General features: G+C 38.9%; 2 protein-coding genes and 1 pseudogene across 4 annotated transcripts; 1 reads left to right on the forward strand and 2 right to left on the reverse strand.

Moving 5' to 3' along the window:
• Positions 1 to 10142: 10142 nt before the first annotated feature.
• Positions 10143 to 11123, forward strand: LOC147855351 (uncharacterized; annotated as a pseudogene). Its single transcript, XR_015530772.1, has 2 exons — positions 10143 to 10151; positions 10296 to 11123. The product of XR_015530772.1 is annotated as an uncharacterized LOC147855351 (transcript).
• Positions 11124 to 13178: 2055 nt separating this feature from the next.
• LOC147855352 (uncharacterized) lies at positions 13179 to 42208 on the reverse strand. The gene is made up of 16 exons (XM_087330452.1): positions 42143 to 42208; positions 36537 to 36643; positions 34567 to 34638; positions 33074 to 33204; positions 31170 to 31286; positions 24668 to 24779; positions 24338 to 24535; positions 23606 to 23695; positions 17113 to 17310; positions 16331 to 16405; positions 16048 to 16254; positions 15782 to 15955; positions 15292 to 15490; positions 14773 to 14861; positions 14560 to 14679; positions 13179 to 13342 (listed from the first exon to the last, which is right to left on the reverse strand). The coding sequence occupies exons 2-16, from the start codon at positions 36636 to 36638 to the stop codon at positions 13226 to 13228; spliced, it is 2001 nt and encodes a 666-aa protein (XP_087186578.1). The 5' UTR covers positions 36639 to 36643; positions 42143 to 42208; the 3' UTR covers positions 13179 to 13225.
• An 11538-nt stretch (positions 42209 to 53746) lies between these two features.
• LOC147855353 (calcineurin B-like protein 1) lies at positions 53747 to 59802 on the reverse strand. 2 transcript variants are annotated; one of them, XM_087330317.1, is made up of 9 exons: positions 59606 to 59798; positions 58401 to 58517; positions 57130 to 57212; positions 56990 to 57049; positions 56231 to 56339; positions 56098 to 56150; positions 54555 to 54635; positions 54327 to 54439; positions 53747 to 54226 (listed from the first exon to the last, which is right to left on the reverse strand). In XM_087330317.1, exons 2-9 carry the CDS (start codon positions 58480 to 58482, stop codon positions 54154 to 54156), a joined length of 654 nt encoding a protein of 217 aa, XP_087186443.1. In that variant the 5' UTR covers positions 58483 to 58517; positions 59606 to 59798; the 3' UTR covers positions 53747 to 54153. The 2 variants fall into 2 exon arrangements, with proteins under 2 accessions (XP_087186443.1, XP_087186445.1); XM_087330319.1 differs by lacking the exon at positions 53747 to 54226 and having other exon boundaries at positions 54323 to 54439; positions 59606 to 59802.
• Between the last annotated feature and the right edge of the window lie 12287 nt (positions 59803 to 72089).

Genomic DNA, 72089 nt, shown 5'->3' on the forward strand with positions numbered 1-72089 from the left:
CACAAAATGCTCGTACGCCTTTATGAGGAGGAGAGGTGCATGGGCACGCCCAAAACGGTCCCTCGTCACAAGACGGCCGAACATACAAGGAAGACACAAACACACGCACAAATGCTCCTACGTCTTTATGAGGAGGAGAGGTGCATGGGCACGCCCGAAACAGTCCCTTGTCACAAGACAGCCGAACGTACAAGGAAGACACGAACAAAGAAAGAAGGAAAGAAAGAAACACGAATGATATCGGCCAAAGAAATAAATACGTGTTTGATTCCAACGCAAGAGGACCCTTTATAAAATAGGGTTTGATTACAATGGCAACATATAGTTAACCACAAGCTGAATCAAAACATAAATACTAAATGCCCTTAGAGACAAGAGCAAATCCAAGCATGGCGAAGATGAACACACGAGCACCACCAAAACGCCAATCCCAACGAACCACGACCACCCGAACGGCGAGCACACGGTCTCGCAACGACGAACGGGGCGGAGCAACATCGAACCAACGAATATTGGGCTCATGAGCACTTCGAGTGCCGACGCGAAGAAGACGAGCACGTGGCGATGGGGGGATGAAGGGGTATGAGATGAAGAGTAGTGAATAAGAAGATGAGGAGCTCCGAAGGAAAAAATAGCGATAGTCTTCTCCTCCCAAACATCCTCTCGAATGAGCCTCCCTCGACCTCCTTTTATAGGGAAAAAAGGAAGGGGGGTCGCTAATTTCGTCTTTAATGCAAAAAGGAATAAAATTCCTTAAATCACGCTGCATTGTATGACTAGATTTGAACCATGCACCTCTAGCTAGAAGTCAATGTGACTATCAACTAGCCCATTAACTCTCTCTTATAGAATATATGATTCTATCTTTATAAATTCTTAGCCAGTCTCCCCTCTACTTTTTATCTCTCCTCTCTCTTACTTTTTACACAGGCTGCTATGCATCCTTTCCATCCTTTCTTTTCCCCACCATCAAGAGCAATCAGGCTCGAAGTGCCACAAGCACTATGGTGTGGCAAACAGCCAACCTACGATAGCCTCTGTATATTCGGATGTGAAGCCTACGCGTTCATCCCTAGGGACAAAAGGACGACGCTGGCACCTCATGCAACGAAGTGCATATTTCTCGGTTATGGAATCGATGGGGACTTCGGCTACCGGCTATGGAACCCTGAGAACCAGAAACTGATCCGGAGCGATGACGTGGTCTTCAATGAAGACTCTATCTTTTCTCAGAGGAACCAACAAAAAAGAGCTGGTAAGAAGGTATCCTTCGAAGACGACTTAACTGTCATAGAAGGACCATCCCACCGAGCCGAATCAGAGAGTCAACAAACAGTTGAATTCCAACCAACTGACCACTTCCCTGCCAACACTAAATTGGCAACAAGTCCCATCGTCGAACTCAAAGAAAAAGTCATCAAAGACATAGCAGAATCGACAAGGATCAATAAAGGCAGAGTCACCAAGAGGCAACATCTCAGCACCCAGGAGATCTGGACGAGCTCGAAGGCAAACAGAGTTCTATCAACCGGGCCTTGACTACGTCAACTACACGAATGCATGCGAACCAAGCAGGCATGAAGAAGCTATGGCCGCACCGGACGCCAAAACATGGCTACAAGCCATGAAATCCGAAATGGACACGATTCACCAAAATCAGACATGGGAGCTGGTCAAACTACCAGCAAGAGGAAAGCCTCTACCTTGCAAATGGGTGTTCCGATACAAGTATGTATCCAACTCAGAGAAACCCAAGTACAAAGCTCGGCTTGTCGCAAAGGGATTCAAACAAGAATATGGGGTCGACTATGACGAGATATTCTCACCAGTAGTCAAGATGATCACCCTTCGACTCCTATTAGGAGTTGTGGCGACAGAAGCCCTCGAGCTCGACCAGATGGATGTAAAGAGGACATTTCTACACGGAGATCTGGAAGCAGACATATACATGTCTCAACCAGCAGGCTTCACGGCGATGGGGGAGGATAATCACCTCGTATGTCGACTAAAGAAAAGTCTATATGGACTCAAACAAGTGTCGAGGATGTGGTACCAGAAGTTTGACTCCTACATACGGCAGCTTGGATACAACAAATGAGACTCTAACCCATGCATGTATGTTCGGCAACTGGTTGACGAGTCCAGGATCTACCTGATCCTATATGTCGATGACATGTTGATTGTAGGGAGCAATCAAGCAGAGATCCGTAAGCTGAAGCAGAGCCTTCAAACAAAATTCATGATGAAGGAACTCAGACAAGCCCGACACATACTAGGCATGAGGATAGAGTGAAATCGGATGACCAAAACTCTCTGACTCTCCTAGTCCGAATACATCCGCAAGGTGCTGAAGCGCTTCAACATGGAAAATGTGAAGCCAGCACCGACACCGCTTCCGACGTCGATCAGACTATCGGACAGAGACTCTCCTTCAACGAACAAGGAGAGAGAGCTTAATGGAAAGATTGCTGACTCATCAGTTGTAGGAAGTATCATGTACGCAATGGTGGTGACCCGACCCGACCTAGCCTATGCCGTAGGGGTGGTCAGTCGGTACATGTCAAACCTAGGAAGGAAGCATTGGGAGGCCTTCAAGCACATCCTTAGGTATCTGAAGGGAACTATGGATGCACAGTTGACTTTCGGACTGACAACCCTAGCCGAAATCGAAGGCTACACTGATTCCGACTATGCTGGAAATACAGATAATCGGAAATCAACATCAAGCTACATCTTCACCTATGGTGACGGTGCAATATCATGGAGGTCAAAACTTCAAGAGTGCACGGCTCTGTCTACCATAGAAGTCGAGTACATAGCAGCTAAAGAAGCGATCTGGTTGCACCGACTGTCTGCCAACTTCAAAACTGCAAGCCGAATCGACCGACCAACGTCAACCATCTATTGCGACTCATAGAGTGCAATACACCTCATCAAAAATCTCGTCTACCATGCGAAGAAGAAGCACATTGAGGTGCAGTATCATCATATCCAGGAGCTCGTGACAGAGAAGAAGCTCGAAGTCCGGAAGATCGACACCAAGGTGAACATCGTCGATTGCCTAACGAAGCCACTCCCAAATCAACGCTTCGGAACACTAAGGAAGGAGATGGGACTATGACAAGAGACCGAGCAGAAGAAAGCCAAACGAGGAGCAGAAGGTAAGAGCTTATCGACACTCATACTATACCTTTGCCGACTCGGCTACTTGCCGACAGACTTGTAACATAAAACCTAGTTCAATTTTGTAATCTACGTTTACGGGGGAGATAACCCCAAGCACTTGTATATGTATGAAAGAGTAGTCCTTTTACGGGAGAGTTTGTTGGCATAAAAGGCCGACTCCTTCCAAATTGTATGCGTCCAAGTGTGAACTCATTAATAAGTTAGGACTTAGAATATAAGCAAATATCTAACATTGTAAAAAGTGACGAGTGGAAGAGAGATGAAGAGACAGAGAACTGATTCTCTGGTTCTGCATATTGTATCTCTAAGAGAGAGTGAGAACGAAGCAATAAAGTTTTCCATTAAATCTTGCACTATGTAATTCTACGCCTATTCTATCTTTCTGACTACGTTGTTTGTTGTTCATAATCGACAACAAATCCATACATGTTTCCGCAAAACGCACTCGTTGTCAACAGGTAGCTCAATACAAGCTATGGGAGCCTTCGTTCTCTCCCCGAAAGTAGAATGCATGATGGAGAGTGAAATAATTCAACTTAGACAAGAATCCTTTGTGTTGAAAGTGGTGGGTAGTCGACCTAATAGAGTGTTGTTGCGTGACTGGCTGCGGAGCTTCCTACAAGAAGACCTTGGCAAAATGAAGGACATCACATTTATGGGAAAGGGGTTTTACCATGTCACGGTGATGCCTGAAACAAATATATGCAAAATTATCGAGAGCAGCCCGTTGACATGGCACAATGCAAGAGCCTATGTATTCAAATGGGATGCAAACTTCGACATGTGTAAAACATATGCTTGTATAGGCAATCTAGCAGTGATAATAGCCTTTTTCTCTAGTTTACCTAAGCAATGAGAGTCCTTTCTCCCGGCCATTGGAAAAATTATGGGAGGGCAATGCTTGGAAAAAACATTAGTAGAGAGAATAAGTTAAACATCGAGAGTCAAATAAATTTTCTCTAATGTAAAGGCCCTACCACAATAGATGTTGCTTAGCAACAAACAAATGTCGGACCATGTACAAACAGTGGAATATGCCGGACTCCTAGAGCAATGCTTTGTATGTAGAGAAATGGGGCATATGGCCTAAGAATGCCCTTAGGCTAGAGGTAAGGAGAACATGCATCGTAGAAATGACAAGAAGTTGGATGCAACAAAACAATTTGAGAATAAACCATGCAATGTGTATGAATGAAGATTGATGGAAATATAACAAATATGAAGTTCGGATAAAGAATGGCTTCCACTTAGGAACAAATATGAAGTCTTAACCTTAGAGGACAATGAAAACACAACTAATGAAAGGGAAGCAAGAATGAAGACAAATCTAGAGGGCAACTATGTGAGAGCTATTAATGATACACAGAAATTGCAGCAGGAAGACGACTTGTTAGTGGATGATATTGACCAGATGCATCATGAAATTATGGATGAGGTAGGAGAAATAAGTATAAGAAAGTTTGTCATCCCCTTGAAAGAGCAAGCTAAGTCACTAGTGACAACCCAACATATTAAGGGGATAACAAAAATGAAAAGGCACATGCGTGCTAGAAAAGAGGAGGAGAATGGGATGTAGAAAAATAAAGGTATGTGTAAATGTCCTAGAGTGAAATGGAATTTTCAATACAAAGTTATTCCCCTATCAAATACTGGACAATAGATCAAACTAAAACTGACCGACAAAAAGTGGTTCAAGGAAATGTGTGGAATTGAGATGAGGAAGGATAGCATGTGTAGAGTCAATACCTATGATAATTGTGATGACAAAGGCTAGATTGTTGGACTGTCCTATATTTTGGTCCTTGGAAATAAGGAACCCCACAATAGAGAAGAAGCATTGGGATGGGTGGAACAACAAATGGGTGCTCATGTAGACTCATCATATGGTACCGCAATACGTGTGAAAATGAAAAGACAATGGAAAGATGCCATGATATGGAGTTCAGGCAAGGCGAATGAGCAAGGGATATGCTACATAAATGTGAAATTTAGGAACCTTCCTAGAATGATCACGGAGTTCATGGTATACCATCCTGAAATGTTGACACAATTGAAAGAGGAAAATCTCCAAGATAGGATCTTAGCTAACCTAGTGGAAGCTGAAAATGCATTGGTTGGGCCAAAAATGATGCATGTTATATGCTAAAATGAATCTTAGCTTGCGAACATGGAACATACAAGGATTTGGTGGCATCTAATTCCAGATGAAGAATCATGTATTGGTTGTTGAAATTTAGTGTTGCAATGGTGTAGGAGCACTATCTAAATGGGAATAAGATTGGCAAAATTGGAAACATTTGCCCTAGGAGTTGGACCAATACATGGTCCGCAACTATGGGGGATAGACAGATTCGTGGGGGAGTACTTACAACAATGAAAACTAAGTTTAATGCAACATGCACAAGAAGAGGGAGTGTCAAGGTACTAGAGATGTAGAGAAGAGAGGAAAGATTGTGTGAGGATCACGAGAGAGATAGAGAGAGAGAAAGAGATAGAGTGTGGAAGACAGAAGTATGATACCAGAAAATATATTATATAACAAAGAGTACAAAGATAGCTATGGGGCTTAAAACTGGCATTGAACCGAATTGGTTTTGAATAATGTTATATGCCTCTATTTATAGTATCATTAGGAGTATTCTTGAAGTTTCTAGAATGTTACAGAGTAATCTAGAGTATACATAATTTTCTATAATGAAATAATAAATGAAAATAATATTTTTTGTATCGCAGTTGTTATCATAGTGGTATGGCCTCAAGCCATGTAACATAATGTCAAGGGTTCAACTCCTTTTGGGACCATATCATGACACTATCCCCCCCTTTAAACTACAAGTGTTACAAGTCGTCTTTTATTAAGGACCTAGTTTTTCTAAATATTGTCGATGGAAATTCTCAAGAAGAGCTTGGGCATTGACCACATTCTCTATTGGTTCCCAATTGTGATCGCTTGGATTATATCCTAACCAATCTACCAAATAGTAGAGCTTGTTGCGAACAATCTTGGAATCGAGGATGATAGAAAATTCGTACTCAGCTCCATCTTCAAGTTTGATCAGTGGTGCAGGTGGTGTAATACGATTAGGAATAGGGCTTTCCTGACATGGTTCTAGGAGAGAACTATGAAATACCAGATGTATCCGTAATTGTGGATGTAGATCAAGGCAAAAAGTGACATCATTATTTTTCCGTTAATAGGGAAAGGGCCTAACCTTTGATAATCCAATTTGGCACATGATCGAGTAGTCTTTATGTGCCGTTGTAATCGCCACACTCGATCTCCAATATCAAAACAGGATGGAAGCCGATGACAATCAACGTAGTCCTTCGGTGTTTGTTGGGTTTGATGTAGATCGGTAGATAGTTCTGCCTGAATCTTGCATAGTTGCTCCAAAGGATCCTGTGCACACGGATTTGTGGGTAACCCTAGTAGAAGATTGGATAGAATTATTAAGCAAATTCGGCAAAGTGTAATCTGACTACCAAATCATGTTATTGATAGCTTAGGAAACATCAAAGATATTGCTCTAGTGTTTGATTTGTACATTCTAATTGTCCATTTGTTTGGGGATGGTAGTCAAAGGAGAAATTCCAAGTGAACTTGAGCATTTTGAAGAGATGCTTCCAACATTTAGATATGAATTGAGGTCCATGATCACTAATGTTGTTGTCAGGAAGACCATGGTGCCGAAATACTTCACGCATCACGATACCTACGGTGCTCTTTACAAGTGATCTCTTTATTACAAGGCAAGAAATGCACCATGTTAGTATATCGATTGTTGGCCGCCTACGACGACCAAGTGTGAAACGTCGAAGCAAAGTGGACAAAGTGAAGCGGAAAGCCATGTATGAAACGACGCAGCAGAGCAAACAAGGGGCGTGTAACAGAAAGATGGGTAAGGCCGCGGAGAAAGTGTAACAGATGGAAAGTAATTATGAGAGAGAGTGAGAAAGAGAGTGGTTCACGCTTAGTTGTAACCCCCCATTCCCTATATGAAGGGCATGGAAAGCCTTTAAAAAGTTAGTCGTAAATTTGTAGACATGCTCAAGTAATATACACTTTTCTTGGCTGAATATTTGCGCCAGTGTCTATTGTAATGGTGTATATCCATGCCGTAATCTGTGGTTGAGTTTTCCTCTATGTTGCGCACTCGTACTCTGTGTTGAGTACTTTATCCCCTACCGGCGGAGGCCAATGTGCGGAGCTCCACAACCTCCCAATTACGTTGAGCGCCCATTACGACTCTATCGCAATACGACTCACACACCTCCGCCTGTTCCACAGTCACCTTGAGCTAGTTATCGTAGGAACGCATAACAACATCCTGTCTACCGAACCCGGTAACACTTTTGGCATGCCTGTTGGATCTGTGCAAGCACAATGAATGTCAGCGGATGCATTTCTAGTCTCCGCAGCAACAACGGAAAAAGCAGCCACCGACCTCTTACTCGCGTCAAGGCTAAGAGGATACTAGAGGCTCCCATCATCGACAACACCAACCAGATTAATGTGAAGCTTTACCATTACACTAACATATCATTAGTACTAAAAAAGTAGACGTCCCACATAGAAAGGTAAGTGCACACTAGGATAAACTTTAGTTAGAAGAAAACGCATGATAAAAGAAAAAGCTACACATGCACATCTAACATGCATGAACACTATAGTCGATAAAAACACATCAAGTTAGAAAAAGCATGATTACTTTAGAAAAAGCATATAGTTTGTTGATAGAAAAAGCATAGATTGCAAAGACTCTCTCATCATTATATAAGGATGGGGAGCACAATGTAATAGGGGGTGTGAAATATTTGGAAATTGGATATATTTCTAAAAGACACCAATTAATAAAATATAATCGTGGGATTCACGAAATAAACTATACTCGTGGAATTCACGAGATTTCTATATCCTTCTCTTTCAATCTAAATTCATATTCTTACATAAATATTGATTAATATAATACTTGTGGGATTCACAAGGTTTGATCTCTTTTCTCAATCTACTTTAATCTATTCTAAACTATTTCAATTTATTACTAACATTAAGATAAACTAAAACGACTATACTTGTGGGATTCACAAGTTTCTATCTCTCATTTATATAATCTATTCATAATTAGACTCGTCTCAAATTCTTCCTCCTCCTAGTCCAAAACCCCAGCAGTTCCCACCCGACTCACGCAACGATCTGGCGCTGAAAGGCACGACCCCGTTCTGTACTTAATATAATTAATCTTACGCGTGTGTTACGATCATTAACAATGTCGATTAGTAACCGGTTAAGACCCATTCGATACCACGATCTATCCATATCTCATCGTACCACCCTTTGGTGAAGTGTTCCATAGGGACACCCTGTGTTAGGGCTTGTCCAGCCTAAAGGATAACACTTCCTCAACGGTTACGTTGATAGAGGCAAGTGAGTCGTAAATGTCATGTCTTTGATTTGAGCCGTGTAGTCGGCCACCGACATGTCCTTCTGTTGGACATTGCTCAACTCCTGTCTGAGTTGTAGCTTCCGAGCCATAGTGCTTACGGTGAAGACCTTCTTCAAGTTTCCCCAAGCTTCCTTTGGTGTCTTGGCATCCCGGATATGGCTGAGCAATTGATCACCGACACTAGACGCGAAGCAGTACATCACCCTGCTTGCCGCTTGTTCCCAAGTCGGGAAGTCCTTGTGTGCCGCACCAGGTGTTGTATCGTTAGCTTTGTCGACATAACTCCAGTAACCGTGCTCGAGCAAGTACTAGTGCATCTTGCGCGATCAAGATGCATAGTTGGACGTATCGAGCTTCTCCGTCGGGGGCGAGCTAGCCATTCCTCGGTCCATATTTTTCTTCTGTCTGTTCTTTACCGGGTGTTAAGGTTTGTCTTCAAAAATCGCTCATCGGCTGCAGAGGTTCTCAACCCTCGTGCTTTGATACCATGTAAAAGAATACGATTGCAGAAGCTACGACAAAACCGGCTCGTTCGGATAGCAAAAGAAAACAGACACGGGTTTAATGGAAACTTTACACGGGAGAGACGGAGTTAGACCAGAACACTAAAACGTGTATATTCCAAAACACTAAAAACTCTCTGTACATACAATTTGCTTAGTGAGCACTTTTATACAAGTCCTTAAGATGATTGACAGAAGTATTGACAAGTACTTCAATGCTCATACGAACGATTGATATTGACTCCCAAAAATATGCCTCTGTACTAGGCTATATTCGTAGGCCTCTAATGGCCCACCGGTTCATCCTGATCCGTCTCTCCGATAGGACTCTTGGTTCCGGATACCTATCCGGTTCTCCATTTCGGATGTCAATCCGGCTTCGGCTTATTCCGCCGATCCGGATCCGGATCTGGTTGAGCTTGTCCGCTCAATAATCCGGTTGGCTAGGCCCACTTAGGCTGATAAGCTTAAGCTCTGGACTAGGTTTTGGACTGGACGTCAGATCGACTGAAGAAGCCAGATACCGGATTCGGATGACGGAGCGGTTGTGGAAGCCGTCTGGAACGTCACACGTGCCGAATAGACCTAATCTATTAAATAGGTTCAACGTATTTGAGTGACGACATGGTCAATCTTTCATCCCTCTTGTGTTTCTCAACAATTAGTTACACACACATAATAGTTCGGTTCGGTTCAAGTTCAAGTTTTTTTAACAATTCAGTTTCGATTCGGTTCGGTTTCAACTGTTAGAAACCGCAGGTAAAATTTAAATTTGAATTTTGAGCTAAGTTGAAAACCGAAACCGAACCACGAAACCACGGTTTTAACGGTTTCGATTTATTTATTTTAACGGTTTCGTGGTTCGGTTCAAGTTTCAAAGTTTTTGAACGGTTCTGTTTTGACACTCTCAAACCGAACCAAACCGTTGCCGATTGTTTACACACAAGGGAATATGGAAGGAAGGAATGATATGGCAAGATTTTGTTGGGCGAAATGAAGAAAAGGGTGAATATTGAGAGTTGTTCTCTCTCTCTCTCTCTCTCTCTCTCTCTCTCTCTCTCTTTGTTTTTGTTTAAAACCCTATACACTACTTCTTAAGACTTTCTGTTTCTGTTTGTGTGTGTGTGAGCATGTGCTGCTGAATAAGAAACAGGGTAGGGAGGGAGGAAGAGGATGAGAATGAGGAAACATGGAATTGAGAAGGCTCTTGGCCTTCTCTGCTCCTCCTATTCTCAGAAGAACAACAGCCACAAGTGCTCCATCAGCTTCCTGGGAAGAAGAGAAGCCTTCTCTTCTTCCCCTGCTCTTGATACTTCCAATAGTCATGATGGGAGAGGCCCCTTCTCGCAGAAGATTCTCCGTCTCACCGATGAGATCGCCGCCCTCTCTGATGATGAAATCAGCCTAATGTCTTCTACCCTCCGCAGGAAGCTTGGGTTACCGGAGCCCCCTCCGATCGGATCAATGCCGATGGCGTCGCCCGATTGGCTCCAAGATGCCGACCTGTCATCATCGGCCGATGGATCGGCAGCTTCAGAGAAAGTCGCTGAGAAGACGTCCTTTTCCGTCAAGATTGAGAAGTATGAAGCATCTTCCAAGATCAAGGTTATCAAAGAAGTGCGCGCAGCTACCGAGTTAGGTCTTAAGGAGGCTAAGGAGTTTGTGGAGAAGCTCCCCGCAGTAGTGAAATCAGGTCTTTCCAAAGAAGAGGCTCAACAACTCATGGACAAGCTCAAGGCGGTCGGAGCAACCGCAGTCATCGAGTGAATCTTTCTATTGGTTTCTAGACATGAATTGTGATGATGATGTCGGAAATCGGTGAGGGTTGAGAATGTGATATCATGTCATTTTGTGGGATGTCATGTTATGTCAGTGTCGTGTCATATGATGCCCTTGATGTGGCATGGGGCCGTGTTTTCTGCCCCATCTAGCAGTTATTTCAAGATAAGACATCCAGAAATTATATGAATGATGATTTTATATGCATGAATTGCTTTTGCCTTGTTATGGTCATTCTACGCTCTCGGGCTATATTAAATCTCTGCAAAGAAACTAGGGTTTTCTGTGCTGTTCGGGTTTTTTTTTATTTTGTCACTCTTTACTTTTGCAAATTTGTTCTCATTAGCTGTTGAGAAAGTTCAAGATTGGATGATGCTCATGCATAATGTGGGGACGATGAAAGGATTGGCCTCTCCTGCATTTATGTAATTTCATAATCAAAAGTCATTTACTACAAGAAATGCTCATTGTGATCAATAAATAACTTGGGCTGGTGTGGAGCCAAGAGTAATGTATGGTAATTGTGTCCCAATTTTGTCATCCATTTCGAAATGCTATCTAGGAATGGTTGGATACATCAATGTATTTATCTTTTCACTTCCTTACTATCTTCCCATGATGCTGGTATACTAAGTTAAAAAGGTCTTTTCGATATTTCTTGAATGATTTGAACTGAATGAGTTCCATCAAAATGATCAACTGCCTGGACTAACCACGATACAATCATGGCCTTAGACAACACTAAGCAATTGCAGCTGCTCAACTGTTGAAAGGATATGAAGTGATGAGCTAGCTAAGTTTTCATTGCAACGGATGGGGATTGTCAATGGGCATCCTTTTTACACCTGATAAGTTGTGCAAATTGACATGGACATCATTTGGCATTATTATTATCTTCAGCGAAAAGAGGGATTACATTAAATTCGATAATACTGCAGCACTAGTTTAATGTGCTAGTTTCAGCTTATAGAACTTGGTTAGCAAGATTTTTTAAGGGACCAATTAATAATTTGATTTCTTTGTTTACTTCATTAGTTAAAAGGTTATGCGTAACAATGTGCAAGGATATGCAACCGTTTTAAGGTAATCTGTTGTCCTTCAGGGGATTACATTAAATTTCATGTGACTACAGCTCTACTTCTCTGTGCTTATTTCAGCCTACATAGCTTTCTTTGCCTGCAAGATTTGGAGGGATCCACCCATGTTAATGTCTTTTGTTTTCTTATTTCATTAGTTAAGGAGGTTATTTGTTCTAACGTACAAGGATGTCGTTTGTTGTTTTAAAATATTCTATTAAGTGGTCCTTAACATAAGGACTTTTGCCCATTGAGTTATATACTAGTCAACTTTGCCGCAATTAGTTTTTTGAGTCAAGCAACACATCAAGATGTGGTATGTTGATATCTGACATCTCTAAAACTAATCCAAAGATAAATGGTTGTCCATATCCATAGAATGAACCATACGCGCATTCGCATTCGAGAATATGATTCAATCAAAGTGTATGGTAAATCATCTCAAAGTTGGATTGGATTTATAAGTTGGAAAAAAAAAAAAAGATTGAAATTCAAAAAATTACTATGGTCTATATTATATATTGATTGAATCAAATGTCAACATAATTAAAAGTTAAAAACTTAGGAAGTACTTAACTACTAAACATTAGAAAGCACAAACATAAAAATCAAATAATTCAAAGACATAATTGTGTTGATGAGTTCATCTTGCAATTATCGATGTTCTCATCTCGCAACTAGTGAAGGTATCAATTTCTTCACTTTAGAACTTTACAAAAAAATGAGTATGAACTATAAAGATTGAATCAAAATATGTCATTATAAATTATAATCAAACGTTCAAAAACTCATAAAACATATATTCGAGAATATGAAGAAAACATGACACCAACTTAAAATTTTACTATCACATGACACTAGAGAGAGAGAGAGAGAGAGAGAGGGAGGGAGAAAATTGGGATTCAAACCCAAGACATAGGCAATAGTAGCATGACAACTTACCACTAGGGTGGGCTAATTTCTAATAACTAAAATGGAAAAATAAGAAAAAAGGAACACATGCCCATATTATCTATATCAATTGTCTCATACCACCAAAACAATGTTGCTTCATTAGTGTGATTCTAGAGAGTAGCTTCTATTTCCATAAAAAGATTGATTATTACTTGAGAAAAAATCTAATGTTTACAATAGAATATGTTTTTTTGGAAAAAAAGAAAAAGGAAAAAAAGAAGGATATGTGCATACGAGCATAGAAGATGAGCTACAACCAATAACATGACCTTAATGCATCTTCTCATGGTGCTATGACTTGGCATACTCCAAAATTGAGTCGACATTCAGCTTCGTATCGCTGGTACTCCCTCTCCACATCATCATTCCAACAACATTTTGCAAGTTGTTTCTCTCTTTCCTGCAATCAATTTTCTAGGTTCATGAGTTGATAATCACATTTGCAATCCCAATTCGAGGTATAAACACCCACTTCAAGGTACACATCCCAATTCAAGGCATATATTCACAATGAAACCCAAGTTATGCATGCACATTGCATACATAACACAATACAGATTTCAAAACACACCCATCATGTTGGGGCACATTTTGCATCTGTTGGGTTTTTGCAATCTGATTCCTGTAGGAAAATATATGGAGTCATCTTGATTGCTGATATAACAATAACCTTCATCTCTGCAGGTCTGGATTGCAGTCTGAACTAGGCCAATTTAGGGAATTGCATTGCTCAACATGTGATGGGGTCTTGCCATGTTAAATTTTATCTTTCAAAATAACTTTTCAATTCTCAAATCATAAATATATTCCTCGGGTAAAAGATTGAATCATCTGCATGTCCAACCAATAAAAGTTTTTCCTGTTGGCAATTGTAAACTATGAAATTTACATATCCTTTCCTCTGAGAGTTTTCAAAGTTCCTTATAAGTAAGTGGCCATCCCAGATGCATCTTTTTGTTTTGTACAAAAAAGCAGGTCTTATATCAACCGTACATACAAGTCAGGCAGAATCACCACATGACCTAAATTCTCAAGAGGGAAAGCCATAAAATTTGGCAGCCAAAAATATGGCCTAATGCTTACTCGTCTCTTTTCCATTTTTCATACAAAGGCGGTGTACAATAATGCAGCAATAAAAATATAAACTCGGACACCCACTATGACAGACACCTGAAAGACATTGCATAAGGTTGGAATCATTGGATCAGAGGAGACTCAGGAGAGGACTAATGTGTTCGGATGAGTTGTTACATAATAACCAAATAATGAGCAAAAGAGCAACAAACTCCCTTGGATCAACTCCCATGATTCTGAGCTGTATTAGTTCATAACTGTCTCCAATGACATGTTTTCTCATATTGTTTGTGCCTTTAATGTATGACAAAGCATGATATGACCATTAAGCCTAGAATTCAATTGTTGTCCAGATTCATTGTGAAATCTGCTTATTTGAGTGCATACAAGATTATAACGCCTCCTTCTAATGTCTCCTTTTCTCTATCATTCATAAGATTCGGCATTCTAGAGAGTTTCTCAAAAATGTCGAAGCTTCATCAGAAAACTTTGTTTGTGATTCTAATGCTAAAAAGAAGACAACAAAAACAAAAAAGATGACACCTTTTTCTGCAACTCTTCCTTTTGTCTTCTGTTGGTTTGTTTGGTTCTTTCTGTTGCCCGTCCAATGACATTCTTCACTGATGCTTCCTGGCGCTCAAAGAACTTTTGCATCAACACCTTCTGAAGGAGGATAAGCAGCACACATGTATTAGTCGTCTGATAACTTAAATGAAATAAGTAATGCACGATAATCTCAAAACAATATGGGATTACTTCTTTATGTTGGATCCGTCTGAGACGTCTCGGTATTTCCATTATGTGGAGAATCCCTTGGATATCTCCCACTGCCAGAAGTTGACGAGCTGTACATACTCTCCAAAAGTAAAATCTTTAAAAATGGCAGGATATAATCCGGATTACATGAATTGTGCATATAGAAGGTACATACTTTTTTCTTGTATCTTACATGCATAGAAAGGAATAATATAAAATCTCCAGCAGTAAAATCTTTAAAAATGGCAAGGTATAATCCGGATTATATGTGTGGTGCATATATAAGGTACATGCTTTTTTCTTGTATCTTACATGCATAGAATTGAATATTATAAAATCTCCAAGAGTAAAATCTTTAAAAATGGCAGGATATATCAGTATTACATGCATTGTGCATATATAAGATACTAGCACACAAGTAGAAAGGAATAATAAGTTACATGGCAGGATGTAAGCCACATTCTACATATTATACGTGTAAAAGCAGCATAAATTTATTGAAGGAGAGATCTCACTCACGAGAAGCACAAAATTTCATGGATGTAACTTGGCACGATCCAATTGAAGCAACTAATGAAGGCTGATGGCTATGATCTAATAAATCCCAAACCTCAATGCTGCCATCAATTAATCCAATATATATGACCCCTGGGCGAGATGGACTCCAACACCCCATTGTAAGGTAATTTTCCACTGATCTTGATACAAATAGTGGTTTCTGCAGAAGACGTTTTCAAATTTGAAGTGAACTACATCAGAAGAATGCCTTGATCGTAACGAAAGCTAAAACAAACTAGAGGAGAAAAGAGAGGACGTAAGGAAACTGTATTCACTGTAAAAGAATAAGATCAATACCACGTGCCTCAGCTTTCTAAATTATTTGATCATTCTAAATGGAATTGATTTCTCACATCCAAAAGATTCTATTAAGCGAGTTAACTATGTAATATAGCACAAAGTTAATGTTTATACAGAAATTTTCTAGAATCCATTTCATCGTTGTACAAACCTGGAAACCAACTTTCCATAGAGCAAATGTCCAGACATCTACAGAAAGAATAATGTCTTCGAAACAAGGTGAACACTGAAGGCTACGAACTGCTCCATTATGGCATTCTGATATATTTTGTATAGTATTTGAGCCATCTGGAGCATTGATATCTCCCTCCAAGATATCTCCATTCTGCACTAGAATCAACGAAGAATGAGAAAAGAGAAAATCTTATAAATAAAAAGTAGAAACCAATATACCACTAAATGTTAAGCATTACTGACCTCATTACAGCAAAAATATTTACTACCAGCACAGAGAATGAACTTCAGAATACCAGCTTGCCGATCTGGAGATTTTATGGTAAGATCAATTTCGAAGATGGGTTTCCATTGATATTTTTCTGAAGCTAATGCCGCAGCCTTGACTTCATCTTGTAAATCTGTCTCAATATCTACCTGCTTCTTGATGGAAGCATCCCAAAAGATTATCTGAACACAGAAGTTGACATGTTAACTTTTGAAGTTTGCAGAACTTTTATAAAGTCCAAATCTGACATCAAGGCACCTTTCCATCAGCAGCAACAGACACCAGCATCCTGGTTTCTTGAGAATATCGTCTTACCATGTTTCTGCCTTCCAGCTGTAGAAGCAAGAAACTCATTATGTCATGAATCTCTAGTTTCATGGTGTATTGTCTACTAATGCAACACATACACTTCTAGTTCAGAGAATATTTTACTTTTGCATCTTCACAGAAATTTTTATGCTCATCTCATTGTTGCGTACACTCTTTTTGAAGTATTATAGATTGTTATATCCGAGGGAAATCTAATTTATACACTTTCTAACCTAAACCATGATAAACCAATCCGCTCAGCATTTAAGGGGCTCAGAAATTATGTCCACATCATGATACCCATGCCTGAATTCAAGAAGAGTTGCATAAAATACCTCTCCTTTAGGCAGCAGAACAATCCTAAAGACTCTACATTATTCTTCTGTAGAATACCCTTTTATATTCTTGTCATTCAATGAAGTGCACAAATATAAGGAGGTTAATATCTGTGAATAGGCTTCACAATCAAGAGTTAGTATTCAAAATGTGTCCAGTAGTTTGTCATCCAAGAGACCCAATGGATATGTTTCCTGTCCCTGGTTGTCACCCTATAGCAGCCTGAATGTAGGAATTCCACGTAATCAGCTAGTGATAATACTACTTACAGCGAAGAAAGTGACATTAAAAACACAAATTGTCCCAACAAAACAATCACATTTCCAAGAATCATTTTAATGTTTATCTCAGATAAGTCTAGAAACAATTAACAAACTTCAAATGGTTAAACAGACCTGAGCATCTGCAGGAAGCCATTGCAAGTCAGAGATTACTGCAGTGTGTGACCTTGATACACAACTTAGACGACTGAAGATGACCACGGGCGCCTTCCTCTTACTCTCTTCTTCTTTATCCTTCTTCGACCCTTTCATAGTCTCTTTCTCTTGCTTTCCAACTTGTTCTTCAGCCACACTTATGTCCCAGAGAATCACCTAACAAGACACATTAAACTTCTTGAGCGTTGGGGGTCCCATAGGTCATACTTGACCTCTAAGGTCAATTATAAAAAGGATTCATCTATTAAAGAAGCTCTGCAACTGTAAGGTTCAAAAACACAGACAAACATTGACTATGTTCGTCTTTTTTATGCCTGTAATATCTCATGCCAGATGAAAATAACAACAAAAAAAAAACCAACAGAATTAAATGGACTGGATGGATCAGATCATTTTTAATCTTAAGAAGGTCAAAGACATGATATTGGTAAACCAGTCTCCAAGCCACTCTGAAGACTGTAGGCACAAATCAGCACAGGGAAACCCTGACATTCAGGCTAGCCTCAGACATAGAGAGTGCCATCGACATCAGAAACGCTTTAGAAGCTAGAATCCTAGATAGTAAGGTAGAGCTTACTCTTAAGTAATTGTTAGGTGTCGCAAATAATGTATTTCATGGGGTTATAATTGATGTGATCCGAAGAAAGAGGCAAGTGACCCATGAAGGAGTTAAAGTAGTTAAAATCCAAGATGTGGTTATGAAAGCTGCACTATTAGCTAGAGTATGGGGTGCAAATAAAGATATCAATCAAGAAGAAGACAGAGACCACTACACATGTGCTCATCAGGCTCGAGCGATGTCAAAGGCCCCGGTCAAGATCAGGGAAGAGATGGAATCATGTACTGCATTGATCGACTTCTATAATCGTGGGAAGTAGATAGATTCTGCACTATGCCCACATCTCTGATCCCTTGTACCAATTACTAAGAAAAGTGAAAGCATTTTTGTGAACAGAAGAACACACAAATGCAGTTATAAACTTTAAGGAATGTTTGGCAAAGGCTCCAACATTAAAGCAACCCAACTACACCTTCTCACGTTTGGTTCAAGTCCAATCAGGATCAGAGGGGTAATAAGTCAACAAGTCGATGAAAGTGAAAGATATCCAATTGGATTCGGGGCAAAAGGTTCTTAGTGCACTACAAGGAAAGTATGCACAATTAAAATGAGAGCTTTGGGGAACAGTCACTGCCATAAAGGCTGATAGGAACTATTTAATTGGTACCGAGCATAGATTGACACATGCGTGATATTCGTGATATTCCCCATGCGCAATATTCTCAATATTCGAGAATACAAAATGGCCCCAAGAATATTAAAAAACCATTCGTTTTGTAAAATAAATATAAAAAATTATTTATTTATTTAAATAAATGTATTTCACAAAAAAAAAAAATATTCATTAATAGATTATAGTGTCAAGAGAGTTTATGAAACTTATTTTAATTAATTAATTTTTTAAAAATGAATATGTTTATATTTATTATACAAATATGATTAGTATGAACTTTTAAGATATGATTAGTTTAAAGTACCATTTTTAATGTCAAGATAAAAATATTCATAAATTTTGAGGAAATAAAAAGTGAGAAATTAATGAGCCTTTATTTTATTTTATTTATTTATTAAAAATAAAACGACTATTTTAGTAGTGTCAAATCCCCTAAGTCCCTCTTTTATTATCCCTATTTATTGTTAAGTTCCTTTTTTTTTATCTTAGGAAATGTTTTTAAAAAAAGTTTTTTTTTTAGGGGGGAGGGTAAAACGAATACTTGACTACCCATTTGTATTAGTATTCGTTTGCATTCGAATGGGAAACCCCATGAATGCGAATATGTCAATCTATGGTACCGAGTAAATACAGAGACCGATTTGTTTACTTGTTCTCGGGATCACCGCGAATTGTGACATCCCAGATCAAGTCATGCTCAGGTGGTGCATCTACATCAAATCGGTCAAACTTGAAGCAAGGCATAATCAAAGGGTGAGCCAACTGAAGAGAATGAATTCTTGGAAACAAAATATGGTAAGCAGTTTAATGAAATTGGGAAATATCTAAGGGCACCATGGAAGGAAGTTGGACAAAGAAAAACTTTTCAAACTTTAGAAATAAGGTTCACAAAATCTTCCTACATCAACGGCAAGGTTGTTAGGTACGTTAGGTACGGTACGGATACCATACGTATTTAACATATTAATACCCGTATAGTACCTCCCAATTTAAAAATACATTAAATACGTTTTCTTAATATGTTAAATACTTGTAAAATACGTTAAATACGTATAGTACATTAAATACTTCTAGAATTTGAAAATTATTTACCTTTCTAAAAAATATCTAAAATATTGTAAAAAACATCTATGTTTACACATTTTGTGATGTACAACATAGTTCTACATCCTAAAATGCATATAAGACATTTGAACATTTCACATCCTAAAATACTTGTAGTAATATGGATGTCGACATTCCCTTATTCTATAAATCAATGTAAGTGTGTAGCACGATGTTCTACTTCAAATTGTAATTATTTACAATTATGCCTTCATAGATTGAGAAATCGTCTACGATTATCACACTCATGATAGGTTTCTCTTTTCTTCGTTTTCTTCTTCTTCTTCTTCTTCTATCTACTGTGATTATCACACTCAAGATAGGTTTATGTCTTCTTTTCTCTCTTCTTCTTCTTCTTCTTATTCTTCATCGTCGTCTCTTCTATTCTTCTTTCTTCTTTCCTTTGGCTTCTTTTTCACTAAAATCTTTTTTTTCTTTTGCTTTTTGTTAGGGTTTTACTTACATTTTCTTTATAAATACGTATTATACCTGTTTTTTTATAAGTACATTAAATACCGTATTGGACAAATGTACATGATATTTGACTGAACAACGTACTATACAAATGATGAGGTACTATACGTATTTAAACGTTAAATACGGGTACATAAACAACCATGATCAACGGTGGAAACACCCAAAGTTCAAGTCGGGAAATCCACCATGAGTTATCTATAACCACGAGCAACAAAGTCAAATATTAAGTGTTACATGACAGGGAATGGGCTGGACATCGAGGAATTTAGGCAGCATTTACTAAAGTCAAAGAAAGGTATTGGTGACCCGGGCCCATGTTCTACAATGAAGTGAAGAATTACGTCGAGAATTCCCCAACTTGTCAAATTATTTCAAATATCAGACATAGAGACAAGCTACACCAACCTATTTACTGGGGGTACACTATAAGTGGATGTTGGATTCGGTGGCTATGCCAATGGGGTTTGGACACAATAAATACTTAGTGCTAACAAGGGCAAATCAAGTAGAGGGAAAAGCAATAAGGTAGAAGACCACATCAGCTATATGTCAGTTTATTTTAGGAAAAATTGCTTGTAGATATGGATGTGTGGGAAAAATAGTAGCCGATAGAGGAGAGCTCAACTCTGTCAAAGCCCATGATTTCTTTGCGAAATTTGGTGTTTAGTTGTCACTATCAACCTATAATCCAGAGGACATGAGGTAATAGTTAAAGCTTTGGAAAAAGCTTGTAAAGGTTGAGCAAGTAATTGGCCAAAGGTCTTGCCCTTTACCTTATGGGCTGATAGAACAACACAGTTCTGTAACAAGGTATATACCAATAGAGTTGATGATAGGGCAAATGCTAGTAATGCTAATCGAAGAAAAGATCACATGGGCGGTAATTCTTTGGGGGTCAGAAATGAGCAGGGAAGACTTGCTTACAGTTTGGATCCGGCAACTCGATTAAAGGGCTGAAGATGTAGAAATGGTGGCAATGAAACTAAAAGAAGCACATGTCAAGAACAAAGCAAGATTTGATCAAATAAAAGGCCTAAGGCCACGAAAAATTCAAGATGGAGCATGCGTAATGGTACAAAACAGTAGCGACAACTAGTATAGTACTAATAGGAAGTTTGCAAAAAGTTGGTTTGGGCCTTACGAAGTAAGAAAGGTTTCAGATAAGGGCACCTACTACCTTAATGAGTAAGATGGAACTGAGATCAAAAGTCCAATTGTAGGCAAAAGGATAAAGATTTTCAAGAAGTGGGAAGCTGTTGAACATGACCTAATAGAAGATGCTGAAGAAAACCTTCACGAACAGGATGAAGACCAAAATGACTGGACTTGCACAACCGGGTGCAAGTTCAAAGGGGGTGGGTGTCGGGAACTAATTGCTTCACGATATAAAAACAAATCCAAATAATATATCAAATGACATTTGTAAGGCTCAAACCTATAAGTTTGCATATCAAGCACCGAATATGAACCATAAAGATAAGTTCTTCTATGAGCTTACTTTCTCATCATTATAATTATGTATTATCATACGTGGTGACTCAGATGAGGCACATGGCTGTCATGCATTACTCGTGGCACATGTGTGCTAAGTGGCGATCACACATCACATGCACTCTCACATACATCACATGCATTCGAACACTTATATAAGGGAAGGAAGGGAAGCATATAGGGATCCATCAATCAACAAAGAAAAACAATACATTCATCAGTAATCAAGAGATTAAGCGAGCTAATCTAGAAAGTACCTCACCTCTCAAGATCAAAGTCAAGGGTTCGATATGGAGTTTGTCAGAGATAATATGTCATCCTTACGATTGACTATTGTAAGTTTGATAAAATATTGTACTCTCAATTTAATAAAGCATATTTTCTTCATATAACCTTTGCTTCTTGAATCATACACTATCTCCATCTCTTGTTTGTGCCGAAAACCAGATTCCCTGTTTACAGAGTATTATTTACTTCTTTTTTTTATTTGTTGTTCTCAACGATGAGACAACACTTAAGATGTAATCTCGTTTGGTCTTATAGGCCATTTTGGCCTCTTATAAGACGTTAATATATCTTTCTTCTTCTTTCTTCTTTCTCCCCCTTTTCGTTACAAACTCTCCTTGTACATAACCCAGGTGTTTCAACACACCGATCAAGAACTCTACAACACCGTAGGCAATTTTACTAAGTTATTTTTTATTTATTTTCATTTGTTCTTATCCAAGAATAAACAACATTTTCGGACGTGATCTTCTGCTCAGTCTCATAAGTCCATTTTAGTCTCTTGAGAGACTGTTAATCTTTCTGGTATAAAAAAGTCAAGGCATATAGGACGGCCACAATAGTGCCCTCTTGAGAAAATGATTGGTCTCCCAAACAAAACAAATGTTAAAGTAGCACCTTCAATACGCACAACATTATGTGGTTAGTTAATGGGAATGCATTGTCCCTTAGGCAGTTCCTCTAATTTATTTATATTTATTTTTGAATGTTCTTCTCCAAGAATAGACAACATTTCGGAGGTTTTCTGCTCAGCTTCATAGGCCAATTTTAGTGTCTTAAGAGATGTTAATATATCTATTTTCTATCTCGTATTAACACCAAGGAATACAGGACAGACATCTCTAGTGCCTCTCTGAGAAACTGATTGGTGTCCAGAAGAAACAAATGTTAAAGTAGCCATTTCAATACTAAATGTGAGAATCATGTTTTCATAACCAGCAATTGCACCAGTTCACTTGATCACCATGAGGTTTTGCATAGAGAGTAAGAACAAGTGGCTCTCTGCATGGGAAATCAACATGGAGAGTAAATACAAGAGGCTCTATGTATGTGATAGAAGGCACTAGATAACAGATCCGATCACCCCCAGAGGTCATTCTCAAGAACTGAGATTCTGTAATTCACTGAGGTATCTTTTATGGGTAATTTTTTTGTATTTGGGTGCAAGGGGAATGTATGCATCCTAAAAACCGTTATCATCAGCAATTGCCTTTCAAGGGACATTTCAGGGATGATTGGTTTCTTGTGGACAAGGAGGGATTTGAACCCCCAACACCGTGATTCGTAGCCACGTGCTCTAATCCCCTGAGCTACAGCTCCCCCCTCCAATGGATCCGTTTTGGGGACCACTTCTCTGAAATAGACTGGAATAGAACCAACCTTTTCTATTTTTTACTGTGAGGGTTCAAGCCCCTCTTATCACTAATGAGACAGTAGTATCCTGCTTCTTGAGCATTTTTTCTTCGGAGCATCCCTCACAGAAACAGAACAACTCAACCGATCGATTGATTGTACATCCCACCATCAAGTCCAAATATCAGAGCATGGAATATCATCAACAATGAACTAGAGAACTTCTGAAAGAGATATATATCCTGTTGTCAGAACTGAGCACAAGCATATGATAAATTCCATATTTAGATGTAAGCTCAAGTGTTCTACTTTCAAAATTGTTTGTAGCAAAAAGATTTCAAGATTAGAATATAAAGAAACATATAATATTTAAGATACTCAAATATAAAGGCATCCATACCAACAAACAGTTTCCAGTAGGATACTGCAAAATCCAGTATATTTCATCTTTTCTTAAACAAAATATTCACCATCTAGTGTATGATGAATTCTCTTTGAAAATAGCGCACCTGTCCACTGTAGCAGCCGCCTGCTATAAGTACTGGATTTTTGGGGTTGAAACAAAGACTGAAAATGTCAAATGGACTTTCCAATATTATCTGCACCAGTACAACAATATTTTATTCATTCACTTGTACTAAGTTTTCTTTCAACTGATGGTTCTCTAGTTCATCTAATTTTTTCATCTTGTTCTGAATGCTATGAGCATCATTACAGACAGGAATTGCCATCGCGGCATGACCCATCAAATAACCCTGTATAATGTTATATAAGCTATTAGATGCGATGTTTGCATAAGTAATGGGAAAATTCATTGCTGTATATATAATAAGGTCTGGTTACATTCTCTGAATATAACATTTCAAAGCCTTAATAAGTTCTTCAACTCTTTGTCTACGGAGCATTTGTGTAACATTTCAAAGCCTTAATAAGTCCTTCAAGACCTTGTGTATTGAATAACTTTGTTGGGGAGTCATCAAGTACTGAGAATTTTATAGCTGTAATTTGCAGACAATGTGATTAACAGTATCTATATGTCCAAGAAACATTTCAAAAATGCATGTCTGAGTGAGCTGTCCACATGAGAAGTTACTTCTATCAGCAGTTATTGTGTAGATCTTGAATGCGTTAGGCTCATTAACTAAGATTTTACAAGGCCATATTTCCAATCAATTTTATTATAATTTTTTCATTTTGTCTAGTAGTGTATGGGTAGCATAGAGATCATTTTAAGAAGTTACCTGAGGATGTATTGGATCAGAGAAGCTCCAGATTAATACATAAGAATTGCTTGGTTTTCCTGATAATTGTAACCTCTCATCAACAGATTTTGGTTCAGCATAAGCTGCTGCCAGGACACCATTTTTTCCAGGCATCCAGTCTATACATGATATCATTTTTCCTTTACTGTAAAAGAGATCTGAGAAAGATTGATACTCCTAAAATATATTAGAATAAAATATTAGATCCAATTTTATGTGAGGAAATGATGCTTTGTGTTACATAATATTAAAACAGTTTTTCCTCCAATTGAAGTTGAGGGAAACCAAGCTGTGAAATTGTCACTCTACCATTATATTGGTAATTGATTTGTGACCTGGGTGATCTTCCTCCTCTGCCAGATTTGCAAAATCATCCTCAAATACATCCATTACTTCATTTTGTTGCAATGCATACATATATCTGTTTTACAATCATCAGTCAGTATGATTTGACTCAAAAGCATGATATTAAAAATATATGACAATATCCATAATCTTCTTATTGAGAATCAAGCTCAAATCATGGGAACATCTGCTTATGAAGAAAAGCACAATGTGTGAAAAAGTGCGCGAGAACGCTTTATTGTAATCCGTACAGTTGTCAAGTGTGAATGTGGTCAAAGAAAATCCGATGTTCTTATGACAGAATTGTGCTCTAGTGGATATCTTGATTAAATTCCACCAATCACATTTAATGTGGCAATCCCTTGAGGACTTGTATATGAAACACCCTTCGTTGATGAGCTTTAGTAGATTAATATGGTTTACTGTGTAATATTTATTTTATTTTGATTTGTTCTCAAAGACAAGATAACACTTAAGATGTAATCTCTTATTTGGTTTTATAGGCCATTTTGGCCTCTTAAAAGACGTTAATATATCTTTCTTGTTGGAGGGTGGCAGCTCCAGCCCTGCACTCTCTTTCATATTTATTATCTTTGTACTACATTCTCTCTTTTCTCAGATTTTTGTCTCTCTAGAATCTGCAACTCTTTAAATGCCTTCTCTCTCTAGAATCTGCAATGCTTTAAATGCCTTTTCTCTCTTCTACCTTTTCCAAGATATTCCTAGTTTTTTGTACTTGTTTGGTAGTACAAGAGTCACTTAACTACCAAACAGCCATTTCACCCACATTCCCCAATTTTGTATAAATAGGCTATACCAGCCTCTTTTGTATAAGTTTTCATTTTCTTTTTTGCTACTTAAAACAAGCTCTATTCCTTGGCTGTGTCTCTACTCTTTGCAACCATTTTTTCTACTGCTGTCTAACAGCCTTCTCACAGCTTGGCTGTGCCTATTTTGTTTTAAGTCTTCCGCTGCTGCTATTAACAGCTTTTCTCACATGGTATCAGAGCAGTGAGGTCTCCATATCCTCAGCCTGATTTTTTTTTGCCAAAGAGCACACAGACCTATCTTCTTTTATCCCTCCCTCCCAACCCTACAGAGGAGGCTCTTCTGTTTTCTTTTCCCCTTATCTGAGCCTCACCTAGCATCTAGGGAGAAGTAGAAAGACCCTGAGTATCTACTTACAACTGCTGTAAATTGTCCAGCTGTAGCTCAAGAGGAGGATATCCATGGCCTCACATGCCACCATTGTTTCATCAACCATTCCCCAACTCCCCAAAGAATCCATCTTGGATGGGAACAATTACTTGGATTGGGAGCTACAAATAAAGACCTTGCTACAATACCATCGTTTATGGAATGTAGTCAATGGTAGTGACAAGAAACCACCAGTAACTTCATCCTCTTCAACCAAATCAGTTGCTGGCTCATCTAACGCTGAGATTGAAGCTTGGCTAGATAAGGATTCTCGTGCTCATGCTTTCCTCATGTTTAATATTAAACCGAGCATTGCTCGTCAATTTCAAGATAAAGATGACGAGACAGCCAATGAACTATGGACAGCCATCAAAAGGAGGTATCATCGAGCTAATCATGCTCAAATGATAGCTATTGAAAGCCAACTAGCAAATCTCAAGATTCATGACACTCCCAACATCATGGATCAAATAACGGAATTTGTCACTCTCCAAAAGGAACTAGTTTCTTTGGGAAGCAAGTCCACTGAAGTTGAGTTTGTGCATCGTCTAATGATAAAGTTGCCTGAGTCATTCTCAGCCTTTTGTGACACCATTTCTCTTCTTCCCAACACACCTGACATGAATACATTTCTTGGTATGCTACAAGATAGGGCAACAAGGAAGAAAAGTGCTCAAACTTCCAATGAGACGCTTCTACATGCGACAAGTAAAGGCAAGTGGAAGCAAAATGGTAACTCCTACAACAAACCCAATCCAATACCGCCAAACAACCCAGCTTACAAGGAGCTCACTTGTCATTATTGTGGCTACAAAGGTCACATTCAGCCAGATTGTCGGAAAAAGAAAAGGGACAATGCTAAGAACTCTTCTTCTACCAGAAATCAACCTACACCGAAATCCAACTCGGCCCACTCAGCCAAAGAAACAGTTTTCCTTGGCATTGAGGAACATACTTCACATTTGGCTGGACCAACTACTTCAACCATCGATGAGTGGTTAGTAGATAGTGGTGCCACTTCACACATGACCTATGACAAATCCATTTTGCATGATGTGAAGCCTAGCTCTTCCCAAATCTCTATAGGAGATGCCTCAAGCATTGAGGCTTCATGTGTGGGTAATGTGGTTCTTGACAATTCTTCAAGTGAAGAACCTGTCGTTCTTCAAGATGTGCTACATGTGCCTCGCATCTCTACCAACCTACTTTCGGTTTACAAAATCACCATGCAAGGTTATGGAGTCTACTTTGATAGCTCAGTTTTGGAAGTGATTGACACCAACAGCCTACAAATTGTAGCTAGTGGCACACAAGAAGGGGGTTTATATCGCCTAAAAAGCTCCCATAGCCCCTTGGAAAACTCCAAATCTCATCTTCTTCATCTTCTTCAAGGCTCTCATGCCTTGGTGGCACAAGAAGATCCCACGTTGTGGCATGCTAGGTTTGGTCATCTCAACTATGATTCTCTTCAAAAGCTCTCCTCCTCCCAACTAGTTGAGGGTCTTCCTATTTTCAAATCTCCCAATACCCCATGTATTGCTTGTCTTCATGGCAAGCAACATCGAGAGCCTTTCCCTCATGAAGCCACTCACCGAGCAACATCTATCTTGGAGTTAGTGCACATGGATCTTTGTGGTTCCATGAAAACCACTACTCTTGGTGGTGCACGCTACTTCATGCTTATAATTGATGACTTCTCCCGCAAGGTTTGGGTTTATTTTCTTGTAGAAAAATCCCAAGCCTTCGCAAAATTTCAAGAATGGGTAGCTCTCGTGGAGAACGAGACATCGAAGAAAGTTCGAAAGATCAGGTCAGACAATGGTGGAGAGTTTATCTCCAAAGCTTTCGACCATTTCTGCTCTCAACGAGGCATTGCTCGCCAATTTTCTACACCCAATACTCCTCAACAAAATGGAGTCGTGGAAAGGAAGAACCGGACAGTCCAAGAGATGGCTCGTACGATGCTATCTCAATCTGATCTTCCTCTCTCGTTTTGGGGTGAAGCTGTCAACACAGCAGTCTACATCATCAACTGCTGCCCAACAAAAGCAGTTGCTAGAATGACGCCTGAAGAAGCATTTACAGGTGTAAAGCCCTCAGTATCTCATTTTAAAGTCTTTGGTTGTGATGCTTATGTTCACATTTCAGATCATAAAAGGACGAAATTTGAGTCCAAAACCAAGAAATGCAAATTTCTTGGTTACAGCACACAATCTAAAGCATACAGGTTATGGGATTTAGAGTCAAAGTCCCTAGTCATATCTAGGGATGTTCATTTTGTGGAGTCTCAGCCGGATGACTCTAGGATTTTACCTGAGTTCATGGTTGAAATCCAAGCTCCTCCGGAATCTCCTATTTTAGACGAAGATGTCTCATCTTCAAGCCTCCCATCTCCTCCTACTCAATCTCTAACTTCGCCAACAATTCAAACCTCTCCCTCAACTCCACTTGTTTCCACTCCCTCTACAAACCAGCTTCCACCACTTCCCAAGTGGCTTCAAGCCACCATTCGTGATTCTCATCTCTCCGATGCTGAACTTCATGAGTATACATCTGGTTCTCGAACACGTAAGTCACAACGGCCTCTTCACTCATGCAACTTTGCCTTATTGTGCACTGTTGTGCAATCAAAAGAACCCACAACAGCAAAAGAGGCCCTTGTTCTTCCAAAGTGGAAAGCAGCAATGGAAGTTGAACTTGATTCCATTGAGCGGAATCATACATGGGAGCTGGTCCCACGGCCTCCACATCGACAAGTCATTGGATTGAAATGGATTTTCAAGACCAAATACCATGCTGATGGTACTTTGGATAAGCACAAGGCACGTTTAGTGGCAAAAGGCTACTCACAAGTTGAAGGAGTGGATTATGAGGAAACTTTTGCTCCAACAGCAAGGTACACATCTATTCGATGTGCGCTTGCACTTCCTGCTCACAACAAATGGGCCATTTTTCAAATGGATGTCAAGTCAGCCTTCCTTAACGGTGACTTGAAAGAGGAGGTTTATGTTGAACAGCCTCCAGGTTTCGAGATTTTAGAGCAGAAAAACATGGTCTACAAGTTACACAAAGCCTTGTATGGCTTAAAGCAAGCTCCCAAAGCTTGGCATGACAAAATTGATAGCTTCTTTCTTTCTCTTGGGTTTCAAAACTGTAATGCTGACAGCAATCTCTATGTTTTTTCCCAAGATAATTTGCTTTGCTTGATCATATTATATGTTGACGACCTTCTAATTACAGGGTCCCTTGCATCTAAAATCGAGGAGGTCCGCGCTGACCTCAAAACAACCTTTGAAATGACTGATCTAGGACTTCTCCATTATTTCATAGGTATGGAGGTCTATCAATCACATGGTGGTATCTTTCTCAGCCAACATAGGTATCTCAGGCAGCTCCTTGAGACCTATAGCATGACAAATTGCAAGCCACTCTCCTGTCCAATGGATCCAAACTCAAAGCTATCTCGTGAAGACGATTCTCCCATATTTGAGGATATCACGAAATATAGGAGATTAATCGGGTCCCTTCTTCACTTAACTTATACCAGGCCTGATTTGTCCTATAGCGTGAGTATTCTCAGCCAATTCTCAACTGCTCCAAGACAAAGTCATTGGCAAGCAGCTATTCGAGTTCTTCGGTATTTGGCCAACACACTCGACTATGGTCTATCTTTTAGAGGCGGCATTGAGCTTGTTGGCTACTCAGATGCTGATTGGGCAGGTGATATTGATTCTAGAAGGTCCACATCTGGCTATTGTTTTATGTTAGGTTCAGGCTTGATTTCTTGGAAATCGAAGAAGCAAAACTCAGTTTCTACTTCATCGACGGAAGCTGAATATCGCGCCTACTTGGATACTTGCTGTGAGTTGCTATGGTTGATGCAATTGTTTTCTCACATTGGTGTTTTGCAAACCTCTCCTATTGCAGTTTTCACCGACAGCCAAAGTGCACGTGCCTTGGCACATAGCTCAGCATTTCATGGTAGAACAAAACACATCGAAGTGCACTACCATTTTGTTCGTGACTTAGTGAAATCACAAGTCATCAACTTGGCATATTGCCCTACTCAAGAAAATGTGGCTGATTTATTTACTAAGCCACTTCCAAGGCAAGCCATTGATCAGCTCCTTGATCGACTCAATGTTGGATTGCCGTTCTGGAGCTGAGAGGAGGTGTTGGAGGGTGGCAGCTCCAGCCCTGCACTCTCTTTCATATTTATTATCTTTGTACTACATTCTCTCTTTTCTCAGATTCTTGTCTCTCTAGAATCTGCAACTCTTTAAATGCCTTCTCTCTCTAGAATCTGCAATGCTTTAAATGCCTTTCTCTCTTCTACCTTTTCCAAGATATTCCTAGTTTTTTGTACTTGTTTGGTAGTACAAGAGTCACTTAACTACCAAACAGCCATTTCACCCACATTCCCCAATTTTGTATAAATAGGCTATACCAGCCTCTTTTGTATAAGTTTTCATTTTCTTTTTTGCTACTTAAAACAAGCTCTATTCCTTGGCTGTGTCTCTACTCTTTGCAACCATTTTTTCTACTGCTGTCTAACAGCCTTCTCACAGCTTGGCTGTGCCTATTTTGTTTTAAGTCTTCCGCTGCTGCTATTAACAGCTTTTCTCACATTTCTTTCTTCTGTTTTTGTGTTATTTACTTTTATATTTACTGAGTAATATTTATTTTATTTTGATTTGTCGTTCTCAAAGACGAGAAAACACTTATGATGTAATCTCTTGTTTGGTCTCTTGTTTGGTCTCAGAGGCCATTTTGGCCTCTGAAAAGACGTGAGTATATCTTTCTTTCTTTCTTCAGTGCATAAGCTGCCATCCCCCTACTGTGTGTATTTTATTTTTTCTTGTTTGAAGACAAAAGGTAAAATATATCTAATTTGAGAATCTCACAATCATAACAATCTAGCAGTACATGTGCTTGGCTCACAGATTATTCTTGGATTTTATAGAGTATGGAGGTTCTATATGAGCAGAACCTTGAGTGGAACCTGTAAAATAGTACCTAGCAGATCTCATTAACACCAAGGATACAGGAACTCATTCTTGCCTTCATGTACAACAAGATAAACATAAAATCACCTACATCTCTACATACGAATCTATAATTATAGGACACACTCAAAACTCTTTCCATCATGTTATATGCAAGAGTGGGTGATACATTTTTACATTCACTAAAAGTATTTTTTTCTCAAAAAGTTTACACTATTGTTTATAAAATTTATTAAAAATACTTTTGAAAGAAATTCATTTACCTAGAGCTTATTGATCCTAAAAAAGAGCATAAATTTTCGCTTGTTAGAACTTCCTTTACTACTTCATCTTGAAAATCTTGGGGTTGATACTGTATCACATTGTTGCGAGCAATCTCCCTAAAATATGGTGAACAAAAGATATTTTCAGAAGCATTTTACAAAGCATTATAAGAAAGACTTTTCTCTTTAAACTAATTCATTCATAATACTCAGATTGGTTAACATAGGTAAAGGGCAGGACTTGATTGTTGGATGATCCATACAGGATGCACATGTTTCTGTAATCAGAGCATCAATAGCCTTAAAATATGCTTCTCTAAGACACAGCTGCATCAAACTCAAATTGATATGTAAAGTAAGAGATATCCAGCCTATCCCATACAATATCTCTAAAAGCTAGAGCCTATTGGAATGTCTAGTGTCAAAAAAATGGGCATAAATATGAGTCGCGATTCTAACCGCCTTTTGGAAATCAGGAATGGGGCAATTTTCCCTTCTACGGCTAATAGAATGATACAGAGTAGAGATAATAGATCCTTAATCCCGAATTTCCCTCTGAAGCCTCCTCATAGAATGATGAGGAATAGAGATATAAATCAAGTCCCTGGTCACAATATTGTCTCAGTGAATGAAAATTTCGGCAACCTGAGTAATACTTATTTTACTTTGATTTGTTGTTCTCAAAGACGAGACAACACTTAAGATGTAATCTCTTGTTTGGTCTTATAGGCCATTTTGGCCTCTTAAAAGTCGTTAATATATCTTTCTTTCTTTCTAGCTGCATTAATCTAGTATCTACTAGGCAAGCTCTCCACATATCTCACCCTTTCTGATTCCTGTTGATGATGGAGGCTATCATTGAGAGGATCAAAATTCTTGAAATGCCTATGAATAATGGACGGAATTGTTATTCATGAAGTTCTGGTTGTGACTTCCAAAGTCACCTCTAAGAGGGTACTTCACAGAAAATGGGCCTCATTTGATGTACCTACTGCCTCTCATGTGCCCAGAAGCACTGTATTATAGGACAGAATTTGATCAACTTCCACAACATTAAGGACATGGGAATCACCTCATCACACTTAATGTGCAACTAGTCAGAGATCTATATGTCTCACATGGCGATCATTAATAATTCACGAAATCCTGTAATAGAATTGCATACTAGAAATTGCAAACCCTGAGTTAATCCAACCATCATCAAAAAGAAAAACACAATTGCCCACTAAGTTAGTTTTCATGTGCCCATTGCATGCAGTTCTTGTAAAGAATTACTACTTTTAAGAGTAATATTTGAAGTCTCTCTTGGTCAGTTGTGCCATTGCATGTAAGAGATATTATATGTACTACTTTATTAGTGATATCAAAACGCTAATGTGCCAGCTCCCTCAAAACAAATTGACAACATTAAAAGATGTTTCCTTTTCTCAAAAAAGTAATTGACAAATGAAGATCACTCTTGGCTGGCTGATCCAAAGGAAGCTGTCTACTTAATGTTTATGTAAGCAATTGAATGCCCACAACCTGATCACATAAGAAAGATCTTTCACGAGTATGTAGGAGGGAGAATTTCATATAAAATCTGAATGTTGTCCTCGCTTCAATAGCATCATAATATTGGATCAGCCTTTGAACAGTTTTTATTTTAAATTTTGAAAAGCAGAGCTCATACTAACTGTATGAAGTCTATCAGAATAACGAGTAGTATGAACTTTATTAGTTTTGTTAGCATATTCATTAATTGTTCTCAAGTTTTTATTACACTATTTTCTCACAGACAGCCTTCATAAATTTTCTTTTATAACTAATAAATATCGCTTCAATTGGTATTTTACTGTTTAAGTGTATGTTTAATCCTAAAAACTAGCTTTTTATTGTAAGTAAATATATGATTGAGTGCTAACTGGATTGTCTGAGCAGCTACATCCTTCAGACTAGGTACAGATTGTATCCCTATTTCCTGTTCTGCAAGGGCTTTATCATATGATTGATCCTTGAATGGTCGGCACTCCATGGTCCCACTGCTGAAAGTTTCCTGGCCATAGCTTAAAATTGTGTAAATATATACTTTTCTTGCACCAAAAAACAGAATGGAATGCATGAGCTCAGCTGCTTTTTTATATAATTTTCTTATTGAGTGCATAATCACGAAACATCAGTTCTGCTTGAGGATCAATTTAGCCACAAGTGATGAAAATCGGTATCTTTAACGGTCAATTAGCACTGAGATCTGAGGGGCTCAGTTCAGTATAGATATAGGGTACAGTTTAATGCTTACAAGTAATCCTATGCACAATTATAGAGCAAGGTAAATGGTTATTCTATACATCAAAAATCTATCTTTGACTTTGATCGGGGTCTTTATTTCTTTGCAAAGTTATCAATAAGTTCTAAAAAGCAAAAGCTCATAGTAAAGTCTGGCTTCATATCCTATTGGTAAGAGTTCAGCCACGAGATGCTCATGCATATAATATTTTTTGTTAATGTGCTGTTTCTAAGAATTTACTACTTTAACCCCATGGGCAACCAGTTTAGCTCTGTAGTCCAAGGAACACCACCCACAAGAATCAAGCTCTACAGTCTCATGAGAGCTTTAAACCCCTCCCTTAGTTTCTCGTAGGTTTTCAGATTTCTAGTTCAAACCTAACAGTTCTTGACTATCTGAGACATACTCTTAGCTTGCCTCTACCTCTGATTTTTCTGCATGATAGATATGTGGCAAGATGAAGAAACCGTTGAAGACAGCTAGCTATAATGCGATTCTTAAGAGTCAGAGTGTGAGGAAAACAGTTCTTCCACAGACTTGAATAAATTGGTGTCGGTGTTCTATAGGAGCCCACACACAAATGCCTCCCACCAGCTACGAAGTGTGTCAATCTACTCTATGCACATGACTGTAGAGACATTGAATGCAGCAACATGCTCATCACCAAAAAATTGTGTGCAACTCTGTGCACACAACTGAAGAAAATATGCCTGTACTCCATGTATCTCTTCCCCAATACAAGGTCACCTATCTACAGAGTCTGAAATCACCCATGGAGTAACCACGAAAACTTTGTCAAATTTGATCGCCTCAAAATGAATGAGGACCAAAATTACTTGCAAACTGATAGAAAAGCATATCCTCTTCTTTTTAGTGCCCAATATTTCTCTTCTAGAATTCACTTCATGAATATCTCCTTGCAAATATGACACAATAAGAGAGACCCCATTTATATGCTTCTCAGATGGTAGATATAAACTTCACATGAGACATAATATCACATTGTTGCATTATATACAACAGTTCAAATAAAAAAGATCTGCCAATCGGTATTATAGGAAACAACAGATGGGACTCTACATCTCATAAGAAGCAGTTCAACATGTGAATTTAATTGAAATAAAGCAATACCATAGCATCTCTGTCACTGAAATTACAGATAGAGCCAAATTCTCGCCAGTTCTTTGATGCTTTTACAATTATCTGCAGTTACAAGCATAATAGTGTCCAGAAAAAATGAATGTTAGGCATAATAGTGCCACATTTATTGCTAGTCACAAGATTTTTGATACCAAAATGATCTTTTTTTCAAGCATTTGTGCTATTTAAGAAAGTGAAACTTAAGCATGGGCAGGGTATCCAATAGCAATGATGGAAACCATTTTTCATTACATTACTATGTGAGCTTGGATATCCCAAGGAACAACTTGGTAACCCTCCAGATTTCCCCCTCCCATGATCATGCAGGCACTTTCCTCTCATAGAATCATACATTTAAACCATTTTATAAACCAACATTACCCATCGTTTGTATTTGCCTCTCTCATGATGTATAATATCAATCGTGCCAGTCAAGAAAGAGTACAAATCAGCTAGAATTGTGTTCACAACAACATAATGATTGAAGTACATGATAAAACAAAAATAATAAATAGATGGATAGGAAATACATACACCATAATTTAGTCAAATACAATATATTGAAAAATATCACGAATTGTTCACTAAATGCTCACAAATATACCAGCATTGTTTAATTCTTTGAATTTGCCATCTATCAGGTGGTGAAAGATGTATATACATCTATATTATATAGATATTAAAAAACCTTTCTCCACCAGCCAAAAAATGATTGGTGTTTCATATCTTGACATATTCAGTTTAGCCTTTGAGGATCAGTATAATGTATGAATTTGTATTCCATATCGTGCACATGTTCTTGAACAATAAGCTTCTTGCATACAAGGTAAATGCCTTGCATAGTGATAGGACTCAGAAAAGTTCTGCATCAATGGGGGCTAGACTTCTGTCACTCGATCCATGTAGGACGTAGCTTGCTGCTAACAGCTTTTGAGTTCAAAGTGGAGAATGAGGAAATTGATCCAGTTGAAATAAATAACTGCATTGAGCTAAATTGATAGATGGTAAAGGGGACAAATTATGTTACAATAGAGGATGTTTAGACACGGGCAATAGAGAGAGATCTGGAATTAGGAGACGAGCCAGGAATTGTGGCTATAGCATTCAAAGAGGATGAACAATGCAGCATAAATGCTAAAGGTGTTTTAAGTCTACTTTTGCAGTAGAACAATGGTTTCTGCATGTCCCAACAAGTGCATAAATGTTAATTCATGCATTAGATTGTGGATCATTGGCTAAAGACAATAGAGGTCAAGTAGGATTAGAAAAGAAATGACTATCTTCACACAAAGGACACATAAGAACACAACCACCCTATGAATGTCTTGCGATAAAGGTTTATGATGCAAACACAAGCAGCGTATTCTTTTGGCTTTGGGAGACAAGCCATTTTTTCTTTTGAGGATAGAATTGGTGAATATGGTAGAATATACCAACGGTTCCATAGTATGTTCCCTTCTACAGGTTTTGATGCCAAGCTACGGCGATATATTATGCGTTGCCATTTTCCATGATCATATAAATATCGTGCATTATTATAAATATGCTCTAGTACTTCTACCAACCCATTAAGTCAGACTTATATACTGTAGCCAATGCAAATCTGTTAAGTGAATCTTCTGATGTGAAAATTCTATATTTTGAGTTTTTTGGTCTCAACATAAACCCTGAACATCTGAAATGAGACTCGTTTATATGAAATGCTTAACCTCTCCTGTTTTTCTCACCATTAAAACTTCTGGTATGTAGCATAACTCAGGCAATATAACAATGTAATGAACCAATCAATAAATAAAGTAGCAAGTAAAATTATACATGATTAAACCACTCCAGGCATACATAAAAGGAAGCAAAAGACACTGAGGCATAAAATTATGTTTTACGGAGTTTTCCAAGATGTCACATCAAAAGGTTTCAGAACAAAAGCCAACTGAGAATGCTTTTAATAAAACAAGCTATACCTTGTCTCTCATTTTTCTATTAGACAATGTTTCAATTTCCTTTTGAATTATTGGAGGTGTCTCTCTTCTTTCATCATTTTTTGCTGGAACTGCATTTTCCATTTTTCCTGCAAAATAATGAATATTTTCAAAATTCTGTTGAATTTGGTTCTAAAATTTTGTTGATTTACAAATTTCCATTCAATAAAATTTTGATAGATATCATGACGAAAGGATTCATGTCAGAAAAACATTTAAAGATCACAGCATTCACGATATTGCATTTATCATCCACTGCAATGCATTGCAATCCAAAACTGTTAATAAAATAGTTACCAATATCTCTAAGTAGTATCATAATGAATATGAGTGCAAGGAGAGACAGGAGAGACCAAGAACGGCTAATTGGCACTATAGATTCTAGTTGTAAACAAAAGAAAAGAAAGAAATAGATTTTCACGTTTCTTTAAGTTACACTGCAAAAACAGCCTGTAAGACCAATCAAGAGGTTACATCTGGAAAATGTTGCCTCCTTTTCAAGAGCATTTGGCTAAAGGTATATATAATATAAAGGTAAAGAGGGATGTTTGAGGGCGCAGCTATTGATTGATGGCGTTCAGTAAACAAGACTGTAGTAGAGATGAGAGTAGAGACACAGATTTTTGGTGTACCCAACCGCCTTGATTGGTACACAAGAAAAAAAGGTTATTATATTAGTTAACCCTACAAAGAAAGAGGTGTGTTCACATTACAAAAGGAGGTGTCCTGTCCAGGTGAACAATGTGTTCACATATACGAATAATTACCTAATTTGTGAACTACGGGCCTTTACACCTAACATAATATACACCCAGATATTTGATTCTCTTCAGAGAGCCATGTCACCAAAATGACGAAATCTTGTCAAAAAGGACAATCTGATTATCAATTATATCAATTGTCATTACAAGAGCCTTACGCTTGGGTGACGTTCAGATTGAGCATATAATTTTTGGCACACATCCACTTCAGGCTCAAGCTTCGTACTGAACGCAGTTTCAAGACCTATTGTTTTGGTAAATGTGGCATTGTAAGGCTGTACTTTTGTATTAAAATAGAAGCATATGATTGTGTACTGTGCTTCTTGCCATAGGAAAATGTAGTCTATCAGTATCCAACTCTTGAAAACCCCGAATTGGTACTCATCCGGTACGACATCATAGCTACATTACCCATTGCTAAGATTATATTATAGAGAATATATACCATAGCAGGGAAAATCTTCACCACTTGTGTGCAATAGGAGACCTCGATTTCACAAGATTCTATGTGCCCAAGATAACAGGAGGGTAGATTGTCACAAGCATTCAACATATCGTTCCAACCCATTTCTTATTGGTCCAGCAGATGCAAGCTCACAAAAATTACTCATATAAGAAAATGGCTTAAACTAGCACATTCAATATATATACGATGTATTGTTTGACATAAGTACTTAACTGAATGAGATGTGTTTAGAAGTCACTTAACCCACAAAGAAACAAATAGAAATGACTTCCCAAGAAGATTTAGAAAAATATGGGGAAACTTCAAAACATTGTTCGATGAAAAATAGGAGATAATGCCAAAGTAAAATTCTCATGACCAAATTTCTTTACCATTGAGAAGAATTACAACAAACATGGTCAGAATTTTATAGATAGTATAGAAACAATACTTCTTTAAAGGAGTACTGCTAACATAGAAAGAACGAAAGAAAGATATATTAACATATATTAAGAGGCTTGAGAAGAATTACAACAAACATGGTCAGAATTGTATAGATAGTATAGAAACAATACTTCTTTAAAGGAGTACTGCTAACATAGAAAGAACGAAAGAAAGATATATTAACATATTTTAAGAGGCCAAAATGGCCTATAAGCCCAGATAAGAGATTACATCTTAAGTGTTGTCTCCTCTTTGAGAACAACAAATCAAAATAAAAAAACTCTTACTCAGTAAATAAGATAAAAAGAGATGAAAGAAACTGGTTTACAGCACATGTGAGATTCTCAAGTTAGATATATTAACATCTTTTTAGATGCCAAAATGGCCTATAAATCCGAACAAGAGATTACATCTTAAAATGTTGTCCCGTTTTTGAGAATAAGAAACCAAAATATATTACTAAATATATTGTACTGAAGAATATATTTATCTAATAACTTTAGTTCTGAGTTTATATAGACTAAGATTCTGCCTGCAAATATCTCCAACACGGTCAGCTCCAATATGAGAGATCTTCATAGAAAGGGATGCACCTTTAGTAGCAGTATGATAATGGCATTTATTTGTCGATGACAAGGGTGATGGGGCTGTGGAACAAACCAATGCAACCTACATGCATGACACATTGCTATTGCCCGATCTATCATACAACTCTTGATTTTTCAGGTTGAGTGTAGAGTTAGATTAGATTAGATATTTTATCCACCACAAAGAGGCCAATTTTGACCTATGAGACCAAATAAACATATCATTTTGTATGTGACTCTCTCCATAGAAGAGGGGGTTACTCCTCTGTAGTAAAAACACTCTATGTGAAAATAATGCATGCACATATGTTCTCTCCTTTATGGTGGACATTTGAGTATGAGACTTATTACACTTCTTACAAATTAGCTTACATGTTGAGACTGCCAGAAGTGAGTAATTTTCATCCTTCACCAGGCTTTCATTGTGTATCTCCATACTTGGATAGTGATGTCATGATGCTACCCTAGAACCGAACTTGTGTGAGTGAATTTGAAGAAATATTAAGGCTCTTCAATGGAGCTAAAGAAAGTCATAGTGGTTCTTTGTGGATGAGTTGTGGTTGTATTTTCACATTCAACAACATCACTTCATGTGTCCTGAATTCTAGCAAGAATAGTCCCAAGCATTGTTGTTCTCTGTGTTCCATTAAAATGCATAGCGGGTCAAAGCCTTGTTTGAAAAGGCGGTGGTATCTCCCTCTTATTTCACATGAAAACAAGACAACCGCAGGCATAGTGATCTTCCAATTCTACACCCCAATGGCACAATCAGCAAATCCGTTCTTCCAAAGATTTGCAAGCATATATGCCTATCTGAATTTTTAACTGATGTGAAGAGTTGCTAAGCTGCCCTATCGCACTTCAGACGCATGGAATACATGTGTATTCATATAAGGGGGCTTGACTATAAATCCACCTTGCAGCATGTGGATCATTTGCATACCAAGAGATGTTGGGCTGATCCATGTTCTTTCATCATCCAATTTAATGAAATTAGTTCCAATGACGCTATTTTTTCCACTTTGGTCATGTTCAAACATGGCAATCCGAGCTATATTGGAAACAGGTGGTGTGTTCACAGTCATGTCATGCATCTAGAACCAAGCATTTCATTATTTATTCTTACATTGGTAAGAGATATAGAAGCCTTTCTTGTAGAGGAAAAATGATAGAAATGTTTCTGCTAGGATTTCCTTCCTGATTCACAATAACAGCTATACATACAATGATTATATGTTCCGCAAGCTCTTTTGATGATGAAAGTGCCAATCTTGTGTACCTTTGCTTGGGGACCTTTGTAGTCCCTCTAGGGAGTAAGAAATCAACACAATGTCCTCGCCATATAATAGTATCAATGTGGCTAACCTTGCTACGCAAGCTCATGAACCACACAATCTCATCTATATCTCACTTGAGGGATTACATATCTCATCATAAAGACTAAAGCTAGTGGATGATATTGGGCATGAATACCATGAAGCTCACTTTTTTCCCTAGTTTCAAATTTCTCTTAATCCTCTACATGTGGAGACATCTATGCACTCAATCAACAAGAATAACACAGATGATTGTCATCATTTTTAACTTTCAAGCTTAATATTTAAGTGTAGGGCATATTTAATATCTCAATCTCTTCCCTAAATGTGCTTGCAGACATCCCAAATATTTGTCTACTGCATCCTTGCCAAGGTATTCATACTCATTGCTCACCATTCCTTGCATCAAATATCAATGTAGATTCATGATGGGTAATTTCTCAAGATTCTAGACAAATCTCAGCAAATATGAATATAAGTTGAAGAAAAAAGACTATGGGAGAGAAGATTTAGAAGGGAGGGGGAGGCCAACATGTTTCATGCCTGGAAATAGGCTGGAAATTCAACTCTATATGGAATGCCATCTTCCATGTTTTTGCATATGATCCTTGCTGATTAGGGGCTTCTTCATCTGCATTTTTACATGCATAGTATCTTCCAGATCATCTCAAATTTGTGGTACTTGCTTATCTAGTGAATGTTTACCTATGTTTTTGCAATTAGTTGTCTTGTGAATTTCTACATATCCGAAAACATACTGAACTGGTCTTTGTTGTACTAAGTAATAATGATATCTCTTGAGTCCTGCTTATTAGCTTAGGGAACTCACAGCCATGCTTATTAGTTTATCAAGGTCAAAGCCATGCTAATACTTTATGCGCCATTGTTCCAAGTGGAAAATTAATCGACCTACATTTCACACTACAAATTTTGCTGATTAATAGTTTGTTACGACTCTGAGCCAAAGCTAAACAATTTCCACTCTCTGAGCCATTATAGTTTAAGTGGTGTGTGAATATCTTTTCAAATTAGGTAAGAGTTTAGGTCCATCACACCTTACACTCTTGGGTTCCAGGTGGGTAGAAGGAACTTCACAATTAGTCATAGAAGTGGAGACGAAAATGGGGTGATTATTTATGTGTTCGGTAGTTCTGTTGAGCTAGTTATTAATCTCAATCCTCTAGACATTCGAAGACTGTGCATAAATACGAAATTTGATTTACCTATGTGTTTGCTGTAATCATTCTTCTATAAATGGACAATATCTATATGTTAAAGGCAGATATATCTTTGCTGCTACTACAAAAGTTATTTCTTGTTATGAAATGTGCAAGGACGTGTTTTATCTCCAAGAGAACTACAGGAATAGCTTGACAAACAGCTTCTAGATATAAATTATACGAAATACTATAAGAGTATGAGGTAATAACTCGAGGATGAGAGGTTGGAATATTAAAGAGGGTCAAAGGTTTGTTGATATGTGAATCATTGATTCATATAAAGTTTAATATTATTCCATATGAGGATGAATCACTGATTCCTATAAGATTCATAACTAGGGCAATCATGAGAATCATTGATTCATAACAAATGAAGCTTTTATTTTCTATGTTTTTTTTACTTCTTTATGTTTGTTCATAACATAAGACCCTTTTGTTGTCCATATATTTTTCTCTCATTCGTGGATGGTAGTATCTCCCTATGAGCTAATGCTGTCACTGTCTTCAGCCATTCCTCTTAAGTTGGAATCCAAGGTTTATTGTATATTCCTGGTCACTGAGGATGAAGTGGTTTTTGCTCCATAAATCCAAGAAAACTGAGGAAAGAAGGTTAAGAACGGATTGCTTTAATTCTAGGGGATTAAAGCGGCGGTGATTGTGGCCAAAAGCTTTACAGATGGCTCCAAATGGTGTCTATTTATGCGGCGGAAGAAATAGAACAATGCTGTCAGTAGAAACCAGATCATGCAAACACATAAACACACATAAACACAGAGAGAGAGAGAGAGAGAGAGAGAGAGAGAGAGAAGGCATACCTTCACTCTTTCTTCTCTGCGTTTCAATTGAAGAGTCCTTTGAGGTCTTGAGGCAGACACAGACGGAGAGAGGCAGGCAGGCAGAAACAGAGTTCTTGGCTGGTGGTGTCAGAGAGAGAGAGAGAGAGAGAGAGAGAGAGAGAGAGATTTCTTGGGTGGCTCTCGCCCGAACAGTGTGAAATCGTCACCGACCGAACACACGCCTCTCTCTCTCTCTCTCTCTCTCTCTCTCTCTCGATTTTGCCTGCTCTGTCTAACACGAGGGAAACTTACCAGGTCTACTAAGACATAGTAAGGATTGACAGATTCAGAGCTCTCTCTGCAGACTGCCTCTACCCACAAGTAAGTAAGTAAGTAAGTAAGTAAGTACACATTTCGAGAGCTCGATCCCGACTTTCGCTCTCCACCACCCACCCGTCTGTACTTGAAACCAGTGTCGTGATGCTACGAGCTCACCAGAGAACACATGTCAAACTTATGGCATGTGTAAGGTTGAAAGGGATCAAGGCTAGCAATCGCCAACAGTTCGGTTCGGTTCGAGAGTGCCCACTGTCAAACTCAACCCGTTTTAAACCGAACCGTTTTAAAAAAGTTGAAACGTAAATCGAACCAAACCTCAAAACCTTCCAAACCATAATCATTACAAATGATCCAAACAGTTAAAACTGCGGTTTCGCGGTTCAGTTTCGGTTTTCAAGTTAGGTCAATTTTCAAATTTTCAAATTTCAATTAGAATTTTTTAAAGTATTGTGAAATGTACATAGAGAGCATCCAAACCAGTCTGTCTTGCTCCTTACTTCCTGCTTAATTTATAGTTGATACAAAGATACCCATTTGGGTTGGTTTGGCTACCAACTAATGCATGCATACATCATTACATGCAGCATGAAGGCGTGTGCTTGCCAAAAAGGTAGCATAAAGGTACACCATAGTATTAAAGAATTTTCTTAAAATGTCTGGATTAGGCTTAAAAATAAAAAATGTTGTCCAAAAATATATTTAAGAAAATAATCAAGTGGCAACCCTAAACCGTCAAACCATTTAAACCAAACTGAACCATCGACCTCCCAAACCGAACTGTTAAGCCACAGTTTTGCGGTTTGGTTTGGTTCAAACCAAACTGTTGTCAATTGCTAATTAGTGGCAGGACATGAGTGTAGGATGAAGTTTAAGACAACAAATGGTTGTAGCTCAATTCGTAAGAGTTTATTTGCTAGAACAATAATGTAAAGAAATGAGGAGGCAAGAGTGGTTGTAATGCAACGGAAGATGAGTGCGTGTTTGTGTCTCAAGACAGAGTGAGAGTGAGTGAGAGAGAGAGCTATAAGTCAGAGATGGAAAAACTGTATATTAACCAAAAATTACATCAAAGCAAAAGACATCCAACAACAACTAAGTTACAAGGGGTTGGTTTAAATACCAACTGAGCTAGGGCAAGTCCCCTTTCTACTATTTACAAAACTAGCCTGGTATGTCCATGAGTTAGTGTGAAACCTAGCTATGGGAAGTTGAGTTCAATTCTCAACACACTCCTTCGAACACAACTTCCATCTGTCGAAAAGTTGTTTCGGTCTTCAGAGTACTTCAATTTAAGGAATCAGATTCCAACTTTATTGCTTTACGCTTCTTATTGCGTGTTACGTAGTCTAGCCGTGCTGCGTGCTCCCCCTCAAGCTCGGCAATGTAGATGTTGTGAGACCAAGGTCCGATGCAATTTGCCCAAGCTTGTCGACGCCTAGAGCTTTCGTGAAAATATCAGCAACCTAGAGGTGTGTACTGATGTGTTGTAGGTCGATCTCTCCGACCTGTACGAGCTCGCGGATGAAGTGGTAGTGGACCTCGATATGCTTAGTCTGCACGTGGAATACGAGATTCCGCGCTAGGTAGATGTTGCTCATGTTGTCACAGTATAGGCGAATCGGATCCTTGATGGGTACGCCTAGATTCTTATCGGTTTCTGTTTATGTGGTTCGATTTAAAGGTTTATAGGTTAAAAAATACTCATAAATATTCTCTATAGGCTCTAACTTTCAACTTTTAATTTTAAACTATTGTTTTAACTTATTAAATTTTATATGTATTATATGTAGAGTCTCCTTTTCATTTATGATGATCAATTATGATAAGTATGATGATCAAATTTATGATAAGTATAATGATCAAATTTATGATTAGTATGATGATCAAATTTATGATAAGTATGATGATCAAATTTATGATTAGTATGATGATCAAATTTATGATAAGTATGATGATCAAATTTATGATTAGTATGATGATCAAATTTTATGATGAGTATGATGACAAAATTTATGATGATTTTCTCACACAAATTTATAATAAGTATGATGATCAAATTTATGATAAGTATGATGACAAAATTTATGATGAGTATGATGACAAAATTTATGATAAGTATGATGACAAAATTTATGATGAGTATGATGACAAAATTTATGATGATTTTCTCACACAAATTTATAATAAGTATGATGATCAAATTTATGATAAGTATGATGACAAAATTTATGATGAGTATGATGACAAAATTTATGATGATTTTCTCACACAAATTTATAATAAGTATGATGATTAATATCAATAAAAAATGGTTTGCTTTTGATTTATGATAAACTGGTTTAGTTTAAATGGCTTCATAAATTTTAAAACAGTTTGGTTTGGTTTTTATTATTAATAAATAGTTTGGTTTGATTTCAAGGCCAAGAAACCGAACCGAACCGAAACCGAACCGGGCCCATTGCTATACATAACGTCGTAGTCCATTGTCGTACTAACATACCGAAGTATCCTCTTAGCGTAGTCCAGATGAAGATTTTTGTGGATTCTGCATAAATTGGCTAAGTAGGCCGACCGAATAACTGAGGTCGAGTTGCGTAATGGTCAGATAGATCAAACTACCGATCAATTGTCGATACTGAGTCGGCTCGCTCTCAACGGTTCCGGAATTGGCATCGATCTTGAGATTACGATCAAGAGGGGTAGACATAGGCTTGCACTTGGTCATTTCGAACTTGTAGAGTAAGTTGAGAATGTAGTGCCGTTGAGAGAACATTATTCCGACTAGTGTCCGAATTACTTCAATACCTAGGAAGTAATGGATCTTGTGTAAGTCTTTCATTTCGAATCTGCCAGAAAGAAGTGATTTGACTTTGTTAATATTGGCGAGATCCTTCCCTCTGATAACCAAATCATCCACGTATAGGATGATGATGATTAGGCTATCCGACTCGTTTCGGATGTACAGAGAGGTGTCAGTTTTTGACATCCTAAATCCGACTTGGTGAAGATACTGCGTGATCTTCGAGTGCCAAGCACGCGGTGCGTGTTTGAGGCCGTAGAGTGGCTTCTTGAGTTGGCATATGGCGAGTGGATGCTTATGCAATTCGAATCCGGGTGGTTGTATCATGTACACCTCTTCTTCTAACTCTCCTTGGAGGAAAGCATTTTTCATGTCCATCTGGTGGAGGTGCCATCCCTTCGCTGCGGCGAGTGCAATTACTGTCCGTATAGTTGTCATCTTTGCCACCGAGGCAAAGGTTTCTTCATAGTCTATGCCGTACGTTTGCACGTAGCCTTTTGCAACGAGTCGTGCTTTGAAGCGATTTATGGATTCATCGGCATTGTATTTTACTTTGTATATCCATCTACAACCAATCGCTTTCTTCTTCGGGGGGAGAGGAACGAGATCCCATGTCTCATTTTTGCATAAAGCTTCCATCTCCACATTCATTCTGTCGACCCATCGCGGATCCTTTGCGGCTTCGGAAAGCGTTTCCGGTTCCTGTACTGACGCTACTTTCATCATAAAAGCATAGTGATACGCCATGTACTCGTCGTAGCCATAACAGTTTACGGGGTTCTTCTCTCGAGTGGACCAGCGTAGCTTTTTGTTCGCAGATTCTAAAGCTTTCTTCATGCCATCTGTCCCAGTGTCAAGGCCTTCGAACTCAGTATCAAGGGAGTGGGTCGATTCGAATTCGAACTGATCTTCATATTCCCGCATTTTCGCCTTCCCTTTGTCTAGCTTCGGACTCGGCCGAGATGTGCTTTCATCGCTCGGCGGCTCTGATGGCCCACTCAGCTGTGTCATAATTGGGCAGTCTTCTAACATCTACATGAGCCGATCCTCAACTTCTATTTCTATTTCGGTGTCATCTACGTCGAGCGGGGTTGGAGTCGAAGTATTCACTGGTGCGTACCAGGATGTGTATTTGTCGAAGACTACGTCTCGACTTGTTCGATCCTTACGGTGTCGTGAAGAAAACCGACCATAGGTGGATTCGGGCAAAAAGGCGCATGAACCGGCTCTTACACGGATGGACGCATGAATTGATATTTTGATATTGATTCATAAATGGATGAACTGTTGTAAATACTAAGTAGTGCAAATTTATTAGGAGGGATTGTGCGTATCTCTGTTAGAAGGGACAGGGAATAAAGCGATTTGACTAGGGAAAGGGGCACCCCTTTTTGGGAACTATTTAAGGAGAGGAGAGAAGGAAGAGGGGAGGATCGCACGTTAAGGAGGACGAAGTGCTGGAGGACCGAGGGCCGAACTCTCTCTCCTCCTCCGACCGTCATTCTCTGTGGGTGCGAGGGAGTTTGACGCCTCTGCTTTGTGGGTAGCCCGTGTGCTGCCAGCAGAGGCTTTTCCTTCTGCGTTTCTCTGGGTCCAGTGTGTTCCGTCTATGTACGCGAGTAGGGTTCCCGTGTCGGGTCCATCGCCGCCTTGCTGGTTGTAACCGTCAGAGTTTGTAAGCTCTTGTTATTGTAATCAAGTGTTCCGTTCTATATCTCTCCTTCTCGCTTCTGCGTGTCTGTGAATCTCTCTCTCTCTCTCTCTCTCTCTCTCTCTCGCTCCTCGGTCCAAGACCCCCGTGGTCCCGCCCTTCTACGCGCACGCGCGTAACAACACGACAACGGGTAGATGGGTTGTAGCATTTGTACCCCTTCTGTTCGAGTGAGTATCCTACGAGGATACATTTCTCCGACTTTGGGTCAAGCTTTTGCTGCGTATCGTCGGGAATATGTACATAGGCGATAGAACCGAAAATGCGGACATGTGACAAGTCCGACTTCTTTCTGAAGAACTTCTCATGCGGAGTTATATCGTGTACTCCCGAGGTTGTGCACCTGTTCATGAGATATACGACCGTATTTACTGCTTCTGCCCAATATGATTTCGGTAGGTTCTTCTGGTTCATCATGGCGCGTGCTGGTTCTACTACATGGTGATTTTTACACTCTGCTACGTCGTTTTGCTTAGGCGTGTGTCAACACGAGATTCCTTCTTTTCGGAGATACGCCGTAAACACATTCGAAAAATATTCTTTGCCTCCATCTAATAGAAGACAACGTATATGCCGACCCATAGTTTTTTCGACTTCAGCCTTGAATGTCTAGAAGTGCCTGAACACTTCACTCTTCTGCTTCATCGGATAGATCCAGGTGTTCCTGGAGAAGTCGTCGATGAATGTGACATAGTATCGGCACCCGTGGAATGTTATTGTTTGGGTTGGTCCCCACACATCTGAATGTACGACATCTAGGATTCCTTTGCTCACATTCCGCTCTTTAGGGAATGGGTGATGGTGTTGCTTTCCGAACTAACATGCTTCGCATACGCTTGTAATCTCCTTCGCCGTAAAGTTCGGGAGTCTGATTACGACTCCTTTCAATTGCATGTTCTAGAGTTTTTTGATGTGGCCGATTCTCTTGTGCCACAATTTCAAGTCGGTTTCGACTTTCTGGCCCTTTGCAAACATGGCCGACTTTACCTCGTTCGATTCGAGGATGAATATACGGCCTTCACGACGGCTGTGAGCTATGACTTGATCGCCTTTTACGATGACGCACCCATCGTTGTTGAAGCATACTTCCATTCCTTGTTCGATAGTCTGGCCAACTGAGACCAGGTTTTTCGTAATAGTGGGAACCTGCAACACGTTCTTGAGTTAGGTCCGTTTGCCGTCGTTTCCGAATGGGACGTTCCCAATATGATGTATTGGGTGAGTTGTGTCATCATAGTAAAAAATGCTTGATCAGGCAACCACGCGCTTTGATACCATGTAAAGAAATGAGGAGGCAAGAGTGGTTGTAATGCAATGGAAGATGAGTGTGTGTCTCAAGACAGAGTGAGAGAGAGTGAGAGAGATAAGGAGGTATACTTATTGGTGCAACGCCAAGTACAATATCTATATGATGTTCTATATTACGTTTAGGAGGTAACCCATCTAGTAGTTCACTCGGAAAAACATCACGAAAATCATTTAAGATTTCATCAAGTTGTTGTTCAAAATATGTTAATTGAACCGAGACATTATCAATATTGTAAACGTGAATGTCCGGATCAAGTACACAATAAAATAGAGTAGAACAAGACAATTCAGATATTGATGGACACGAGGAAACAATCGAGAGGGATTGTTTTTTGACACATTGAATAAAATGAGTACAATCATTCAGTACAAAAGTTATTGAATGATGAACCCAATCAATAAATAAAGAAGAGTTTTTATTATAAAACCAGGGATAACCCAGTATTACATCGGTGGTACAAAGATTCATTACATGGAAGTCTACTTCCTCTATATAAGTATCAATAGAAATTCCTTATGAATGAATTGCCCCATTGATGTATTGTACTCTTCCATCAGCCAAGTGCATTGTGTAGGTGTGATCACTTACGATGGGTTGGATTCCCCATATCTAAACCAAACGATCATTGACAAAGTTGTGTAAGCTTCTCGAATCAAATAAAAATTGTACGGGAGATCCATTGATATACCCGTTTGCACGTAGTAAATCATTGGGACCCAATACATAGTGGGGGAAAGAACATTGACAATTACTTAAATGATGTGTATAGACCTGAAGGACATTCGGAATCTGACCTTTATGGTCTGCAACTTTAGCTTTGTTGTCGTGCTCTTTCCATTGGAGCTTTCAACATTGCTATTTTGTATGACCCTTCTCTTTGCAAAATACGCAAAAAGGGTGTTGCCACTTACAATCGCGATCCATGAATTCGTTGGGTGTCTTGCGTTTCCCAACGAATTGCGACTGCTTAGTCCCGGGCGCTTCGTTGGTTTTGTTGTGGTCCTTCTTCGAAGTGCATTGATAGCGAAGAACTATTTCAACGGCCTCTTTGAAGGATTTTGGATCCTTATCGTGCACTATCCAGTGATAGTCCGAGTTGGGGATGCCATCTACATATTAAACATACACATGATTAGATGGGAGAAGAAAAAATAGACAAAAAAACAAGAAAGATTACCGAAGTTCCTTTGTTGATCCTTGTCTGCATGAAGGCCGACCGCACGTAGATCGATCGCCATCAATCAAAAACCCAAAAGACAACAAAAGAAACATTAGAAAATGAGCTCTGATACCAACTATTAGAGACATAGACTAATGTAAGCATTAGATAACGATAGAATATAGATCTAGATAGAAAGGAGAGAGAGAAAGAAGGGTGTCGATCCACCCGACCACCCCCAAGCGAAGGGATCGAGACAAACTCGAGCCTCGATCGGCGTCCCATACCACCGTCGTGGCGTCGAGTCGTACCTGGTGTTGGTGCACTCGCTACAAGAGTTGACCCAACACAAGACAGAGTCTCGACGTAGTCAACAAGACGATGAAATGAGGGTAGCTAGGCCTCTTATTTATAGCGATACCCAAGGCCCCGAGGCAAGTTCACACTTGGCCTAATGGGTTGTCTCAATCCCGAGGATTAAAAGTAATCCTCCCCTTCTTTACACTCTCGTTTAACCCTCACACTTATCCACGTGTATAGAATACTATGGTAAATTCTAACCATGGGATATTAGATGGTCATGCCCGTAACAAATATACGGGGGGGCATAAGGGTATGTGTAATGATGTGGTTGATGTGTATGTGTAAAGTAAATGAGTGTGTGACGATGAGTATGTGTATGGACACATGCACAATTATGTGCATGTGTACAAGAATGTTTAACGGTCTTATTCATAACGGTCATGTAACCGTTACATTGAATGTATTATATAAACCCCCTATGGGGTATGTAATGAATAGCTTTTTCCCTCTCACATTTGTGTCATTTTCTATTTGTCTCTCTCTCTAGCTCTCTAGGAGGGGGGTGAAGCCATTGTAGGTTTCAACGAACGGCCAACCCTCCTTTGAGAGGAAGTTCCCCTCTCTCCCTTTCTTTATGTCTATGTTGTGTGTACACCTATGAGTGTGGGTATGTGCTACTTCAAATGAAACCTAAAGCCAATGGCATCCATGGCTATGGTGCCTTAAGCTCCCACCGCCCCTCCTCATCACAATTCCTGAGAACGAAGTTTATCTCTGCATGCGTTTATCCATATGTCTCTGTCTCGCTTTCTATTTGTGTATTGTGTGTCAAGATGGCCCGTTAAGACTATGGCAAGTGAGCCAAAATCTCCTCCTCTTCCTTGTCCCTCTGCTCATCCTCCTCCGTATAGAAGCCCTTTGATGAAGATATGGGAAGAAGAGGACGATCACCATAGCTCTTTCTCGTTGTATCTCTGCAGGCCTCCTCTCCCGACCCTCTTCCTCGCCCTCGTCCTTGCCGAAAACCCTACGATCTCGCCATTTCTCTGCTGAGGCCTCCGCGCCTCTAATCTCCGGCAATGGATCCTCCGCTGACGAGTTCACTGGTAAAGGAAGCGTCGGATCTATCGCTCAAGCCATCGGTGCTATGGTTGATGTCAAGTTCGAGTCTGGCCTTCCTCCCATCCTCACTGCTCTCCAGGTTCAAAACCATAACATCAGAATTGTCCTTGAAGTCGCTCATAATCTCGGAGAGAGTACTGTTCGAACCATAGCCATGGATTCTACTGATGGTCTCGTTCATGGACAGAAGGTTCTTAACATTGGTGCTCCAATCATGATTCTTGTGGGTAGGGCTACATTGGGGCGCATCATGAATGTGATTAGAGAACCAATTGATGAGAGAGAGATTGAGAGTGGCTATGGAGTCTTCTTCTGTGCTTGAACTCCGCGACAAGTCGGAGCCCGATCAATGCTTGCGAGATAAAGGCGCATCACACTCCATGAGTTCCCTCTTTGACAATCGAAGTGAGTCATTGAAGCCATATTTTTCGAGTCGTTCCTTGAACTCCAACCAGTTCCGACAATCGGCTTGTATTTCAAGCACCTTTGCGTGGATGCTTGGCGTGACGATTCGGGAGAATCCTGAAAACCACCTATCATCCAAAATGTCTCTCATCAGCATTTCTGCCTTGACGGCCTCCAAGTAGTTTGTGACATCATTCCCATTAAATCGGTTGGTTGTGTCGACTATTGTCTCTATGGCCCTATCGAGGCCAACGAAAATCTCCTGAGCACTCACCAATCGATCGACGGCCACCGCCATTGCTTTCGCGAGCTCGCTTCCTCTCATCCTTAAGCTCCTTTGCCACCCCTTTCACGTCGGGTTCACCAAAGATGTCACGGTTATCAACGGCTAGCGGATTAGCTCGGGTAGGACCATCGGGGTCTCGAACCAAGAGGCTTTGAGAAAGAGCAGTCTCTAAGCTTGCAGTGTCCTAATCGGCTCGGTTGCCGGAGATCTCTACAAAGCACACGGGCTCGTAAGACCTATATCCAATTTGGCACGGTCACCGAATTCCAGAACTTAAGCACACGAGCTCTCAAACACGAAGAGTGAACGCAACATAGAGGAGGGACAAGTGCCTCCCCAGAAAACGACAAATAAGACGCAGATATGGATATGACACAAGACAGGAGCAAAGAACTCAGAAAGTATCCGAATACAACAAACCTGATATTTGATTAAACAGAGAAAGAATACAAAGAACGGCCTACCGGCCAAAGCTTTGAAATCTACAAAATGCCCTGATTGGTGAGCCTTTAGTCGGGAGGATGCAGGCTTCCTATGTGAGCAGAGGCCTCACACCTACCTATCCGAACATAACAAAAACCTAATAACACTCAACCGCGCAACTGACAGTGTCTTCCCCTCCAAATTGATCGAAGCCCAAAACGGTCTTCCTTCCCTCCTTTTATAGCTCGAGGGTCAGTTACATCAGCTTTATGACCGCCAATTTCTATTAGTGATCCTCCCCTCACAAACTTTATTCCCCTCTTTTTATGGGATCTTAAAAGTACCTATTAATTTATGTTGTCTTGTACTTATTAACACTCTAGTTATTTATATTTGTTTTATACAAAGATCTTTCATGTGCAAATGTGCACATCCCCGTTCACACGTGGTCGGCGACATTTCTCCTTATGGCCAGAATCCTTCATAACAACGTATTAGGATGTAAGTCCTATATTAAATGAAATTGGTAGTGGTGGATCTAGAATGTATCCCCACTTAAGTACAAGTATAAAATCCTATTTAAGACTTTATAGCCAACACTCTTAACTAAGATTCTATTTAGGTAACTACTAAGTTACGTGGTTGACTTAATGACTAAACTTAGTTGAGCTTGACATCTCAACATCATTTCCTAATCCCTAAATGCAGATTAATATAAAGACTTTAAAGTCAACACTCTAACTAAGATTCTATTTAGGTAACTACTAAGTTACGTGGTTGACTTAATGACTAAACTTAGTTGAGCTTGACATCAATTGAGAAACCAGTATCAAACAAATGAATGTTCTCTAAATCTCCTCTACATTTTATGTCATGCACCCAATGATTTCCCAATATTTCACTAATTCTTCGATTATATTTTCCCAACCACTACATTACATTACTTCATTTCACCCTCCATTTGCTGAAATGCATTTCCCTAACCCCCTTCCCCAGCAAACAAACCAACATTGCAATGTGTTCCGTCTCAATATTGACTACTTCATGGCAAAACACAATGCAACTGACAACCTAGAATCCCATGCATAAATATACAATTTAATCACAATCTCTAGTGGGAGTATGGCATTGTTGACAAAGCAACGTCTTTAGATGTACAATTTCATTGCATGTCTTGATCAAAGATGGCGCAACCTAATTTCTGTTACTTTATTTTGCAACATTCACAAGTTAAGGAGATTGAATATACACGATCATAATCATAATTTTTAAAATGAAGGAAGATTGCACATTCAATCATTATCACTAAAACCGTTATGACTACAAACAAAGTACGGGGCGAGGTTAGAGGCACACACACTCACCCACCCTCTAATAATAGTGGGGTTCACCCTAGATTGATTGTGTACATACATATACATATGTATAGGAGGGGGAATGGGATGGTTAGTTAGTAAGGAAGCAATGTGCGTATCATCATAGTGAGAATAAATACAATGAACAGCATTGTGAAAGATTAGATTAGAATTGTCCCACATACAAAGGCAACAAAGCGAGTTGTCTATAAAAGGAAGGCGCTTAGTGATGCTAGAACATACTTACCTAGGCGGGGTCTATCGGTGATCAGCAAGGCCGATGGCTTAGAGCTGGCGCCTCCATTGCACTATCGGAGGGGCTGTTTGCTCTAGCATCTCATTCTGATAATTCTCCAGCTTTCCATAAAACCCCCAATTCATTGATCAAAATGCAAAAAAGAAATGGGATAAGGGGGGGAGTATCAACATAGTGAAACAACCAACAAATAAGAAAGATTCCTATCAAGTTATAGATAAAAATAATCCCAGAATAACCATTCGTTGGAAATACGGACATAATGGTGGTTTTATTAAGATAGGTTTACAGGGCTTTTGCATCAACTAACAACATTGTTCAAAAAACTGACAAGCATTTCAAGTTTCTCAACAAAGAAGCCAAGTTACAAATTGCACGGATGCAACACACGCATGCACACACATTCACCCAAGTACATCCATCCCAAGGGTAAGACCATTATTATCCTGGATAAATAAATAAATAATAATATTGCAAAAGCCGAGGTCGACATCTATAACACCTATAACGCAGTGAGCAATCCATACATCTCTCATCCTCCAACTTTGGATTTGAAAAATTAAACTAATGAAAATCTGCTTGTTATGATGCATCCGTATGTACATCCTCCACTTCAGAATTGAAAACAAAGCTGGGGAATGTTGTTGTTATATCCCTACAAAACATACTCATCCAATAATGAAATTGTTTCTAGTCTCAGGATCCAATTCGCGAAATTGAAATACAGTTGAAAAGATGTGATGTGCGATTATTACTTCAGATAAGGCAGGGTCATTATCTTCGTAACAGATGGATTGCGGCATGCAAAATTCCTCCATTCATCGATATCTATCTTCCCATCCCTATTCATATCTGCTTCAGTAAAGGTCTGAAACACACATAAAATTAAATTTTTTGTCATGATTTTCTGAATTAGTTTCCATGGGATCCAATAACAGGACAGTAAATTTTTAGCACGCTTTTCCAAAGAGCATGAATATTACTTTATCCAAGATTGTTTCGGTCACTTCATCAGATAGCCTCATTTCTGATTCTGCCAACAATGCATCCAGCATCATTTTCACCTAAGACAACATTTTCGAAAGATTCAGAAGAATTCTCATATAAGTTATGCCACACAATCCTAGCTTACTTTCATGTCGTACATATACCTTTATAAGACCAGGATATTGGGTGCATGTGTCAGCAAATGAAAGAGAAAGAGAGCAGGAGAAAAAAGAAAGAAAAAGATACATAAACGTCTAAAAAACCATAATGGTCTCTAAGGCCTATAGGATCAGAATTCCTCATGTTAGCTTGTCAATATAAGTAACAAAAGATAAAATGTCATTCTACTCTCGCTTTTCCTAAAATAAATTAAGAGATGGAACTTACGGCTTTCACCAACTTCCAAGGGAACAATATAAATATAAATATATATATATAAGAGAAGCATGCAGATGTATACACAATGGGAAGTCCATCTTAAGGGGCTTAAATTTCATGAACTCCTTCCACACAGTGTAGCCTAGATAGTAACTCACCATGAACACCTGCTATCAAGTTCCATGACCATGTAAAACAAATTATTATATCAGCACTCATATGAAGTAATTCTGGATAAACCAACCAATGCACAGTTCTTATTGTCTCTAAAGAGATTGGTAGATAAAAGCAAAGAAGAAGCGTAGCACAAAAGTCAAAATCCAACTATACAATTTTGACTTTCAGTGTCACATGGTACATTACCCTCTTCCCATTCATTACATGTCGCTTCAAGTAGCATTCAATTCTACAGGCAAAATCTAGAACATTTTAGCAAATGTAGAAACCCACATATTGTGGAAGAACTTGTATTGGTTCTTTTTCCAACCTTTTTTCCATGTGATGTGTCCATGTATATGTCGTGATCATTTGTCAGGATAGTAAGTTAAGAAACCTAGGATCCAGTTATTTTCCGGAGAATTAAATCTCACAGAAACTTTAACTTTATCTCTGAAACAAATGATTACACACCAGTATGGAGGAAAAAAAGCATGCAAAATAAACAACAGAAGACTATATATTGTGATTTGGCTTTATGTTTACATTAGTATACCGCTGAAGCTCCTAAATATAAGCTTTTGCTTAAAACAGAAGGCACATATGGTGCAACTAGAATGAGGGCTCGCCCAAAATCATAGTACACTAAAGTTATTTAACATTCAAAATAATATACCATATGGCAAACAGCAGAAGCTGTCATAAAGTATATATAGTAGATCTTCCTATATTTTTTATGTTGGATACAAGAAAGGCAAAAATAGCACGTTGTAAGGGAAAAGAGAAAAACAGGCTCCATTGGCAACTACAGATGGAACAAAATTCTAAAGGGGAAACAAATTAAGATTTTACAAACTATACACGGTTAATACCAAGCACCATCTGAAATCACCACTTGTTTAAATTTAGCAACACCATTGGAAAGTATTGTCTGCTTTGTAGCTTAGTATTTTCACATATATTTACAAAATTCACACATATTTATGGAGATATGATAAAGGTCACCTCTTCTCGTTCAATGAATCCAGTGTTTCTCAGGTCATAAAGCTTAAAAGCAACTGCAATGAATAAAATCCATCATATTTAAGAAACCAAAAAAGTGAACAAGAAGCATTTATCCGTGGGATTTTTCTCTTACAGTCAATTTTGTCTTCTGCTGGTGCATGTGGATGGAATACACTTAATGACCTCACAAATTCACCAAACTCTATAACTCCATTTTTCTTGAAATCGAACACATCGAAGACCTACACATTCAAAAAAACTCAATCAGAACATGCCAGAAAGCTTTATGGCCAGTTTAACACTGATAAAAAACCATGCTTTACTTATTTCAATAAAAATTTCAGCAAAAGTATTTTCTCTCAATAGGACAAATTCTGCAACTAGATAGTACAGAAATGTTTTGTCACAATAACCATTGAGAATAAAATATCATAGTTACAAAAACCCTTGGGAGTTTCTCAGAATCCATAGCTTGTATGGGGTTCCTTTGTCCCATATGCTTATCTCTTAGAGGTTCAACCTATAACCCTATGTCTCCTTTTGAATCTCTTATTTCTCGCCTTCTCGGAATCTAGTACTATCACATAGCTTTGGGGTGATCCAGAAGTTATTGTGCCTTGCGAACTCAATCGTGACCTTTCCTTCATCAGAGCTTCACCTCAAGAAGAATCGACTACTTCATGAGCAGATGCGATGGTATCCACACAGCATCCATGCTTACTAAAACTTTACATAAGTAAGCATCTACCATATTTCTAACACTTCTCTAGTGAATTATTGTCACACAATTCAATCAGAAGCCAAGAAAAGAGGTCGGTCCTTCAAACAGCATACATACATGCTAAAAGATATAATACAGAACATAATTGTTGAAAAATACATTGAAAGATACCCTGTCTGCAAAGAGATTTTCTTTTTTGCTATTTTTGAACAATGCAAGTTGAAACTCCTCCTGAGAAATTAAACCAAATGAAAATCAGTAGTTTAGTTATAAATATGTGAATCTATAGATGCAAGAGACTCGATCAGTACCTTGTGTATCAAGCCGTCATCTATGACAGAACTGCTAATCTTCTTGAAAAGTTCATATAAGGCCTCCACTTCACTCACACTGACTATGGACAGCAGAAAATACATATAAAGTTTTACTCGGGAGTTGCGACAAATCACAACACATACACAAACCATAGCATATCACAGTGGAAACAAGAAAAACATCAACGTATCCTACAAAGTTCTGGGTTGCTAGGTCCAGTCTTAGAAGTGAGAAGCTCATCTCCATAATTTTCCTTTTCCATTTAGTGTGTAATAGTTTTGCTTAGATAACTTCGTGTTAGTCGTTATTTCCTTCTTTTGTTTACCTAATTAGTGATTTTTTAAGCTCTCCCCAATATTCAAAAATGTTTGGTGGCTTTTTTGCCACTTATGATATCAAAGGAACTTTGTGATATTTTGTTAGCAAACGACCCATACAAAAGCTAATTTTAGTAAGAATTTTTTTAAAACTGATTTAACTTGATAATACCTAGATAAGGCATAGTTCAGAGTACTAAATAAGAAAGTGCTGTCCAACTCCGATTCAGGATAGCAATCAATTAGATATTACCAACATGTACAAGATGCTTAACATCCAAGAAGCATTGTTGAAGCTCAATATCAAATGTGAAACTTCAAGAAGGATTGGGTTCAATTTCAACCTCCACCTGCTTCGGGTAAGTGGTGTGAGACAAAAGTAGATATCACAAGCGTCTATAGTAAGTATTGCCAAGAGGTTAAATCATTGACAAATATTTATTAGGTAAGCATGGTTGACTAATGAGCTGATCTTTAAAACCCAAGAGTATATTTTGCTAACACAAACTAATTGTAGTAAATATGAGGGAACCATTTAATTAACTAAAGATGGATGATTTTAACGTAAGACCCAGAGTTCAGTGTGTTGAACGAGTAAGTTCACTCCCAGCCCCAAATCAGGGTAATGACCCATGGGATTCTGATAATAAGCGTAATCTGTTTCAAAAAGTAGCATTGCTGAACCTCAATATCTAATGTAAAACTTCAAGATTATCAGATTCAACCTCCACCTCCTTTACAGAAGTAGTTTCCCAATTAATTGATCAAGCATCAGTGTCACCATGCACACATGAAATGTGTGAGTTTCAAATGATGCACATGCATGTGACCGACATGAAGGTTAGAGAATGACCACTGCTTACCTACATGAGGTTTATATTGTTACAGGAGTGTCACATGCCATGCATTTTGACAGAATAAAGGTTAAAGAATCACAGTGGTTTGCTTACATGAAGTCGCTTCTGCAAGATCCGCAGGGTTCTCATATCCCGGAGGTGGCTTCTTGGTGATTTTAGATGTGAAGCAGCCCATGTAAAGTAGCTCAACATCCAAAGGAAACAAGACTCCTGCCAAACTGCATTCAAGTTCAATGAGTGATACAACTTACACGACATTCCTATCCTTTCAAAACAACGGACACTGCATACTATGGCAGCAAATTAAACACTCCGAGACCATATATTTTAGTAGCCGACAAAGTGAACACGTATCGCAGAGAAAAACTCCCATGTTTTTCCAGAACAAAAGAAGCATAATATGAATTTGTACAAGAAAAAAGTTACAGCTAAACAAAACTTCAATCCACATCTGCACTTTGCAAGTCTAATATACCAACACAGTGTAGAGAAGAGATTGCTCAACTACAATGGCATCGAAGCAAAGTTTAATCATGTAAAAGCATACCCTTAGACAATAAGGTTTACATACAAGAATAAACAATCATAATGAAGCCAGCAACGAAATATTTTTTGCTTATGACAATTAAACGTATCTGGATAATAAATTTGAGAAAAAGGTTACCCAAAATGGGCACACTAAATAACACTTAAGAAATGAAAGAGATCAAATTCTCCACTCTCTGCCCCTAGAAATTAGAATAAGACATAGATTATCAAGGAATAAGGCTCCAACAGAATATAAATTCAACAAACTCTCTCTTTTGATATAGGGGAGGCCCCACGCTCCATCTATTCAGAAGGGAAACATAGTCATTCTCAATTATGAGACCGTGGATGAAAAGTTTGAAGTTCTTCAACAAGAAAAGTTGCTATGCTGATGTAGTATTGGATTAAGCTTTTGATAGCAGACGGGTTCACACCAAGAGGTAAAGCAATACATAAATAGTTATCTTAAACTTGAGTTATTTGTGGATATTATATGTAACATTATGTCCCCTTTATACATATAGGGATAGCATTTGGATATTCTGATTTAGTTTGGAGAATTTTCATTTGCAGAAGAAGCAATGGAATAATTCGTACAGGCTGAGTGATGATGGATGAAAGTACAGAACAGAACTAGAATGAATGAATTTTCAAACAAACGGATTTAGAATGAACGAAAGAAAGAAAGAAATTACTAAAAGATCGAGAAAATGCTTCCTCTGAAACGAGAAAAAAGGAAAGATAAGGAGATCTAATAAATGAAGAAATACCTGGTTCGATAGGAGGATATCAGATGAAGTGTGGTGGTGTGGAGTGGTGGCGCAGATCAATCGTGATGGAATTAGCAATGTCTGCTTAAAGAGTTATAGAAAGTGATGAGACGAAGAAGAAGAAGAAGACACTGTTAATTTGTGAGAAGAAATTGACGAGTGATACTTGGATTCGTGATCTCCGCTCGAGATCTTCTCTAAAGGAGGAGAAGATGATGAAAGAAAGAAGGAAATAGAAAGAAGAAGATGCGATCGATCACAATCTCTTCCTGGTTAATCCAACATTATTCAGTTTTAATTTTCTTTTCTTTCTATTTAAGAGGCATCGCCATCTTCATGCCTTCAAGAAAGAAGCCCAAGACGACAAGAGGTTTATGAAGAAATTAAAGCGACAGAGATAACGACACCAAAAAAAAAAAAATCTCTTTCTTTCAAGTCACAAGCAGCCGTCGATGGTGATTTCAGAAGATGAAGATGAAGATGAAGATGAAGATGAAAACAAGAGAGTTTCGTGAAGCACGATTGAATAGCGATGGCAATAACAAATCTAGATATGTATATCTCTTGTTCTTTTTGGATGGAATCACGCATTCCCCATCGCTGCCATGTTACAGATGCGATGAAGAAGAAGAAAAGAAAAAAGACGCAGAGCTTTGTGAATGGTGAGAGAGAGAGAGAGAGAGAGAGAGAGATCCTGTGGCTGATACTAACAAACGACGGAGGATCTCTTCTTACTTCTTCTTTTTTCTTTTTCTTTTTAATCAAAAGCAGGCATCGCCATCACCGAGATGGTTACAGAAAGCAGATAAAATGCGTACTTCCTCTTCTTTTTCGTTATTCTAATAATAAGAAGAAGAAGCAGCAGCAGCAGCAGGATGCGTCGACATCGCTGAGAATAAATAATAACATATCAATTAATCAGAAAACCTAAGGTCGTCATGGCCCACCTCCACCATCGCTCACTCACTCACTGTGTTTGTTTTGTCAGAGGAAACGAGAGACAGAGACAGGAGAGAGAGAGAGAGAGAGAGAGAGAGAAAGTAGCTTTCTTTCTTTCTAAGTTCTTCTTCTTCTTCTTCCTCCTCCTCCTCCTCCTCCTCCTCTGTTTTCTGCCTCTAATTTCTGAAATCTATGTATTGTGTATTGTATTGTATGTATGTATATGGTATGTATACAGTATATACATACATCTATTGTATTCTTATTGTATCGTAGTACCACATATCATTACATATGTATTGTATGTACATATGTATGCCTTCTATATGTTGTGTAGTGTCCTGCAATGTATTGTATTGTATTGTATTTGTATCGTATTGCATGTACGTACATACAGTGTATAGATGTATGTGCATATGTATGTATGTATGCATGTTATGATATGTATGTCTGTATGTGTGTGTGTGCATATGTGTGTGTGCGTGTGCATATGTATGTATGTACATATTGTAGTGCAAGGTGGTGTAGTGTACTGAGTGTATTCTAGGGATCAACAACAGCTCGGCTCAAGCCTAAACCGTTTAACTAACCGGTTTAAAACGGCTTCTCGGCTCGGCTCGGTTTGGGCTTGAGCCTACCTAAACGGTTTGAGCTCGCCTCGGCTTGGCTTGAGCCTTGCCAAACCGACTCAAACCAATTAAGCCGTTTATGTTATTTAAGAATTAAGGTTTAGAAAGCTAGAAATTAGACAGTTAGAAGTTAGACGTTAGAACTTGAAAGTTGATAGAGAGACATGAAGCCATAGGCAACAGATTGTTGGGTGACAGGAGAGGGAGGGACAGAGAGGGACAGGGAGCCTAACAAGGGATTCGTGGATGTCAACTGACAAATCATAGTAGTCTATGGAGAGGGAGTAGTGGAGTTGGGAAGTAGAGTTGAATTTGGACTCGTCGATGGTAAGGCCAAGGGGGGTGGGAGATATGAGGAGGAGAAGAAGAGTGGTATGGTGTTTTTTGGGTTTCCTCATTGTTTCTCTTTTTTGTCCCAAACTGGTTCACAAACTGGTTCACAAACTGGTTCCCAAACCGATTCTTAAACCGGTTTAGGGATCGGTTTGGTTTGGTTCAAGCCAAACCGGTTAAGCCTAAACCGAATTGTTGCCCGATTCCCACTGTATTCTATGTATGTATGTTATGTACAACATTAATTTTCACCACCCAAATGGAGGGGTGAGCCGCAGTGGATAGAAGCCTCCGTCCTTCCTTTCTGTCTTCCGTGGGTTGGCCCCTGGCCGAGCGGTTGGTTGCCTTGAATCCTCCAAAACCACACAGAGAATTGATCGCATAGGTTGCTCTTGACCTCAATTTCATATCCATGACAAGGAAACCCAATGGCCTATTCATCAAAGCCCAAACGATGCCCTTTGTGCGCACACTGTTCGTGCCTAGTTATAGTTTTGATCGCACATCTCCAATGGTTTTGGCTTTGATCGTAGCCTAAAAGGAGGGTCACGAAATTGATCCCTTTGTAGTGTAGCCTACGTTTTGAAAATATGAGAAGCCATGGTGATGTTTATGTATCCAAAGCCATAAAAATGTTGGACAAATGGAAATGTGAAGCAATGTGCAAGACTCATTTGACGCTACCATCGAACCCATCATCGGAATACATTGTTACATTCAACCACCAAACATGATCGAACGAAATAAAGCTCATTGCACAACAAATACAATGTGATTAATCAAACTAAGCATCATAACTTGTGAAGCCCTCCTAGATCACCTCGCTTGAGGCCAAATTGGTGCAAAAGTTAGTAGTCAATAACATAGGTTCTAGAGTGTGCATAGAAAATGTCACATGCATTATAGAGTATGATATATAGATACATCGAATGAAGCATGGAAGGGGACAAATAGGCTCACAAGTTTGTTATCGTACAACTAGAATGCAAACAATGCCACATGGTCATTGGTCGACCCTCTTTTGAAAGTGTAGTATTTTGTGGAAGAAAACCAATACAATATGAGGCATTTAGATTTTCACAAACATTGTAGCCCTCATGCGTTCATTAATGGAAGGTGAAGCAAGCAGGGAATGCCATGATGAATATAGGAGCAATAGTTCATTGTCCATTTTCTTCATAATTTAGATTATAAAAAAATTTCATTGTGAGTCTACCCTCGTACTTGTTCACCTATAATTGTTTAGCAACATCTAAAGCTCACCAATAATAAGTATACTATAGGCCATGGCATGAAGAAATTATTTATAATTTCTTGAATTTTTCATAGTACCTTTTAAATACGGAAACGTAACATACATATAGAATTTAATATTGACTTTAGATAATGCCTTTTGAACAAGTGGATGGAAGTAGCACATTTTACGGACAACAATGGGCTTTAACCTATCCACTTATCTAGCACACATTTTTCTCATGTGCTCTTTAGTAATCATCAATCACCAACCACATAAAAAAAACGACTTGGTATTTTGATGTACATAAATAAAAGGCAATAGATTATAAAAGGTAACCATTCGGTTAAGTGCATGTCCACTTAAGTGTGCCATTATATTACGTGCACTTTTTATAGAGGTCAAAATCCGGATCAAATAAATTACATTGTTTCATGATGAAATGACATAAAACCAATTTGAAACTATGTTCCAAAGTTCAAACATCCAAAAAAACAATAAAATGATCAACATTCAATAAAATTGATGATGTGAACCACAAAATGAATTGAACTTAGATATTCCATTCCTACCATTAAATAGGTCGGGCATGGGTCTATGAATGGAAAGCTATAAATCGATTAATAGCTCATTATGTGGACTCACATGAAGGGAAAGCTATTAATCGATTAATAGCTCATTATGTTGACTCACATGAAGGGAAAGCTACTAATCGATTAATAACTCATTATGTGGACTCACATGAAAAGAAAGTCATTAATCGATTAATAGCAATTGATTGATTAACACAAGTATGTGGATTCAAATCCCTACTTTTAGGTATTTTTGTTACACTATCTCAACCAAGTATATGGATCATTTCTCCTAAACCACATGCCATATTAGTACATATATCAAACTAACGACATCCCGCGCAATCTCCAAACAGTTAACACAATGCCATCTAAACTATGCATATAACCAGAACCTCCCTTCTCTTCTTTCTCTCGTATTCATTTATACCATAGACACCAAAAAACATACATAGAAAAGAAACTTGGAGCAACGTGGTGAGCGACAGGGATTGTTGCACTGTGGGAGCAATTACAACAACAATGAGGGCTTGAGCGATGGTTGTTGAGGTTGCCCTTTCTCAAAATAAGAACAATTTTTTTGGGGGGTATTTTTCTTTTTTTAGACTAAAAAGCCTTAAATGCACAACTCGATTAAGTGCACACTTTTTCCTTGTGTTCAAAGTGCTAGCTTAATTGAATGGCTATTGTATTGATCGAGACACGTACTCAAAAAACAAAGTATCAACTTGTGGTAGATTTTGATTCACTACCCACTTTTCCGTATTCTATTTGATACTTTTCTCTTGATTTCTAGGATAGGCTGTCAAATGAACATGGATCCTCACAATTGTTTTCTTTGTACAGAAAATATTTTCGAGGGATCATTTAATGCTTCAAAATGCATTGCTAAGCCTAATGTAATATAAAAAGAATCGTCTAAGAATATGTAAGTACACCAAGTGCATCCTTAATAAAGTATAGTTTGGGTATATGCCAATATTGTATGACATGTATGATATAAAAAATACCCCCACTTGTCATCTATGTTGTATTCACATACGTGTAAATATATCATAAAGAATATTCTAGTGAGGTCACAATGCAAACTAAAGTACGTTGTTTGAGTTGAAACATTGATGCTCAAGAATTTGGTGTCCAATTGCATTTGTTGAGAAGGAGGCGATGCATTCTTCTCATAGCAAGATGTTTGTGGAATAAGTATCTTACACATGAAGTTTGGAAAGCGACAACCTTTGATAAACCAGACAAGAATAAATACTTTTTTGGGGGAAAATTCTTAGATTGGCGCATGGCTAATATTAGGAGAGGTTTGTTTCAAAGTATGTTGTGAAGTGGTCACCATTGTTGGGTATATGTAGAATTGTCTTTGGCTTTTGAGGTTTGGATTGTATCCAATACAAATGTCGCTAGTATATTGTCATTTGCCTTTCTTATTTTAGTGTCTTAGATACTTTGTCACTTCATTGGAATAACTCTCGACATAAGATGCCTAGACTAAATTGCTCAACTTGGGATGTAATATTGTATCCAAAGAGGAAAGTAGTTTCCAATTTGTTTTTGCAAGGAGTTAGGAATAGGTCAAAAAATGAAAGTCTAAATTTTTAAGTGCAAATTTCTTGAGAACTAATTATATGCCCATCAATAATGTCTATGGGTCAACTCATAAAGGTTTTCTAAATTCCTCGTGGACATTCCATGCACATAAATTAATATCTATATGCCAAGACATGCATAAGGATTTAATGGCATAATTCCGATGCCACTTGTACACAATTTTGGCAATGTTTTAATTGTGCATTAATGTTTATTTAATAGATTTGTTTGCACCTTTACTTATTAGGAAATTGTCAATTAAAGTAACACAATGTCTATCAAATTACTTAGTTTCTATAAAATATTTCTCATATATATCCATTGAAGGTTTTAGGTTGTGTTTGAAAATTCTCAACATTTAAATGTCATATAATTATAATCAAGTCTCTGAAGAGTCCTAATTGGGGAGGATTTGGGTTAGAAGCGCTCGTAAAGAATGTGCCAATGATATTGATGAACAAGACAATCAAGAGACACAAATGCTAGGAATATTGTAGTGAGATTATTTTGAACATTACAATGAGTTGATGAGCGCAACGAGTCTCGATTTGATGGTGTTCTTGTAAAGCCTACTATACATGAGTGTGATGAGTCCCCATTTGATGGTGGTTGCTTATATTTGGTCGCGTTAAATTGAGCACAAGAAAGTCTACGGAATATATCCTCCATGTTCACATCTCTCAAGATTGTTTTGGTCAACATTTGTTATCATTGTCAGTTATGAAAGCCTCATACATGAAGGAAGCCTTAAAACAAGAACTAACACTAGGTTTTGCTATGTAATACTTCTCACACATTATTATTCTCTTCCTTTGATTTTAATCAACCTCGTTTTATGATTACCACATAATGCTTATTTCCTTGTATTTGATGCATGGTCTCCCATGTATGCAATTATCCCTTCAAAACCATTTAATTTTTTTGCCTACTTTTAACATCTTCAAGGAGAAACTAATGACATTAAGAGACTTTGAAAGCTAGGAACTTCTAGTGAGAATTTCTTGTCTTTACAACTACTCATTTAAAATTTAGACTTGTAAAAAGGTAACTACTCGGATTGTTGAGGCTTGCAACCACAATCTTATAACTACAAAGCACAAGTAATACCATCATACTTAGCCCACAACTATCCCTCATGTTGAATCATCTGTATGAATCCGACCATCTCCTCCATCTTCATTTGAAAAGGAATAATGACGATTCATGGTAGGGAAGATATGTCCATAATTTGATCATAGGCTGACTCAAGTACTAACAAGTACTTTAATGCTCACATAAGAGCATCTGACACAAATTGTACCTAATATTCCTATTACTAAGAATAGGAATAAAGGCCTGCAACGACATGTCCAGTTGTCGAATTCTTTGGTGGATCAGGTATATGGCTGCCAGTGAATCCAACTATCGGCTTCTTCAGTCGATCCTTAAGCTGGTTCGGCTTCATGTTAAGCTTGTCTCTCAACACTCCCCCTCAAGCTCAACTTGAGGTTCCTTGTCAGCTCCAACTAGTCTATCGCTCTAGCTTCTCTTGGCTTCACGCCTACTTGCTCATGCTCCTCAATCCCTCCAATAGGTTTGTCTACTCCTAAGGCCCTCATCGGCCTTCTTCACGCCCTTTCGGTTTCTGCACCCTCTGATCCATCAACTTTCCCACCTTGGCATCGTCTTTGGCTGCCCTCTCATCCGTTTGCTGTTTTCGTGATTTGGCTCGTTTGAATCATCTCCTTCATGCAAAGCAATTGTCTTTGATTTGTCTTTTTCTTCGACTCTCCCCTTGCCTTCGGTTGGTTCAAATTCTTTCGCTCCGCCGCTCCCGTCCGATCTCTCATCTATCTCCTCTTCGACCTTGACTCTTCCCCTCAAGTTCGGCATATCAAGGTGTTGTAACCCAAGCATGTGTGAAAAATGCCACGACTTGTCAAGTCCTACAGGTTTGGCGAAGATGTCGTGCACCTACCGATCAATCAGATTGTATTGCAATTCCATTTCACCATTGAGAATACGCTCGTGCCCAAAGTGGTAATGCACTTTGATGTGCTTTGTCTAAGCATGGAAGACGAGGTTCTTAGTGAGCTGGATGTTGCTAAGGTTGTCATAGTAGATCATTGTCGGATCGACAACCTCCACATGCAAATTCTTCAATAACCACTTAAGTCATATGGCCTCGCACATAACGATAGCCGCTCCTTTGTATTCAGCCGCAATGCTCAAGAGTGCCACTGTCGGCTGCTTCTTGCTGCACTAGACAATCATTGCACTCCCCAAGGAGAAGGTATATCCATATGTTAATTGTTAGGAATTGACCGACCACAACTGGTTTCACGTGCCAAAATCAGAACTATTACACAGATAGAAAAACTTAAAGACATAGAGACACCAATATTTTATGTGGACAACCCGAAATGATCACTATATGTCCACAAACCCTAACAAATTGACCACTATAGTAGAGAGGAAGTACAAATACGGAACTCGGAGGCAATGACCTTGAGTTCTTCTTCGTCTGACAGACGACTACAAAGTTATAGTTTCACTCTCTCACTCTCTCACTCACAATTATAGAGGCAACTACCTTGTTCGAACGTTTACAATAATGGTCCACAACAAATACTTCTAAAGTTTGCCCTAGTTACTTATGAGCAAAAGTAACTTTCTGGCTATTTACTAATATAGCCCCCAAGGGGCATTTCAGACTATTTGCAATTATAGTCTTCTGAAACGATTTCGGCATCTGATTTCAATATCGGTTTCGGTTTCGGTTTCTATTTTGGCCTCGACCAAGATACTCACCAACATGGTACTTCTCTTCCCATCTAGAGGGACATGTTTCCCAACAAACTCCCCCTTCACTTTGGCATGGGGTATTTCACCAAACTGACTCTTTGTCGGCACGTGTTTAACTTTTTAGTTGACAACACCTTTGTTAGCATATCCGATCTATTTTTCGGCCGTGTGGATCTTCACTAGAGACAACTCCTTTTCTTCTACTTGCTCTCGGAGCCAATGATATCTTCTCTAGATGTGTTTGGTTCTCGAGTGGTAGGCAACATTTTTCGCAAGGTGGATGGCACTCTGGTTATCACAATGGAGTTGGAATTCCTCCTACCTGATGAGGTAGAGATGATAGAAAGGAGAGATAAGGAAGATAAACAGACCCAAAACCACAAAGATCTATTGCTAATGAATAATTATGATGGAAGGAAGAGAGAAAGAAGATACATAAATCCAAGTCTACTTGGATAAATTGATAACAACTCAACCAACACTACGTGAATAGGCAAGAAAATATCATAAGAAAGAGATTCTCTCACCACCTTACTCTTCTTCCTTTATATAAAGTTCTCTTCCATTGGATAAGCTTCCCTTGCTTTCTTTTTTATGCTTTTTTTAGAGTTTTCATCGAGTCCTATTCTTATCTATGACACAACGATCTTCAAATCATCATATCTCCCTCATCCAAGCTCTAAATTTAGAGCTTTAAAAAGCTATGGATAGCTCTCTTCACAAGCTTTCCAACCCATATTTGCACATTATATTTGGCTTCCAAACGAATGAGTTATGAGCGTTCGTTACAAACTGTATTTTGGTGGCCCGCTTTTTTCTTCTTTCACTTTTCTCCACGTCTCTTGCTTTTTATTTGACTTATCCTTAAGACCTTAGCTCATGATCTTGCCCTCTGGATGTGAACGCACCATACCTTATATTCTTGTAGACTTCAATACCTTGAATTCTAAAAACACTTTCACATTTAGCCCTCCCCCTTGCTTTTTGGTGAACCATTTATGGTGACCCTAAGCTACTAATAAAACCAAATTCTCCTTCGCCTTATTCATGGCTATAGACAAAGAAGGAGAGAATAAATCAAACAAATTATGTAAGTAAAACCCCCGCTAGTCGATAGGAAAAACCTCACACTTCTAAACACACACACACACACACACACACACACACACACACACATTGACAATTGCCATCACCATCTTTCTAAAAAAATATTTACCCCACAAGTATAGTTTATTAATCCCCCTTTCAAAAAAAATATTTACCCCCATATATATCTTTCTCTCCTCCATATATAGTGATGGAAGAGTCTATGTTTACCACATGCAAGCATCATGCCTTTTTTAACTTTAGTTTTCATGCACACTACATGTGCATGATTAACTTTCTATCACATCTTTTTATTTAACTCGAGTATGTATGCATGAATTACTTTTTCTATCATGCTTATCTAGAATATTTACATGGGATAAAGTTGAGTATAACTTTAAAACTCATAATATCCTAGTACAATGGTAAGGCTTAAAATCGTTAACATGGAGGTATAGGGTTCAAATCTTGCCCTATGCATGTAACATAATTATAGTAGTATTTCTCTTATTTCTTTATACTTAGTCAATCTGGTACTTCACCATATTTTACGTAGTGTACGAAGTACACCACAACAACGTATCCAGACGTGGATCGGCTAGTATCTACATCAACCAACATGTATGAATCCATGTAACCTTCCAATGTGGGGTTTCTTGAGCCGAAACGAAGACACATGCACTCGGTGCCTCTCAGATACCGTAATATCCACTTCACGGCCGCCAATGGTCTCTTCCGGGATTGCTCATATATCGGCTGCCTACTTCGACAACATATCCAATGTTCGACTTGGTACAAACCATCGCGTACATTAGGCTTCCAACCGCCAAGGCATAAGGGACTTTCGACATCTTGGCTTTTTCGGTTTTCCATTTCGGACATTGATCTTTGCTTAGCTTGCAGTTCGTCGGCAATGTCAAGCCGACCGGTTTTGCGCTTTCCATGCTGAATCTCTTGAGCACCTTTGTCATGTATTTTTCTTGTGACAACCGAACACCCTCAAATGTCGGTACGACACACACGTCTTTGCCACTCCACACCCTTTGTGGAATATCATCGTCCAAGGGTACTGACGGTGATCGGTTTATCACGTACGCTGCCGTCATCAGCGCCTCAGCCCAGAACGTCTTCAGTAACTTAGCATGTGCGAGCATACATCAAACCCTTTCCATTACGGTCCGGTTCATTCTCTCGGCCAACCCATTAAGCTCTAGAGTCTTCGGTAGTATACTTGAGCCGGATTCCTTGATTTCGGTAGTATTCCTCGAACAGTCAACGATACTCTCTATCATTATCCGCTCGGACTGCGTTCAGTTTTCGGTCGGTTTCTCTCTCGACCCTTGCTTGGAACTCTTTGAAGACACATAACACTTGATCCTTCGTCTTCAGCATGGAAGCCCACAACTTCTGGCTACAGTCATCAATGAAGGTCACGAAATACTGTGAACCACCATGTGACTTCGTGTCCACATAGCATACATCTGTATGCACGAGTTCCAACGACATTTTCTTCCTCATCGGGGGCCTCGTTCAAAAGGATGTTCAATTCTACTTACCGGCGAAGCAATCCGTGCACTTCTCAAGTTGCACATTCTTCACCTTAGAAATGAGGTTGTCCTCGACAAGCTTTCGCATCCCCTTCTGGCTCATATGACACAACCTCCTGTGCCATAGTTCACCGACCGTGTCGGCTGCCACGTTTGCTTCCCCTTGGCACATCCGAGCATTCATTATGTATAGTGTCTTGGTCTTCTGAGCTCGAACCACGATCAAAATTCCTTGGCAAAACTTCATGATATCGTTTCAGATGCTACCTGTGTAGCCTTCATCATCTAGCCGACCGATTGATATTAGGTTCAATTAAACCTCCGGAACATGTCGTACATCTCTCAACACGAGTTTGCACCTGGTTGAGGTTTCCAAACACACATCTCCAATGCCAACGATTCAGCATGCTCCTTCATTTCCCATCCTTACGGATCCGAGATCCTTGGCTCTATAGGATGAGAAGAACTTTCGGTCAGGGGTTAGGTGGAATGACGCATCCGAATCGGCCACCCATGTTGATTCTTCGCCAACGAGATTCACTTCGTTTTGCTCACTAATGAGCAACAACTCCTCCTCACTCGCGACAATTGCTGAGGTGTTCTTTTTGTCTGGGATTTTCTTCGACTCTACACCATAAGCTCCCCCTTTCTCCTTTTGAAAGTGTCGATAGTTTTTCTGGAAGTGCCTCGACTTCCCACAATAGAAGCATGTGGGTCTCCACCTCAACTTCGACCTGGTTCCCAACTTATCTCGGTTCTGGGGACTTCGATTTCAGCCTCTTCCCCGAATTGTCACCTTCCGTGACTAAGGCCTTCTGGTCGGTATTGGACTCACGGTCCTTCGGGCAAGCTTCTTTGTTTAGCAAGCTCGACTTCACTTGCTCTAGGGATAAATGCTTCCCTTCTGGCCCGACGTTGCCCAAAGTGACAACGAGCGTCTCCCAACTGTCCGGAAGGGATCCTAGCAACAATGCTAATACCTCATCGGCCAGGGGTACTTCTAGAGAAGTGGTTTGGTTCATCAATCCTTGGAAGGCATTGATGTGCTCCGCCATACTGGAGCCATCCTAATACCGGAGCGTCACGATTTTTCGAAATATTGAGACTCGGTTCACGACGTTCTTGTTTTCGAACATGACGTCGATCTTCTTCCATAGGACGTTTGCTTCTATTTCTTCGCCGAAGTTGTTGTATAGACTCATGTCTATAAAACACCTTATATATGCGACCGTCTTCAGATGCAACACTTCCCAAGTCGCTGCATCGATCTTGTCTGGTCATTTATCTCCGAACTGCACCGGCAACCAGAGGTCTTTACACACGAGCATGTCTCTCATCTTCGACTTCCACACTAAGTAGTTGGAGCAGGTTAGCTTAAACATGCCGCCAAATGAGTCTTCCATCACTCTGATACCACTTTGTTAGGAATCGACCAACCACAACCGGTTTCAGGTTCGGATTGGTGTGTAGAAATCATGAACTAGTACACAGACAGAAAAACGTAAAGACATAGAGACACCAATATTTTACGTGGAAAACCCGAGATGGGAAAAACCACAAGGGTCCACAAACCTCGAGAAATAGATCACTATAGTAGAGAGGAAGTACAAATATGGAACTTGGAGGCAACAACCTGGAGTTCTCCTTCGTCTGATAGACGGCTATAGAATTACACTCTCACTCTCTCACTCACGGTTACAAACGTACTACCTCATTCTAACGTTTACAAGAATGGTCCACAACACATACTTCTAAAGTTTGCCC

Source organism: Azolla caroliniana, unplaced genomic scaffold (genome assembly GCF_043228905.1).
Source record: "Azolla caroliniana isolate FFs.n. ecotype wild unplaced genomic scaffold, voAzoCaro1.0.p SCAF_14, whole genome shotgun sequence".
Lineage (NCBI taxonomy): Eukaryota > Viridiplantae > Streptophyta > Polypodiopsida > Salviniales > Salviniaceae > Azolla > Azolla caroliniana.

Coding starts and splice junctions, on each gene's coding strand:
- LOC147855352 (XM_087330452.1), bottom strand. CDS start 36,638: ATGGAAAATGCAGTTCCAGCAAAAAATGATGAAAGAAGAGAGACACCT. Junction 31,287..33,073: donor GTAGCTGCTCAGACAATCCA/GTTAGCACTCAA, acceptor ACCATATTTTAG/GGAGATTGCTCGCAACAATG. Junction 13,343..14,559: donor AGGAAGAGTTGCAGAAAAAG/GTGTCATCTTTT, acceptor AATTGATTGCAG/GAAAGAGAGAAACAACTTGC.
- LOC147855353 (XM_087330317.1), bottom strand. CDS start 58,482: ATGGGCTGCTTCACATCTAAAATCACCAAGAAGCCACCTCCGGGATAT. Junction 57,050..57,129: donor ATGACGGCTTGATACACAAG/GTACTGATCGAG, acceptor TTAATTTCTCAG/GAGGAGTTTCAACTTGCATT. Junction 54,636..56,097: donor GATTCATTGAACGAGAAGAG/GTGACCTTTATC, acceptor ATGTTGTCTTAG/GTGAAAATGATGCTGGATGC.